This window comes from Miscanthus floridulus, chromosome 9, assembly GCF_019320115.1.
Source record: "Miscanthus floridulus cultivar M001 chromosome 9, ASM1932011v1, whole genome shotgun sequence".
Lineage (NCBI taxonomy): Eukaryota > Viridiplantae > Streptophyta > Magnoliopsida > Poales > Poaceae > Miscanthus > Miscanthus floridulus.
In genome coordinates, this window is record NC_089588.1 from 30,210,487 (window position 1) to 30,282,575 (window position 72,089).

The window sequence follows — 72,089 nt, forward strand, 5'->3', positions numbered from 1 at the left end:
TTTCTTCAAGAAGTCTTTCTCAACAATCTTTTGAGGGCTTGGTATGCAACTACTAGCTGCATAGCCCTACATATGAATATAGCAGGAAAATAAGATAGGTGATACAATGATAAATAAGATCATTACAAATTTGTCGGGTTAGTTGGATTGATATCGTTATAAATATCACTTCTCGAACAAGTACAACACTAGTCGTTCATTTGGAACCATACCATTAGGGCATGTACAACCCACATACGGGGTCCTGTCTCTAAGCGCCTCGAATCTATCATACACACAGGTATAAAGACAGGCCATACAACCCATAGACTAGAGTCCGTCTCTAATCTGTTTAATGCTTTGCATATAGCTAGGATCAACTATAAATATATTTTTTTTGTACACCATTGTGTGGCTATTTGATAGAAAATGTATCAAGGATAAATAAGAGCAACATGATTACAATATTTTTTACAAACCATCAATATAATAATTATGTTATATATAGTTGCGATGCCTTTTGTCTAATTTTCTTTAACTGGGAAGAAATTTAACTAGGAAGCATTCAGGTAACTAGTAGATAACATTCAGATAACTAGTAGATAACAGGAAGATATATATCTGAAAACAGGAAGACACCTTCCAATTCCAAACCAAAGAACAGGGCTGCTTTCGAGAGTCTAAAATTCAGAACTGAAAACAGGATAACTGAAAAAAGGAAAACATTGCTGACGGTTCAGAAGACTTGATCTGAGCCCTTGAGAGTCTATTCACTAGCAGCATTCGTGCTTCATGTCTACATTGCAACATTCAGTCATCAAAACAATTCTCTCACAATAAATCTGAATGGTACAGAAAGCCAAGGCAAATAGCACATCAACAGGTACCCTATGCAGCCACTTTAAATCTGATTGTAGTCTGAACATCCAGCTTCTTATACAACTCTCTACTTTGTATTTTGAGCAGGTAGCTCTTCCGATTTCAGAACTGATAGCACCCTGCTGAACAAGGTATCCAAGTAGCACTGCACATAATCTCGCTGAACAACCAAATAGTAATAATTAACAATAATGCAGATATGATGCAATTTGCATCTTCGCCGTACTGCATCTAAGCATTCTAATACAATAATTAAACAACAAGGTGCATAAGCCATACGCCCCATACCTGCTCCTCCCCAGTGAAGTCGATCGCGTACAGGTCATGTTGCTCCCACCGCACCCAACGCAGTCACTCCCGCCGCCGGCGTGCCCGGGCTCTTCCGCTCCAAGACCAATGCTGCTCCAATGCCATACCTGGGCTCTTCCACCCCAAAAGCTGGTGAAGAGAAGGGTAGATTTGGCGCGTAGAATCCTTCTTGCGCGCGCCCTCAACTTCCTCTGCGGACGCGCCCGCACTGGATCCGTGGGATCGTCGACTCAAGGAGCCCCTCCCGTACAACGCGTCTCCAGCGGTTGAGAGCGTCTTGGAGCACGCGCCCTCGCCGTCGACTCGTGAGGCGACGAGAAGAGCGTCGACTCGTGAGACCGGGGTTGTTTTCGCAAAATTCACGCGCTGGAGACGGCACCAGGAGACGCGTTGTACGTGCCCTTATAATCCTCCCTCTACTACTTAACCACCAAACCATTTTCTACATCACCAACGGTATTGGGCCCACACACAAGTCGTTATATTCCTGTATGGACCAAAAATGCCCTCGTTGCTTCCCTCTCCCTTCACTTACTAATGCGTTGTCCCCACTAATCGGCTAATTCTTGAATCCCCAGCCATCTTCCTTTGGTGTCCATTCGCTGTGCCCTTGTCTCCTTGGTAAAACATGTTTGTGCGTGAGCGCCGTCCACAAGCCCCCCGCATTACCGTACTGGGCAAGCACCCCCATTTGGTCAAGTTTTTAGGAAGAGAAGATCAGAGCAAGAGAGATGGAGAGGTGGGCTTGTGCATGGAGAAGAGATGAATCTTACTTGATCTATACAGAATTGCTGTAGTCATGCAGGGGATGAATATGAGTCAACACCATCAGCAAATCTTAAATAGAGACCAAATTATATGACACGGTCTAAAATAACCAAATAGCAATGGTTTTACATGTCTTATTAGCCTTTGTCTAAGTCAAATATACACCGTCTAAAACTACCATATACACCATCTGTTTTTATTTACATGACTTATTAGCCTTTGTCTAAGTCAAATATTTATATACTTGACCTTCGATTCCAAAAAAAATTATATAGATTCATGACATAAGATTTATGTTTTAGATTCACTATAAGAAATACTTTCATAATCTATAATACATTTATTGTGAAACTATAAAAATTGTTTTAAATGAATGGTCAAAGATAGTAATGTTTGACTAAGGATAAATTGAAGCTAATATCGAGTCTGTCTATTACACAACCATGTGTTTTATGCAGTTTCAACACATGAGTTTTTTTGCACCATAGGATTAAGGTCCAACAGCCTCCACCCTTCTTCTACCTCCGGCCTCCACAGATCACAGATAACATATCACAATTTTTTTTCTATGGAAGGACAAATCACAGAGCCGCCGCCACCGCAACTGCCATGGCTGGCGTGGGCGCGGGGAGGCGCCGCCGCTGCCACCGCCACTGCCATGGCTGGCGCGGGCGTGGGGAGGCGTGCCGGGCGCCATCGCCGGCGCCGGTGGTCACCCGTGAGAAAGAGAGAGATACATAAAAATCCATGTGTTTTTTTTTGCTAAAACACATGAGTGTTGTATAGCATTTATGCTTTCTTTTCCGTCCGCATCCCAGGCCGAGCACAAGTAGAACCTCTCTCTCGCCGAAGCTCCCGTCCGGCCGGCCTCGCCGAGGTGGTCGCCTCTCCCGAGGATCCGTCCCGGGCTGCAGGCGTCCCCGTCCCCTCGCCAAACCCTAGAGCCCCCATCTCGCACCTGACCACGGCCATGCCTCCACATGGCTCAGGGCGCCCGCGCCGCCGCGATCACGAGTCTGGTGAAGAAAGCTCCCGCTCGTCGTATGTTCGTTTCCCCTCATCATGAGTCTTCTATTTTTTTTGGTAAGATAGATGTATCGAAATCGAATAGTTCCTCTTGTCTATCGGTTGCTTGGATTGGATGGATCATTCAGGAGGGAGTGTTCCTTCCTCGTCTAGATAGATTCCTATGTTTCAGTCGGACTTCTGGCCTCAATTAGGGCAGCCTTTTCTTTTGTGCTATTAACTTGCCATGAACACGATGATAAATTGATAATATGTTCAGGTGCCGGGAGGACAAGGAGCATGAGGCTAAGCCTGCATCTTCACAGACGCTGCTAGAGGCGTCGTCGTCCTTGTGTGTCTCGCAGGCAGAGGCATTAGCTCAGGTGTCAGTGTCACAACTATCTGGAGGACGCTGCCTTTCGTCGTCTCCTGTGTCGTCGCGCATATGGGAGAGACTGCGGCGTGATTGGGGACGCCGGTTTTATATCAGGCTCGATCTTCAGGTATGTTTCCATACATATCCTGATGTAGGTGGGACATTTCAAAGCTTACTACAAACCGACGAGGCTATTGATCGCTATCTCGAGGACCGCAGGGATCCAAAAATGTAAGTTGTCTCACCTGCATTATAGATTTGGATTTTTTTTCCTATTTTGCATATGTATGCTTGCAGTTGATTATATATATTCAAAAAAAGCTTTGTAGCCACATTCTTCAGCGGCGGTTGTCACAGAAGACATACCACTTTGTTCAAATGTAGATTTTTTTTTTTTTGCGCGCAATGTAAATTTTAATTTTATTATCTTAATTGTAACCTGTACAATTAGTTCACCTTCAGCCAGCTAAAGAACGGTGGTACCATACCGTACAACAATGTTTTCTCACGTACTAAACAAAGCGTGGTTATAGGCAAACAATATGTTCTGTTAACTGATCAAAATAGTGTGATGAGAGCACAATTAGTTGGGCCATCTGAAAATTGTAGTGGGATACATTTTTCCTTAAAAGAAGGTATAATGCACTTGAGAATTTGTAGGCATGTCCGCATATGAACAATCTTGTAACATTTTGCTGTTGCTATTGTTATTTACTACCATGTGCTATGTGAGGTAGATCCTACTCAACAACTTTCTCTGCAAACTAGTGAACCTAGTACTCCCTTTGTCCCCAAAAGAATGCAATTCTAGATTTGTCCTAAGTCAAACCATTTTAATTTGGACCATTTTATACAGAAAAGTACCGATATTTATGATACCAAGTAAGCACTATTGGACTAATCATGAAATATATTTTCATGGTATACCTATTTGGTTTCATAAATGGTTGATGTCTCTATAGACTAGGTCAAAATTAAGGGTTTGACTTAGGACAAAGCTAGAAGCCTAGAATTGCTTATTTTTTGGTATTGCTTTGTGTTCCCCACTTTTCAGAAAGTGCAATCTACTGATGATGAGATAGAATGTTCTCATCTAAATTAGGTGTGTGGAGCAAGATAAGGCTAAGACGTCTTTACTGGCCTGATGGCACCATCAAGAGGCGTACAAGATCATCTATAACTGAGAAATCCTAAATGTGTCAAATTGTTCAAGCTTTAGTGGACAAGTATAATGAGGATCATAATCTTTTGGAGGTTTGCTCTCCCTTCTACCCTCATTGTGTGTCCTGTTACCATTGTTGCGCTGTCTTATTGCCTTGTTAATGTAACAATTGCTGATCTGACCCATGCTTCTTATTTCAGGATCTTGCACACGAAATCAAAGACGTTTTACACTACAAGTCAAGTTTTGAGAACCTGAAATGTTACTATATAGTAGAGAACAGGCCTTTGATCCTCGGCCAAAATGGGCTCTAGTCCCGGAATTTTTTGCGCCCGGGATTAGAAATACCTTTAGTCCCGGTTGGTGTCTCCAACCGGGACTAAAGGTCCCTGCCCCAACGGCTACTGCGCCAGACAGAGATGGCAGGGACCTTTAGTCCCGGTTGGAGCCACCAACCGGGACTAAAGGTATACTTTTACTCCCGGTTGGGGGCTCCAACCAGAAGTAAAGGTCTACTCCCGGGCCGTGGCTGCGCCCGGGGTTGGAAAGTTACCTTTAGTCCCGGTTGGAGCCACCAGCCGGGACTAAAGGTCCCCCCTTTATATCCCGGCCGGCTCCTCCTTCCTCCCCGAGCCCGAGCTCAGCACATTTTGAAGCTCACTGCAGTAGTGTTCTTGCTTCCTCCCTCCCTCCATTGTTCCTCCATCCATTATTCGATTCCTCCATCGATTTCTTCGATTCCTCCGTCGATTCTTCAGTTGTAAAGGTTACCAATCTCATACTCTCATTTTTCACCATTGTCTTATCTCATTTTGTTCACTCTATATATATATATATATGGTTCTTTATTTTGGTTTTTTTTCATTTGTAAGCAATTTGAGCTCAAAATCACTTCAAGCTTGCATATTTACATGAAATAAGGTTAAAGTAGCTAGTTGAACTTGCGGACCGTGTTCATCTCGGCGAGCACGTTCTCTGCCGAGCGGTAACGGACGTCAAGGAGGAGCTTTGATTCTACGAGGGAGAGCGGCAACGGTCGTGGAAGACCGTGTTCCCTTCCTCGTAGAATTGGAGCTCTTCTGTGGTCAAGTACGGTGCCGTCCTGTGGAGACATGCTCACCGAGATGATCACGTAAGCAAGGTCAACTAGTACGGATGGTTATTTATTCACATGTCCTGATATCGTCGCAGTAGTCTGTCAATCACCATACCCAAACGTAGTATATATATAAATATAAACTTAGAAAATAGTTAGAAAATTATAGAAAATCCATACTAGTTGAACTTGCGGACCGTGTTCATCTCGGCGAGCACGTTCTCTGCCAAGCGGTAACGGACGTCAAGGAGGAGCTTTGATTCTACGAGGGAGAGCGGCAACGGTCGTGGAAGACCGTGTTCCCTTCCTCGTAGAATTGGAGCTCTTCCGTGGCCAAGTACGGTGCCGTCCAGTGGAGAAATGCTCGCCGAGATGATCACGTAAGCAAGGTCAACTAGTATGGATGGTTATTTATTCACACGTCCCGATATCATCGCAGTAGTCTGTTATGTGTGTACACTCCCATTCTTCTGTTAATTTGCAGAAATATCATGTGAATTACTTACCTGCCACAGTAAAAGACGAGAACACAATGACCATTAAAAATATCATTGTTTAGAGATCTAGATAATTTTATAGTTTCTTAATTTTATTTGTTTATAAAAGGAGAAATTTATAGTGTATTAAAAAATGAGTATAGAGAGTAGATGGCAACTGCTTCCGGGTCCTCGGCCTCTCATGGGTTTCCAAAGCGACTTAGGCCGGGCCTCCCTCTCATTTCATGCGGCAAGTGTCGTGATGAGACGAAGATTGTGATGGAGTACCGAGTGAAGAAGGAGGGTCCCAACAAGGATCGCAATGTGAGTTATTTTATCGTATTTAATGATTATGGTTAGTTTATACCTATTTTCATGATGGTTGTGATTAAAGTTCTAATTTTTTGTTTTAATTTCAGTGGGATGGTAGTGGACGATGTTCAGGCTTCTACTGGGAGGAAGAGTATGTTGGACTCGTGCAAAAATATCTTGCACAACAGGCAGATACGACGGCTAATGAGGCAGTGATCCAGCCGAAGAAGCCCAAAGATGTTGCACAATCGGGGGATCTGTCTGTTTTAGTTGAGATTGGTCGTGAAATCCTACTGCTACTGAAATGTATTTTAGCTTTAGTTCTTTTAGTGGTAGTTGGGATTGTCTACATTGTAGCGATGCTTTCATAAATTTGTATCTTTTGTGGTGGCACGCATGTTGTATAAATAATTAATTATGATCTAGGTTTTAATATGGTATTTATGTCATGTAATGCAGATGAGCCGTCATTGGATGTATAATGTTGATCGCCGCTCCCAAGAGTTCATTGACGGCGTGCATTCTTTGTTACGTGCGGCCGAGGCAAACAAACGCGATGGTTTCATGTGCTGCCCATGTGCCATATGTAAGAATACGGTGGAATATCCTTGCTCAAGGACTCTTCACTCACACTTGTTCAAGTCGGGTTTCATGCCAAACTATATTTGTTGGACAAAGCACGGAGAAACCGGTGTTGTAATGGAAGAAGGTGAAGAAGAACAATGGGACGACAATGATATTATTCCCGATGGTGCGTGCTTCAATGATACTGCAATGGGAGAAGCTGAAGAAGAGGTAGCCGCAGAAGATGAGCCGGCTGATGATCTTTCTCAGGTCATTCGTGACGCACAAAGAGAATGTGAAAGTGAAAAGGAGAAGATCAAGTTCGAGCGGATGCTAGAAAATCACAAGAAATTGTTGTACCCAACTTGTGATGCAGGGCAGAAAAAGTTGGGAACCACACTAGAATTACTGCAATAGAAGGCAAAGAATGGTGTATCTGACAAGAGATTTGGAGAGTTACTAAAAATTCAAAAGAAGATGCTTCCGAAGGATAATGAATTGCCCGCCACTACCTACGAAGCAAAACAAGTTGTCTGTCCTATGGGGCTAGAAATAGAGAAGATACATGCATGTCCTAATGACTGCATCCTGTACCGTGGCAAAGATCAGGCGAGATGACCCTGGTGATGTTGAGGGCGAACGTCCGCGGAAGAAAATCCCTGCCAAGGTTATGTGGTATGCTCCTATAATACCACGCTTGAAACGTCTGTTCAGAAACAAAGAACATGCAAAATTGTTGCGATGGCACAAAGAAGACCGTAAGGTAGACAATATATTGAGACACCCTACTGATGGGTCCCAGTGGAGAGCAATCGACAGAGAATTCCCGGAGTTTGTAAATGACGCAAGAAACTTAAGGTTTGCTTTAAGTACAGATGGTATCAATCCTTTTGGAGAGCAGAACAGTAGTCATAGCACTTGGCCTGTTACTCTAAGTATCTACAACATTCCTCCTTGGTTATGCATGAAGTGGAAGTTCATTATGATGCCTGTGCTCATCCAAGGCCCAAAGCAACCAGGCAATGACATCGATGTGTACCTGAGACCACTTATTGACGAACTTCTCATTTTGTGGAATAAAGAAGGTGTACGTGTGTGGGATGAGTACAAACAGGAACACTTTGATCTGCGAGCATTGTTGTTCGTAACAATCAATGATTGGCCTGCTCTAAGTAATCTTTCAGGACAGTCAAACAAGGGATATAATGCATGCACACACTGCTTCGGTGATATTAGAGGTGTATTCTTGAAAAAATGTCGAAAGGTCGTGTACCTTGGCCATCGTCGATTTCTTCCTGCAAATCACCCCGTAAGAAAGAAAGGCAAGCATTTTAAAGGGAAGGCAGACCACCTGACCAAGCCTCGCAACCGAACCGGTGAGGATGTACTTGATATGGTCAATGATGTCAAAGTCGTCTTTGGAAAAGGACATGGAAGCCAACCTATTCCAAAAGACGCTAACGGTCACGCACCCATGTGGAAGAAGAAGTCTATATTTTGGGACCTACCCTATTGGCAAGTCCTGGAGGTCCGTAGCTCGATCGACGTGATGCACCTGACGAAGAATCTTTGTGTGAACCTGCTAGGCTTTATGGGTGTGTATGGAAAGCCTAAGGACACATTTGAAGCATGACAGGACCTGCGTTGTTTGAGAGAAAGAGACAACCTGCATCCAGAGAAGACAGATGATGGACGCCATTACTTACGTCCTGCTAGCTACACTCTAAGCAAAGAGGAGAAGGAAATCATGTTTGAATGCTTAAACAACATCAAGGTACCATCTGGATTCTCCTCGAATATAAAGGGTATTATAAATGTGCCAGAGAAGAAATTCTGTAACTTAAAGTCCCATGACTATCACGTTCTCATGACGCAATTACTTCCAGTTGCATTAAGAGGAATTCTACCTCCAAATATACGTCTAGCCACCGTGAAGCTATGTGCATTCCTCAATGCAATTTCTCAAAAGGCAATTGATCCAACTGATCTAGCTAAACTACAGAATGATGTGGTTTAATGTCTCGTCAGCTTTGAGTTGGTGTTCCCTCCTTCCTTCTTTGATATTATGACACACCTCCTAGTTCACCTAGTCAAGGAGATTTTCACTCTCGGTCCTGTGTTCCTACACAACATGTTCCCTTTAGAGAGATTCATGGGAGTCCTAAAGAAATATGTTCACAACCGTGCTCGCCCAGAAGGAAGCATCGCCAAGGGCTATGGAACAGAAGAGGTCATTGAGTTCTGTGTTGACTTTATTCCCGACCTTGACTCGATTGGTGTTCCTGAATCGAGACATGAGGGGAGACTAAGCGAAAAGGGGACACTAGGGAGGAAAACATATATTGGTACGGATGATGATTATTTCAATAAAGCGCACTACACAGTTCTACAGAACTCCTCTTTGGTAGATCCGTATATTGAGACACACAAGGATCTCTTACGATCCGAGTTTCTAGGGAAGACTGAAGCTTGGATTACGCATAAGCACATGGAAACTTTCGGCGGTTGGTTGCGAAAAAAATGTCAAGGTGATGAGAGCATCCATGAGCAACTGTATTTATTGGCTATGCAACCATCATGGCATATCGTCACATACAAAGGGTACGAGATAAATTGGAACATATTCTACACAGTAGCCCAAGATAAAAGGAGTACCAACCAAAACAGTGGTGTCCGCATAGATGCCACAGACCCGAATGGGAATAAGCAGACATATTATGGACGCATAGATGAAATATGGGAACTAGAATATGCACCTACTTTGAAGGTCCCATTGTTCAAGTGCCAATGGGTCAAGGTGACCGGAGGCGGGGTAACAGTAGACAATGAGTATGGAATGACAACTGTAGACCTTAGTAATATTGGGTACAAAGACGAACCATTTGTCCTTGCCAAGGATGTGAATCAGGTGTTCTATGTCAATGATATGTCTACCAAACCAAAAAGAGGGAAAAACGATAATGACTCAACCAAAGAGCCAAAGCGCCACATAGTTCTTTCAGGGAAAAGAGTCATCGTGGGAATTGAGGACAAGTCGGACATGTCAGAAGAATATGAAAAGGATGACCGAATTCCGCCCTTCAAAGTGAACAAAGACCCTAGCATCTTGGTAAATAATGAGGACACTCTATGGTTACGAAGCGATCATAACCAAGGGACATACGTAAAGAAGAAGTTCACTGTTGTGCCCACTTGATGATATAGTGATTTAATATAGTGTGTGTTTGAGATATTATGTAATAATTGTGAATTCAGATGTTTATTATGTCATGTTTCAAATTAAATCAATGTTTGATTTGGTGGGATTTCTCTCTCAAAAAGGTAAATTAGGATACCGAGTGATGAAAAATTAAAATATTAACGTTAAAATGACGTGAAAACAAATTTTCTGTCCAAAATCAATAGTTTTAATAATTTTAATTAAACACTACATTTTTGCATTAACGACATAATAAATATTAGTTACATTATGTTTTATAATTCTAACAAAAAATAAAAAAAGTTAGGTTATAGATTTTTCCTATGTGCAATAAACAAAAAGAAAATTCATATTTTTAACAAAATAATTTTATGCCTTTTATTTAATTTACTATGTATTTAACAAAAACTATTGCATTTCTATTGTATTTAACAAGACTATTGCTTAAAACAGGCGGGAAACGAAACTGCAGCCCACCTTTACTCCCGGGTGGGAATCCCACCCGGGAGTAAAGGTGGGCTACAGTTTCGTGGCCCGCCAAAAAAACCCTTTACTCCCGGTGCGTGTTACCAACCGGGAGTAAAGGTATACCTTTACTCCCGGTTGGTAACACGCACCGGGAGTAAAGAGACCTTTACTCCCGGTTGGTAATACGCACCGGGAGTAAAGGGTTTTTACTCCCGGTTGGTGGCTGGCACCGGGAGTAATTCTCTCTGATATATAACCTCCAGCGCCTGGCGCAGATCGATCCGCTCGTCTTCTTCCTCGTCGAACACCGCCGCCCTCTTCTTCCTCGCGCCGCCTCCACCGCGTCCGTTCGCCTTCCGTGACACCGGCGCCGCCCTCTTCTTCCTCGTGCGGCCTCCACTGCACGCGCCCGTGCCCCTCCTCCGCGCGACCCGTGGCCCTCCACCGCGCCCTCCTCCGCGCCCGAGGCCCCTCCACCGCGCCCGTGGCCCCACCGCGCCTTCCGTGACACCGGCGCCGCCCTCTTCTTCCTCGTGCGGGCTCCACTGCGCGTGCCCGTGCCCCTCCTCCACGCGACCCGTGGCCCTCCACCGCGCCCTCCTCCGCGCCCGAGGCCCCTCCACCGCGCCCTCCTCCGCGCGACCCGTGGCCCTCCACCGCGCCCTCCTCCGCGACCCGTGGCCCTCCACCACGCCCTCCTCCGCGCCCGAGGCCCCTCCACCGCGCCCGAGGCCCCTCCACCATGCCCGAGGCCCTCCACTACCGACCTTGAGGTGATATGTTCGTCGATGTCTTTGTACATTCGCCCGAGCCCTCCACTGCCGAATCATAGATCACGTCGAAAACTACGTAAAACTTTGGTGGAAGTCATGTCAACGCTCGAGGTCGATTGAAAATTCCAAATTTTGAATCACAAAATCCAGGAACTGAAAATGAATATTTGGAACTGTATATATATGCAGCGAGCGAGGAACTCTATATATTTGGAACTCTATATATGCAGCGAGCGAGGAACTGAAAATGAATATTTGAATCACAAAATCATGACAAGTTTAATTAAGGACCACCAATATGAAATTACTTTAGAAATTAATTAGATCGATGTAAATCCATGGCTTGTATAATAAACACGCTATATATTATTTGGTTTATAAAAATTAAGCGTTTTTTAGTTTATAAAAAATATCACATGTGATGATGTAAGCAGTTTTGGTTGGACTTGCATGCATGGCTACAGACAAATGAAGGAAAACTTCAACGTTTCTTTATTTGTGAACTTTGAATATACAGATATAATATATTAATGTTGCTAAAGTAATATGATGAATGACACATATACTTACATTTCATAATGACTTATACGTTTCTCATATGATGAATGACTACATGGTTCACATGGTACATAGGATCACAACATCACGCACCGACACCGCCCCGGCTCGCCTCACGTCGTCGTCGTCGTCAGCACACCGGCCACCGCGCCGACACGTATATATACGTCATTTGTATTCATATGCATGTATATATACGTCATGGAGCACCGCCGCCCTCGTTCGTCCATGCGTTTCTATGTATACGGCGGAGCACCACCGCCCTCGTTCACCCATGTGTACAGACATATATACGGCGGAGTGGAGCACCACCACTCTTGTCACACCGCCCTTTCTCGTGGCCTAGTTGATCAACATTCGTATTATCGTTATCGTTAATGCTAAACAATCACACCAGGGCGAACCGCGCTGTTGATGTACTATATATTGGTTTTGTTTTTTGAAGCTAGATGGCCGACCCGAGAAACATGGATGAGGAGGAGTTGATGATGAATTTGATCAACACTGGCACTCAAGTTGACGGCGATGATGGTGCTAAAAATAACGTGCAAGAGGATGTAGATGACCGGAGTCAGTACTTAGCTCTTGAACAAAATGAGCAACAACAGATTGGCCAAGTATATATTTTTTATTATTAGCTATATATATTATCATATGTCTTTATGTGTGCTCATGACATTAAAAATAATGTTTATGTTTTGTAGCCCTCTGGATCGACATCAACAACTACAACGAAGAGTAAAAATGTTCGAGGTCCCAAAAAGCCATTGGAGGGCCGCTTCATCATCTCGGAGTTCAATGTGGATACAGGAGAACCGGGGGGGCCGAATAAAATGAAATTTGTGCACCACTGTGGTTACCTTGTACGGGACCGGCTCCCGATTAGTACCCGTGAATGGAAGAAGAAGACCAATGCTCCTCATATCAGTTTTGTCTCCGATCGTGACAAGGCGTTAATTTGGAATGATGTCTTGGTACATTTCACGCTCCAAACAGATGGTTATGATGATATAATAGATGGTGATGAATTGAAGGAGCGAGTTAGGGATTGGGCAATGAAGAAGATGGCCACCCAGTTTCAGACTTGGAAGAAACACCTATACACGACGTATGTCAAGAAGAACATAGCACCAGATTTTACTGTCCCAGGCCCGATCTCAAAGTAGAGGCCCTATTGGGATGAGTTTGTACAGTACAAGACTTCGGAAGAGGGTGTGAGTCGGGTGATAAAGAACCAACGTAATGCCCAACAGAAGACATACCACCATACCTTGGGATCAGGTGGCTACCCAACTGCCATTAAGAAGTGGAACAAAATGGAAGCAGACCTTCTTGCCAAGGGTATCAGACCAGAATCACTCGAGTGGGGAGAACGTGCAAAGAATTGGTTTTTCGGTCATGGGGGAACACTAGACCAGGAGACAGGGAAGTGCGTTTATGGCGCAAGACTGCAAGAAGCAGCAGAAAGATTGTTTTATGCTCAGAGAGCTACTGCTAGTGGTGCGTTCAGGCCCAACAGAGAGAAGGATGAGCTGACATACGCCATCGGGACTGTTGAACATGGTGGCCGAACTAGAGGCAAAGGAAGTGTCTCGTGGGAGCATGGATTCCCTCAGGACAGACCTTCTTACAGAAGTCGCCAGAGAAAGAAGGAAGAAGAGGCAGAGCGGCTCCAGAGATTGGAGGAAGCGGTGCGTGAAGCACAGGAGCGGGAAAAAAACCTTGAAGCGAGAATGCAGGAGGAAATCAGAAGGCAAGTGCAAATAGCAGTGAGTGCAAGTAAGCAGGCATCAGAGCCAGAAATCAACATTAGCCAATCTGTTCAGTTGAAAAACAGCTGCGCTTCCACGGAGATACCAAATCAAGGGGACACAGGACTACGCTTCCCTGTGGATGACGTCACTGAACCTTGTACAACGTGTGAGCTACACATTCCGAAGGAGAATTCTACAATCAAGGTGGCTATCGGTCTTGTTAATCCTATCGACCGAACCAAGACACCAAGGATTCATGGGAATATAATCCAAGAAGGATATGCTACCATCTTGGTAGATAAAGCTGAAAAAGGTTTTAGTGATTTGCCTCTTGACATTCCTGGAGGTGATGGCGAGAAGACTCTAGGAGAAGCGGAGAAGACATTTATTCTATGGCGCAAGCGCTACATCATCATTCCAGGGATGTCGGCTCCACCTCCTCCTGAACTACCTCACCATAGGTACGTGCGGATGAAAACACTACATCATTAATTTGTATCGGCTTAAATAATTAACAATCTGCTCATAATAATATGTCATTCCTTTTTTTTTGTAGCAGATCCTCCCCCAACCTAAATCCAATTGTTCAATCGCCAGATCATCATAGTGCTCAGTACGATGACATTATGTTGGAAGACGAGGCTGCATCTACACCATCTCCAAGGAGGTCTCCAACGCCGCAGCCGCCACCTCCAAGGAGGTCTCCAACGCCGCTGCCAACACCTCCAAGGAGGTCTCCAACGCCTCCCCCGCCCCCGCCTACCAAGAAGCCTAGCAAGAGGCCAACCCCTCAAACGAAGAACCAGTCCCCGCCTGCAAAGAAAGCCACCGTGAAACCAAGGGCTATTCCCAAAATAATATCTGAAGAGAAGGAAGAAGGAACTGATGCATATAAAAAAGACATGTCTAGATTCTATGACAAACTTAAAATGAATCAAGAAGCAAGGAGAAACCCGGAGAAACCGTACTTCTTCGTAGCTCCAGATATTCTAAGAAAAAAGGTGACTTCTTACCAGCAACAACAGCGGGAATCTCGTAAGCCGTCCAAATCAACGTTATCAGACTATGACCGCACTCTCACCAAGTCAATTGAGGCGGCACAGAAAAAGAAGCGGGCAGGAAAAGGCATTGCCCAACTCGGACAATAAGCGCACCAATCAATCCCCCCGCTAGTTGTTGGTAATGAATGTGGTTCGAATTTAGGATTAATGCATCAGGCAAACATACCTCCGGATGTCGATTTGGATCACCTTGGTGAATTTCTTGATGAGACTGGTCTCGACCTTTACCAGATGTTTGGTGATGAAAACATTGAGAGTGCGGCGGAGGTTGATATTTGGAAGAAAAAATTTGTACTAGGCCAGAGTCTATACAACCCTCAAGCCTTATCTGATCTGGGGACGCAAATGTACCTGCTAAACAAGTGGTACATGCAGGCGTCTACCAGTGGAGACTTCTGCGTTGGTGTCAGAATTAGAGATGAACATTGGTTCCGTGGCGATGATGTTATGTATGTTGACTTTGCAGAATTTCATCAACTATGCCACCTGACCTCTCTGGACAAAGTTATCATTAGCTGCTATTGCCTGTGAGTAATAATTCTTTCGATCTATTATTAAACTCATCATATGTGTGTATATGCATATAAATTATCCTAACAAGTACTATATATATGCAGATTTACAATGACAGAACTCAGAAAGGAAGGCTGCAATGAAATTGGTTTTGTTGATCCCCATATAGTATTCGAAGACCTAATTACTCCAAAGACTAATTGGAAGTCTGAGTCAGAGAGTAACCTCATGAACTTCTTAGTGAACCAACGCCACAAGAAGGATATACTCTTTCCCTATAACTTCAAGTGAGTGTTAATCATGTCGATCATATCCTTAATGGCTCATATGTTGATTCTAGTTAATTAATGAGTGTTATGCGTTATATCCTATAAACACATGCAGCAATCAATGGATATTGATGGACATCGATCTGGTGAAAAGTCACTTGATAATCTATGACTCGATGAGAAAACCACAACAAGACTACCAAGATATGATAGATATTATCCAGAGGTAATTTCGGGATCTCTAGCAACTATATATACACACAAACATGATGATTAACTATATCTGATGATGTGGCAAATTTTTTATTAGGCAGTGTTTGGAAAACCTTTATTGAGAAGCAACACATGGAAAAATGCAAAGCGCCACTGAATGTAATCCCTTTGAAAATAAGTCCCCTGAATCGCATCATCTTTATTAATTAAACATATAGCTTTCACCGGATCACCAGATTGGATGACAAATTTTTTTCTCTTAAAGTGGTGTCTAAGGCAGGAACAGGGGAACAACTACTGTGGTTACTATGTTTGCAAGTTTATCAAGGTGCTCTCCCAAAGAACTCCTACAGAGAGACTCAAAGTACGTTAAAAATACACTATATATTCATTTAATTATTATTATTGATTGTGTTACTATGTCTTTATATATATATATATGTACATATATTAATTTATTTTCCTTTAATTCAAACCTGTAGACTCGATGGTTGGAGGAAAAGGTCAGACGGCAAGACCAAATCAAAGCAATTCAAGAGTCTATAGCTGGATTTTTTAATGAGCAAGTCATCGATTCCAAGGGCGAGTTCTACTTCGACCCAACACTGCCATTGAAGCCAAGCTAGAGGATGAGAGGAAACTTGTTATGTCACAACAACTGTAATGCAATCTTTTGTAATATATGCACATGAAATAATATAATGTAAAATACACATATGCATGCATGCATGTAAATATATATATGATGCATGCATTCATATATATATATATATATATATATATATATATATATATATTTCTATGCTTGAATTGTGTGATTTAATACGTTCATTGTGCTTGAACCGAAACATACTATATGCGCGTATAAATGTATAATTAGCAGCGTACAATACGATTTCGAAAACCTATTTTGAAAAGAAAACAAAAAAATGAAAAGAAAAGAAAAAAGAAAAAAACCTTTAGTCCCGGTTCGTATTACCAACCGGGACTAAAGGTGCCGGCCATCGTGGCATGTCAGGAGGCACCTTTAGTCCCGGTTGGTGTTACCCACCGGGACTAAAGGTCCTCCTTTAGTCCCGGTTCCTGACCCGGGACTAAAGGACCCCCCTTTAGTCCCGGATGCTTGCTCCCGGGTGGGGAACCGGGACTAGAGGGGGTTCCCCACCGGGAGTAAAGCTCGGTTCTCTACTAGTGTATCATCTAAATTTCACTACAAAGATTAAAAGGGCTGGTCCAAATGAATGTAGCATGGACAATCTTTTCTTTGTGGAAGTGAAATGTATGCCACAAGGAAAGCTTAAAGAACTGCTTGTTAACCATTTCTGCACAGTTAATCTGAATGACAATGGTATTATATACTCTTTATCTTAAATTAAGTACTGTTCAAATTAAGTTATTTGGTCGTGCTAACTTCAACTTATCTGCCTGTAATTGTAATGTATCTCTGGCTGTAGCATATGATCTTTACGGTGTTGACCTGTTTGTTTGCCCCTGTTCCATGTGTGCCACCTTCGTTGTCCTTGAGCTTTTTATTATTTATAATATCAAACTGGTTAATGCACACCAATGATTGCATAATGACTTTTTATTACCTTTAACATTATTGTGTGTTTGTGCTTGGTTGGTTCCTTTGCAGTTAACTCTTTTTTTTTTTTGTTAATAAAGGTCACTGCTATGGTTGCACCAGATATGGAGATGTTGGTATGAAGCACCCTAGCAGTTCTGTTGGATACACTGCTGGTCACATGAATGTGGGTTTGCCATTTGGATACTTTGCAAAGAGCCAGTTTAGTTCACTTCATTTTGCCAAAATTTTCAAAGATTCCCCGTCACATCGAATCTTTGGACGCATGCATGAAGCATTAAATATAAATAAAAAATAAAACTAATTACACAGTTTAGACGAAATCCACGAGACAAATCTTTTAAGCCTAATTAGACTATGATTGGACACTAATTACAAAATAACAACGAAAATACTACAGTAACATTTCGCCAAAAAATTTGCCAACCAAACATGCCCAAAGTGGAAGAGGGACTATGAGGATGAGGATGATAAATATGTATGATGATTTATTTCCTGGGAAGCCTTTCAGTCTTTCAACATTCTTGTTGCTTCAGTTTCAATTACACGTGGTCTCCCCCACTTTTACAGGTGAAAGCTAGGGAAGCTGAGCTAAGATGTTCAAGGTAATGCGTCATATCTTGTGCTGTATGGTACCATTTGTACTAAGATATTTTCGTTTCTGGATTGATTCTAGTTCCCCTACTTTTGTATTTATTGTCCTTAGGGCCTTGATAAGCCAGGTGTCATGAAGAAACTATGCACTCCTCCTCCGTGGGCAACTAAAAGAAAAGCGCTGGAGAGAAACATCACAGTCCATTGCACTTTCTTGTGTCTGAATATATATTTCACAAGCAATAGCCCTTTTAATAATTATGTTATCTACCTAGGAACTCAGCTTGTTAGTTCATGTTGTTAAGACAATGAAGAAGAAAGCATATTTGAGTGGCACTCAGAAACCATTTGAGTCGAGGTTGAGCTATGTGTAGCATGCTACTCTTAATAAATAATTATCTTAGGAATGCCCTCAGGAGACCTTTTAATGTTATGCTATTTTTCGTTGACCAACTGTTTTAGGATTAGGAGATGAAGTAGCCTATTGTTTGGAATACATTCAAGGTCAAGAGGATCGTATGCCTTGAGCGGCTTTGTTCTGTGGAACTATTGTTGGATCCAAGGTTTCACGCAAGTGGGATCTTGCAGCAATAAGCAAGTGTCGAGCAAACTAGACCAATCCGTGGAAAACAGGTCCACACCGGAGAACTGGATCTGCTTGGTAGCACATTGGTGCACCACTGTGGCTCTGTAGTGGTGTAGTGGTGCACCTCTGTGGCTCCGTAGGGTCTGTTTGGTTGTCCCTAGGATAGCCAGAGCCAGGTTTTATTTGTGCAAAGAGGCCTGTTTGTTTCATTGGCCAGTTGGCCCTAGCTGTGCAGATTCATGTTTGTTTGGCTGCAGCACGTGTCCCAACCATGAACTACCATAACTATCAATATGAGATCATGTTTGTTTCTCTGGATGGGCCTGGTGACTCATTCATTGGTCTGGCGGGTGTGTTCCCACCAAAACCGTATTCATTCAAGCATAAGTGCAAACAAATACAGAAGAGGAACAAAGGGTGTTTAATACCTAACAGAGTTTACAAATTGTACTAAAAAATACAGAAGAGGAACAAAGGGTGTTCAATACCTAACACGTTAGAGGCCAAACGCAGCTATTGGAGACATTTAGGTTTGTTTCACCTTGCTTTAGTTGAAGGGGAGAGGGGATGGTAGTGAAGAGGCGAAAGCTGGTGATGAGGAAGCAGATCTAGAGTCGAAGAGCACCAAGCGCTCCAGCCACCAGCAGCTCGAAGAAGGGGAAGAAGAAGCCCGCTTGAATGAGTGCAGGAGAGGGAGAAGGTGAAGAAGGCCCCACACCGCAAGCAAGGCGGAGCAGCAGAGAGGCCCCAACCATGGAGGTGACAACCTGCTTCAACCACACCGCCACCGGCTACCAGTCCCTGCTTGAGAGAAGGGAGAGAGGAGGCGGAGTGAGTGAGGAAGCAAGACGGAGGCAGAACGAGCACGGCGGTAGCTGAGCCCGGGAGAAATGAAAATGGATTTCATTTCCCTAGGGGCTGAGGGGAGATTTAAAGAACACACCAGCCGGGCCTGAGTAGGCGAGTGGTGACCAGGCAAACAAACAGGCCCCAGCTGCACCCCGCCAGCATGGTCCGAGGGCAGAGCTAGGGAGCAAGCAGCAGGCCCGTACTGGCACTCGCGGACAGCAGATAGAAGTTCGTGGAGGGAGGTCGTCAGAACTGGTTTTGTTTTAATCTTGGCAGCACAGCAAAATTCATTGAGGTCATAAGAATGGACACGGTTCTTTGCGCCTTCTGTAGCTCAGGCTAGTCCTAATAGATGATGTCGTACTCCAAAATCCAAGACTGTCTCGTAGGATACATGGTATGATACAGGTAAAGTTGGGATCAAATAAACTCTCTAGTTTATAGTATCACACTTCACACCCCATTACCATATCGAACGAAAACCAATACATAGGACATTGTGTTTCTCTTTTTTATTCCAATGCCACATCAACAATTTGTTCTACGTAGCATATATCAAATGAGTATAACACCATGTACTAATTCACTGCACTTGCTGCATGGAAAAGACTAATTCGCCGGGCTTGCTAGATGGAAAAGACTAATTTCATAAAAATAATATATTTTTACACAATTTTATTATTTCATCCTCGAATCAACTCGATAAAGTTTATACAGCAATATGCAGAGTATCATCTTCAATAGAAGATAGACTGAATTTTGTCCATATAACTAGATGCTCATGCGACACGACTAGAGGTGGGACTTGGGCCAGGCCATGTCAGCATGACACAGCACTCATGCGCTTCATGTCACTCTGGATTGTGGTCTCTAGGCATGCGAGGTATGTCGGGCAGGCCCGGCCCTCGGGGCGGGCAAGTGGGGCGGTCACCCCGGGCCCCCGATCGGTCAGGCCCCCGAGCACGCCTGTCTTCTCCCCTTCTCGCGCGCGCTCCCATCTAGTTTCTTCTCGCCAACTCTAGCCTCGTCATCGCGTCGGCAAGCTTGTCCCTAGTGGCCGCTGCGGACTCCGACTCCCGGCCCTCAGCTCGTTCTTGGAGTCAACGGCCTTGCAGAGGTGGTTGTTCTCGGCAGCAAAATTCGCAACCTTCTTGTTCGCATCCTTCTTACAGAGAGTCAACAGCCTTGCTAAAGCTCGCCCCCTTTCTTCTTCTCGGAGGATATCCCGTTGGCTGCCTCGAGGCCCTCGACGAAGATCTACTCCCGCTCTTATCTGACAATGAACGGCCGCTCCATCATGCAGCCATTCGGCTAGCTTGATGGTTACTTCTCCATATTATCTCTTGAAAATAATCACCGAGTAATAAGCATTGTTAGCTCAGCCTGATGCGTTGCTCGTATGTATGAACCCCCAACAACTGTACGTCTGTACTAGTTTGGTTCTCACGTTTTGCCAAGCTTTTTGTGAAGGAGAAATAGAAACGTGTGTGTTCTGAAGCAACCGTACTAGTTGATGTGTCTCATTTCGAAGAAAATTAAAAAAAATCTGTTAACCAGTATGTGACAAGATAATCCTAATAGCAAGGCCTTACGGTAGATAATAATTAGATATCGGTGAGGTATGTGACAACATACTTTTTTTTTGGGAAAGCGTATGGTGCAAGGAGAATAGGTAATGCATGTTAGGTAACTACTCTTAGCTTAGTATCCAAACTAACACGAGTGATAACAGATGTAAGGGGCCTCATTTTTTAGTCTTGCCCTGGGCCCCCAAAATCTCAGGGCCGGCCCTGATGTCGGGTCGTGCCGATATAGCATGATAAGTCTTCGCACATGCCTTTGTGTTGTCTCAGACCAAACACAACCCTCAAAATATCTTTGTTCTTTTCTTTGTCTACTCGTGAGTCGTTTCATATAAAAACTATATTTGGTATGTACCATTTTCATAAAAATGATTCTTATAATCCAATCAAGAATTAGACAAGAAGTAGTAAAAAAATTGTATCATAGTGTTGTAGATGTGCCTATGTAGTTACTAGCAAATATGCCCGTGCGATGTAACGGAAAAAAAGTTACCAAATGTTTATTGAAAATAAGGCTAAGAATGTTATATTATTTATTTTTTATATTTTCTATAAATTTTAAAGTCTATAATTTTTTTTACAATACAATGACGTCCATAACATAATTTCACATTGACAATAATACAACAATATACTATTAAATCTGCATCGAATTAAAATACAACTTCCCTAGTGAAATCGTTTCTTTTTTTTTTTGAGAATTGAAATCGTTTCTTTTGCTTAGACTCCATTTCACAACAACAATTCCTAAACTTTAAAATGACTATTATGCCCGTCTCTTTCCCTTCTATTTTTCCATCTCCTTCTCTTCCCCGTGGCCCCTCTCTCATCCGGTGGCCGCCCGCCGTTCCCTAGCCTGTGGCACCTTGCCATCTCCATCACGCTCACCGATGTTGGCGGCCCTCGCGTCCTCCCCGATGGCCATACTCACGCACCGGCAGCCCGACGCGCTCCCTCCCATGTTGTCCGGCTGGGCTGGCGGGTGAACAGCTTCTGAAGCCGGTGCAGAAGCCGTGCAAAATGGCGTCGTACTTGTAAATTTATTATTATTTATGTTTATAAGAAAAACAAGAGATATTAAAAAAAGAAGAAAAAAGAAAAAAAAGTCACGGATACTCGAAAATAGCTAATACTCTGGAACTTACAATGGCCCACACTCAGATGGCGTAGCCCAAGTTCAATGGATCGCTTGCGGCCCAACCTCTGCGAGTGCGCGCGCGGGCAAGGCCGCAAGGGGCTTGACCCCGACCCTGACGCAGTACAAGCTCGATGACGAAGGCGGCGACGTCGTTCACGATTCTGCACCGTTTTGCTCTCCCTCCCGCCCGCCGTGAGTCCACAGAGGTAATTTTTGTTACTCGAGCGTGCCCATATTAAACTACTCGAGCGTGCTAGCGTCTACTAGTGCTCGGCCGTGTCAACCTGATCTTCAACGCTAGCTTGGCAGAGCACTTTCTGCTTGAGATTCCTGGTGAAAGCTGATTCTACGAGAGAAATGATTCTTTAACCGAAATTAATTCTCTAGGATAAACTATATGTATACAGTGGTTCTGTGCGCGAAGTGAATTAGAAGAAATTACTTTTTTTTAGCTCTCAGCTCATGGCTTATTACAGAGAATCACTCGACAGAATCAGTAGAGAATTACCGCTTAGTAAAAAAAAATGTTTGACAAAGCTTGTCTTGAATTGAGCCTGTAAGCTTCCTCCGTAGTCGCCCCGCTCGGGGATTGCAAGAAGCAGTGGCCGAAGAAAGGACAGCAACTAGAACAATTTGAGGTCTTGAAGCCAATACCTCTGCCTTGGGATAACCAAACATGTGGCTGCAACGTAGTCAGCTGATGCATGAGCTCTAAAAAACTTTATAAAAGCAAAAATAAGGTCATATATTAATAATCAAATACTCCTATATCCTATTAGGTAACTTTTAGTTGGGAGACATCGTGGAGTGAGACGGTCCTGTCTTTGATTTCTAGGATGGGACGGCTCTATTTTCTGTTTGGTTAATAGGTACGGGGTCGACCCATTTTGTGTTTGGTCTAGAGACATCAAAAGTAAGATCATCTACTTGATAGATGGGTCCCATGTGCCAGTATCTTCTCATGCCTTTTCTTCCAATACCATTGACACATGGGACCCATTGATCAGTTTTTTTTTTATTTTTTTCATTTTGTTTCTCTTCTCCTTATCCCTCCGTTCCCAACCACATGCGCCACCGAAGTCCAGTTAAAAAAAAACACATTGCCTACACTGTCGTGCCTCCGTCGGAGCTGGGGCTGAGCTCACGCACCCAGCGCCGCATGACGGAGCCGGGGTGGAGCTCACCCGCCTGGCCGCGCCCGAAGCCGAGGACGGAGCTTGCTCGCTCGGCCACGTGCCAGAGCCGGGGGCGGAGCTCACCCTCACGACCACGCCTCGAGGCTAGAGCTCGTTGGACATCACTCACTCGGTCGTGCCCAGATCTCGACCTGCCGCGCGCGGCATGGCCGGTGGCGGAGCTCACCCGCCTGCGTCACCGCTCTCATCTTCTCCGTGTTGCAGTGTGCCCGCGAAGGCTCATTCCAGGTGAGACAACTCTGTCCGTCAAAAAACAAGGGACGGGAGTCACCGCATTTAGAGAGCATATTCTTGGTTGGATGGTCGGATCTCCACCCTGCCTCTGAACCGGATCTCAACCCTGCCTCTGAACCAAACACTAGTGCAAGGTGGAATATCCCACCTGAGACGTCCTATCGCTCCAACCAAACTCTATCTTAACAAACTACTATACGGACGAGTTGATAATAGATATCACGGCCATGATGAAAAAGCCCACATTTTTTTTGGCCAAAATCTTGTGCCCAGTGCCGTCCCACTAGGCGTGTCAAGTCTGTTTTCTTAGCTAGGCTCGCCGACTTGTTTTTAGCACAAAAGCAATTGAAATTAATGTGTTGGGCCCAGACTATTGTCCAAACCTTGTCTAGTAACGTGTGGGGACGTCTGGCCTGGTGGGCTCGAGCCAAGCCTATGGGCCTGGTATGGCTGTTTTGTTCGGATCTTGCTAATAAATGTTTCTAAAAAAAAAGATCTTGCTAATAAATGGATTGTAAATATACATAGCTTTATTTTTTTTGAAACTTACATAGCTTTATTATTAGCCATCCTCATATCTTTGTCAAGGCCACATCTGAAAAAGTTTTAACCGGCGGTATTTTTTTTTATTTCTACTGATGTTTTTATCAACCGCCAGTGTGAAAGGTCAATAAAAGTTGGTTAGCGATCTTTATCAGCGTCACCTAACAACCGCCTATGCAAATATTTGCATAGCGTTTTTTTAAGAAAAAGTTGTCACAACAAATAGATTTATACAAGCGGTTTTATTAAGGATAACGCCAGTGCAAATATTCTTTCCAAAAATTACAAATTAGGTTAAAAAATTATCAAAAAAAAATCCATACATGCTCCAACAAGACAGGCACATGTAGTTTTTTTTTTAATATTTTTCCATTTTGCACCACATACGCGCAAGTGTTGTTCCTAGGAATTGAACCCACAACCTCAGGCCTCATGCACTACTCTCATTACCACTAGATCCCCAAAGGCAGATGTGACTTAGCGCCAGAAACATTCCCCTTATATTCACTCTATCAGATTTTCAAATGGAGACTTGAGAACCTAAATGAATTCAAATGAAAAAAGTTTCAACTAAAAAATTTTAGATCACGTTGAGATCTATAACTTTCCTATTGATCGTTTTTCATCCGAGGTCATTTGAGAAATTTAAAAAATATGAGTTTAAAAATCATTAATGTTAAAACATAATTTTTGGGCCCTAAATGATTTCAAATAAAAAGTAGTCGACTATAATGTTGTAGATCTTTTCAAGTATTATAACTTTCATTTAGATTATGTCTCCATATGAGATATTTGAAAAAAAATCAAATTATTTGTAGTTGTGCTGGTTAAGAAAACCGCCAGTGTAAATATATCTTTACTGGTGGCTTTCTTAAGTCTACCGCCAGTAGATATCATGTATTTAAACTAGCGGTTCTCTTAAGCTTACCGCATGTACAAATTGGATTTACAATGGTGGTAGGTTGCATGGATTGAAGCTAGGGCAAGCAAGGAAATGACATCACCATCTGTGCGTCACGCGCAGGGCGTAGGTGGCACAACAAGAACATCGTGGAGGGGTGGGCGGTGCATGAGGAAGGAGAAGGGACTTATGCATTATGTCGCGACATCACCATCAGTGTGTCAGGCGCACAAGTGGCACAACAAGAACATCGTGGAGAAGTGGGTGGTGCTGCAATGGTGTAGGTTGCAGTGGATTGGGTCTGGGGTGAGCTGCAAAGTGACATCACCATCGGTGCGTCGTGTGCCGGGGCAGAGGCAACACAACGAGAACATGCTGGAGTGTGTAGCGCGCGAGGAAGGAGAAGGGACATGCGCGCCCATCATGTCATGACATCATCAGTGTGCCACGTGTGCAAGGGCGCATGCGGCATAGCATGAACATTGTTGAGGAGTGGACGATGCACGATGGAGGAGGAGCCTACACATGATGTCACGAAGGAACGGTGGATCCGCAAGCCAAGACACACTTCACTACCACCGTAACACAAGAACGGAGTGGGTAAAACAAGAGCTTTCTCCTTCGCTACCTTCTGGAGAGGCTTGACATGCTTGGAAGTTGGGATCTTGGGCAACTTTGTTGTGGTAGAACATTTCCAACTGATGTAACTTGATGTACACATGGAGAAGGATCATATTTTTAGATAAAAGAAGTTCTTTTCATCCAAAATTATCATGTAAAATTCTATTCTAGGACTCCTCTTCTAAGTTTTAACTCAAAACTCAACTTTTGATATTGTAATTTCTAAATTTTAGGGGCTCAAATTGATGATGAAAACACTAAAATAGAATGATGAAGCTTACTGTAGTACACAATGATCTTTATTTTTCAAGTTTTACAAGCAGCTAAATTTTCTTTCAGAGGTCAAAAAATTAATAATTATCTATGCAATTCATTTGTACAGGAAAATCACATTCATAGCCAATTTGTAAAGAGATTGTCAAACAAAGCCTAATCACAATGTCAAGTTGTTTTAGATTGATGGGGAATACAATGGAAAGAAAATCATACCAAAGATCTATCATTAGAAGGACAATTCATGGGTCTTCTAAGCTACCTATGCTGGAACAGAAAATGGCTATTTAGAGAGATGTGGCCTCGAAAAAGCCCCCGAGCACCTTCAGTTCAATGCAGTTCCTTAGTCGAGGACTATGAGAATAATATCAACGCAAATTTGTGACAAGTCTCCTTTGAATCTCCCTTGGGATGCTTGCAAGGAAACAACTATCCATCTTTTCCATAATAATGGTGTCTTGGCGACCTCTGGTGGTTGGGAAGGCAAGCGAAGAGTCAAGTTATCACGTAGTGACAAACTAAGGCAATAACAGTTTGATAGAGTTGCAAAATCTAGAAGGCAAGATCGATAGACCTGTAGTGGAATCTCTACAAGTTGATGGGGATTTCATCACATTGGTACCTCATGAGATATATGAGTTATTTGATTAAAGTGATAAGGCCATAGAGTATTCTCATTTGATTTTGTTTGTTTGAGGGATATGGTTTTGAAGGCGGCTCAGATGGAAGAAGATATTTGGTGTGTATGAACAACTGACTTAAAGTTTGATGATAGAGGGTTTAGGCATGTCTACTTCAATCAGATATTTGCAAGTTGTTTACATGTGTTGTATGTGGATGCTTCAATGACTTTATAGACAAAGTTTTTTAATAACTTCATTGTGATGACATAAGACTCTTGTACAATACCCTGGAAGGCTACCATGCTAAACATTTTGTCACTACTTCTATACCTTACAATAACTAACTCATGATGTCTTGTTAAGTATAGGATGACCACTTGAATCTATAGGTGTTTATTTATAGGCTTCATAGTTTTTCTGTGCCAAGCTTCTACACTTTTATGTATTTTTAGAATCTTCCTCGTGCTTATTCATTTCCTAGATAATTACCATCACACAAAATATCTAAATCTAGAATATTCCATACTTTAGCCTAAATCATGGCAACCATGCCTCATGCTTTTCTTGCCATTTATCTAGAAAGTTCCTCATGTGAATGTTTCCTATTGTATATGCAAAAGCAAAAACCATCACACCCTTTGAGGGCACGTTTTTGTTTGATCTTGATCTTGATATCAAAAGATATGTCTGAATATTTGGAAAAAAATTATTGAATCTTTCTAAAATACTCAATCCAAAAGGATTATTTCATTATTTGTTCCAAAAAAACTCTTTAAAGCTAGTGAAATCGGCACATAAGTGCGTGGGATATCTCATAACCCAGCTACCTTGGCAACTAGGTCTGTTCACTTTCCTCGGGTGCTCGAGTTCTGTTCAATAGTTCGAATTCTAAAGAAGTTGTCAAGTTATGGCTAAATCCTCATCTCCATAGTTGAATAATAAACCTAGCCCAGCCCTTATTTTGGGCTTGACGAGTAGACTATAAAGAGATTCATTACAGCAAACCTAACACTCATATTTATTAATATAATGGGGACCCATTAATAAGGGAAAGATAATAGAGAGCCATCGACCAATAGGCAGAATAGATTCTACACTCACTTCATATCTCTACTCTAAGAGGGAGCACGGTTGAGCATAGACTCGGCAACAACCAATACATAGTAGGCCCACGTACTACAACTTAAATACACTACTACAGATTGACTTATCACTATCGCCACTTTCACTTCCGTAGAGATAGAAGCGACGGTGTGATACTCGCACCGTCGATTGGAACTATAGCGAGGCCTCCTAGGACTAAACCGGTAGTTCAGACTTCTACCACCAACTGGTTTACGATAGATGCGTTAGTGGTATTGGGGTTGCATTTCCTCCATCGCATGAAAACCCAGGCTGACTGGGATACGCATTTTGCCCGCCAGCACTAAAGTTGCGTTTGGTCAACAGACGGTAAATTCAGTGTGAATGTTGAATTGCCTCAACTTTCAAGGGCGTCAAATCACCATTACTTTCGACGCATGAAGCCTAAGAGCTGCGTACCCACTGTTCTATATATACATCAGGCCCGATGCCCTCTGAAACGACCCCTCTTGTTCATCCATCATCCCCTTCTCTTCCAATCTACATAGAAAATGTTAGACAGCCCCAACAAGTATCCAAGCAGCCCGTCATCCAGCGATGACGAATTGCCTTCCCACCACTCCTCTGAGGAGAATGTCTCCTCCAACGATGGGATGTCTGATTATAGTCCTCCGTGAAGCTCTGAGAAGGAGGACCCGAAGGAGGAGGACGAGGACGAGGACGACGCCGACGCCGATGCCGAAGACAACGATGACTCCGATGCTGACTCTGACGACTCCGACTCCAACTCCGACTCCGACTCTGACTTTGCCTCACCTTCTCCCAAGCGAGCGAGGATTAAGTAGTTTATAGTTAGTATAAATAGTTTTAATAGTTTAGGTTAGTTATTATGCTTTGGGATGAGTACAATCATATACTCGTCCAAATTGTATCTATATGTTAGATATATATAATCAATCAATGAAAAAAATTCTATTCGCTAGTGCATGGATTTGATCTCTTCAATGCCACCTTTTTTATATGCAATGCAAAACAAGTTCTTTCCAATACTACTTCCAAATGCTAGTGCATGGATTTGATCTCTCGATGAATGTTTTATAATTTTCTATATATTTATGAATGAAAAGGGAAAAAATTGTCATGTACGGTTGCGGTTGTTTCCAGGAGCATCTGAAAGTAGTTTAACTCCTGACAATCGCCGTATTATAGCGTTGGATTAGAATGACAATGGTCGGCTTAATACATACACTGTTTAACTTATCCCGTGTCGTCCGTTCTCCCTACCGATCAATTTGGACCGTCCGTTTGGCAACAAACCTCGAAGCGCCCGACCTATTCCCAACTCCCCTCGGGTCCTATCGGTGCCTTGGCAGTGGTTCGACCAACTAAAAAACCTAATACGAATTAGTTCTACCCACCAGTTGTTGCTTCATCTTCATTCTCCCCACCTATTGCTTCATCTTCATTTTGACCCGTCGCCTATACTTGCCATGCCTCGAGCACCTTGCATTGCCATTGTGGACAATGCCCCATGAAGGTTAGATGGATTTGGCCACCCCCCTGTTTGCATTTGGTTCCAATTGGTTTTGGATTCGGTATCAGTTTTGTTGATATTAGGAATTTCTTCATTGCAACAGATGTCTTACTTCGGAAGAAGCCATTTCAATGCGAGCAACCTTGTATTTTGGTGGCTAGGGGTGGCACCAGGAACCCAGATGATGTTTGCTACTTGGGGACAAAGCATTCACCCAGACCAACTGTTGATTGTTGAAGCCACTGTTCGTCACCTTCTCGGACCACAAAATTTGACAAGAATCGTTCAAGACCCTATTTGTGGAGAGATTTTTTGTGCCCTACAGGACTGGACAAGAAGTAGACATACTTTATAGATACAATGTGTCCGTGGATAGAGATGCTATCATCTTTGCTACGGTTCACTACCTCTGGCTTACAGGATCGCATCAACCAAATGAGTACCTTAGCAACTGTCTACCCATCCGACATTAAGTCTTAGAATTTGTGAAACTTTTATGTTAATGAAGTTTATATGTACTCATGAAACCTCTGGATTAGTATGTATGAGTACTACATAATCATTGAACTATTACTTTGGTTGAAATATTAATTGAATTAGTTGGTCTTGATCGTGGTCCACGTGTACACCTCTATGTAAGCATAGAAGATCCAAAATAGGTCTTCTTCTACAGGCGGATAGTACCCTAAACCAACAATGACATAACATTTCATCTTGGTGGGAGCGTGAGGGTTTTGAAGGATGTTTTGGCGCTTTGGTGGGAGGCAAAAGCGTAGACAAAAGACCTAGGCTAACCTCTTCACGAGTGTGCAACACTTTGAACCCTAACTGCTCCATGGCTGCATCTAGCTCCAACTCCTCCTAGTTGTCGGCACCATCACAGGACGCCATCGCGAGAAGAACACCGGCTTCCAGCAGAGGAGGCTACAATGGGAGGGGGCCGCCCATCCCGTGGCATGTTGAGAACCACCCCTACGCATATCAGCCACCACTTTTGTGTCACTGCGGCTTGAAGGCGTCTTGGTGGATTTCGTGGATTGATGGAAACCCAGGACATCGGTACCACAGATGCTGCAGGGCAAATAATGTAACTCAATTTCTTTCTTGTTCATTCTGTTTTCGCAATGCAAATATTGAAATCCCGTTATACTTATGGTAATTTGGTTTTTTCGTAGCCCGACTTAGATTGCGGGTTCTTTAAGTGGTACGATCCCCAATGTGGAAAATTTCTAAGGACTTTGATTTTGGATTTATGTAACAAGATTTGGGAGCTGAAGGCGGAGGCCAATGTTACAATAAATGAAGAACATCTGCAGGAGGATGAAGAGATTATGCTACAAATTGAAGAAATGACCAGGGTTCCAATGAAGATGATGGAAGATTTCGTACCTTTGAGAAAGAAATGTGCTTCCTGTTCTTTTTTCACCTATTTTGTACTTACCTTAGTTCTTGGCATGTTCATTGGCAAGTTGCTTAGTTCACCCCAGTAGATTCAAGTATCAATTTATGTTGTATCGGACTGAAATCTGTCACTTTTGTATAACTATTGTTAAACTAAATGCAAGGTGATTATCTAGGTGTTCAATTTATTGAAATGTAAATGGTAGTACATCCAAGTATCAATTGATGTGTCGGACTAAAATCTATCACTATTGTACAACTATTGTTGAACTACATGCAAGGTGATTAACTAGGTGTTCAATTTATTGAACTATAAATGATAGTAGATCCAAGTATCACTTGATGTGTTGGAGGCATCCTACTTCCCTGGACACTGGGCCCTGGTACAGGGGCATCCAATTTATTGAACTGTATATACACTTCTATAGGCCTACCACACCTTCCTCCCATCCATTCCCCACTTTGCTCCCATGCTCTGTTTCACCCTGCTAGCGTCGGACGAAAGGCAGCCTCTCACGTGCTCACTGCTCCTTCACCTCCAACCTTGTCGGTGCACAAATCTTCAGCGCGGCATCCCTGCTTCTCTGGTCCATCCGGATCTAAGGTAACTACACTGGATCTGCACCTTCACTAGATTCTATATTCCTTTGTATTGCTCTCTCGTGCTCTCTGCTCCTTCACCTCCAACCTAGCTACAGTAATTTTGTAGGATCTATAGATGAAAATGCTTCTTCTCATTTTGGAGTTTGCGGCCTTTGTATATCCGTGGAGTATAGCTTATGAGCCTTATTGTCCTTAGTATTGGTTCACCGAATCAGTGCTTTGTGAACAAAGTCGATGAGCTAAATGAAAGTGTACCAATGGATGTGGACATGGTTATACTGGTCAAGGCTCGGGATGACATGGAGATTGACAACAATCCCGTGGAGGTCGACAACGATCTGTAGGATATTATGGAGATTCACAATGATCAAATGGAGGTCGACTAGGATCTGCATGGAGAATGATTAATTATGCAACCAATGATGTACATATGAAGGACTTTTAACTTTTGCATAGTGTCGGCCTAATTAGTATCTGTATTTTAGCTTTCGGCATGCTTGTCAGCTTGGTAGTGTCCACCAACTTATTCGGTATGAATGTATGGAACTCAAGTTGGATTCCTTTCAATCTGAGAGTACTAGCATTGTGCTTTCCTTATGTTTTCTAAGTGCGTGTTTTGGTCTTTGCCTCAATGTAAATCTGTGTGCCTTATTATTCATCATCGAACTCAAGTTGGCTTCCTTTTATTCTGAGTACTGGAATTGTGCTTTTCTTAGTTTTCTAAGTGCAGGATTGTGTGCCTTAGTGTTCATCACCATATCATACAAAGGTCTCTGGGTGGTAATAGGACCTAGCTGCCGGTGATGGTACTATGCATTCACCGCCGCTTAGTTGCAAAATTTCCAATCCCACGTTTGAATCCTCCCGCACGGAACTGATGAAAGTTTGATTCCCACGTGCCGTAAAAGTAACCTACTCCAACATCCCCCCTACCCCCCTACCCTGCCACCGCCCTCCCTCTCCCTCACACACATAGCTTTTCTTTTCCTCATTGCTATTTTTTGTCATCGCCGCTCCTGCTCATCAGCACTGCTCAGCCCTTGCTCCGCGCTGGTGCACATCGCCGGATTGCCCACACAGATCAACCGACAAATGAGCTGCTGCTGTCACCGACATTGCCACTTGTGCTCACCGCCGCTAGATCCAAAGGCAAGTGTACTATGGCCTTACTTGCATCACCGTCCCTTCTCGAAACTCATCTCCTTACTAATGTTTATGGATGCAATTCCACGGCAAGGCGGCCTCATTTCTTTGGCTAGTGGTGTCCTTCTAGATGAAGGAAGGCCCCCAACATGAGGAACACAGTGGATGGCCTCTCACACGATGTGCTTTCTAACATCTTCCGCTACCTCCCCGCCTGATCCTTATGCTGCTGCAAGTGTGTCTGTCGCTCCTAGAGGCGCGTCATCTCTGACTCCTATCAATGTAAGAAGCTTTCATAGACCGTCGTCGGCTTCTTCTATGACAGCTGGTGGGAGGGCAATCGCCACTTCACCAGCATCACTGGTGAATGGCCCTCTTTGTCCTTCTTGCCCTTCCCCCTTAAAAAGTTCTTGTCTCAGATTATTGTAGCGGCCTCGTCCTTTGCTGGTGTGTTGGGCCTAATGTATTACGTCTCTATGGTGTCTGCAATCTAGCGACCCACAAATGGCATGTACTATCGTGTAGCATCCGTTCTATTGGTCAAGCTCGCTTAGGTTTTGACCCAACATCCTCGCACTTCCATGTGATTGAATTTGTTGAGGTGGAGGGTGCATGCGTAGGTGTGGAGATCTACTCATCTAAAACTGTAGCATGGATCTTTAAGGAATCTGAATGGGGCGAGGGTAGTATTGTTCTATGTTCAAAATCGAGAAGTATTTTTCTTAATGGTTTTATACACATGCTTGAGTACTCTGGGATAGTTCATGTGGATATGGAGGGAAAGACATGGAGGACAATTCATAAACTAGGTGGTGCTAAAATGTCCATTCATCAAGCTCAGGGTCACCTGTGTGTGAGTGTTGTGCTGATTTTCGCAATAGGTCTTGGCTTTTAGTGTGGATACTTGAAGACTATGGTACTGATAACTGGAGTGTAAAGCATGTTGTGGACACAGAGGAACTGTTTGGACGCATGAATATTAAAGTTGGTTCTGAGCTTTGTGATGAGGAGTACAGAGTGATTACAGTTCACCCAGAATGGAATTTCATTTTCCTTGTTGGGAAGCATAGAACATTGATTGCATATGACATGGACCACAGAAAGGTTCATGTCATCCGCTTTTGTAGATCAAGAGGGCGTCTACATATGAACATGCCTTATTATCTTCCGTATGTTCCCTTGTTCATGGAGTCATTAGTAGAGCAGTAAAGGTGCATTTCCTGTATTTCATCATCACGACAGTCTTTGTTCAGGTAGGTAGTTTTGGCTTGTTAACTAAAGGGTATGTTCAATATTATTAATTCTGCTGCATTATTCAGGTTGTGGATCAGAGATGAATCTGAGGGGTTTTATGGTGCATTGGCTACCAATCCAAAGGATGCACTAATTATATTCATTTTGTCTTGCAAGCAGGAGTACCACATAGAAGGAGCATAGCTATGTCGTTTCATTATATAAGTTTGTATACATCAGTACCTTTAGTATGCTCTATGTATAGCTTGTGTTAGGATATCAGTTGATAAAGATGTTATGGTAGCGTCCATTGTTATTATAAAAAGTACTCTTGTTTGTGAATATGATTTATGGATGTAATGATTATATATATGTATGCTTTGTGTTCATGAAGCTATTAAGGGTCTAGCTGAATTAGTAACTATTGTGAAACCGAATGAAATTTTGTCACCGTCGCTATACGTATGATGTGGCAAGGATCAAAAGTATATCACCGCCGAATCCTTTAGTAACCCGACACCGACTAAATGATCATCAAAGGTGGATCGTGGTGCAAGGCGACGGTGACCTTGACCTTTGTACTGGCGGATCATAAGCTAAAGCGATGGTGGTGTTAACCTCTACACAGGCGTCTCAGCCATCGAACAGACAGTGAACCCGCACCGCTGACAGTCGAGTCAAAGTACAAGGCGACGGTGCTGGTGACCACTACACAGGCGGTTGATGTGCCCACACGACGATTTTGATAGCCTCGACACAGTCGGATCATTTGCCAATGCGGCGGTGTTAGTGTACATCGACAACCAGGTCGTGCTCCAATGTAAGGACCTAATCACGGACAGATCATAAGCCAATCGGCGGTGTTAGTGTACACCGTTGTCGGTCCCAAATGCCGACGATGAAGGCTACGACCATCACTGTCGACAGCTTACTGCCGAGGCCGAAATTGGACTACGATGTGGGTTACGACGCGGCTACGAAAGATGTGAGTGTAGTAGTGATATACGGTATGTGCCATCATAAACCATTTTAGTCATAGTACCTAACCTAATTAACATGAAACCAACTGTATTTTCACTGTAGTACCTACCAGGCTTCCAAGCTAAATGAAATTGAAAAACATTTTTGTTATACTACCACTCGTCTAACTGATGTAACCTATCTTAAACACCTATAAGGAACTCATATACAACCATACCATTTATATATTTCACACGCGTACCACCGTAACCAATTTCACTCATGTCCTACTGTAAAGCAATGCACTATTGTACTAGTACCATTCTATTTTGAATCCCTACTATTTTGTAATAAAATATTGTATCTGGTAAAGAAGAGCCCCGGCATTGAAGGACAATGTGAAAATCAGTATGTAAAAAAGCTATAAGGTTGTTGTAATCTGGTGGTCTCTCGAGAGGATGATTGTACAAAATGATGAGAACCTTTCTCACTTTATTTTTCCTTTGGTCATTGAGGCTGTAAACTAGTAAACAGATTCATTATTAACTAATGTTGAATCATATGGTAAAAGTAGTGTTTGCATCAACAAGGCTGATTGGTGGTACCAGCTTATAACAACATGTAGCCACTGAAGTAATCCATTTGTGAAACTTGGAAAACATTTCAGATTTTGCCAAAAACAATTTTTTCAGAATAGCAGGAACCACAATAGAACAAAAAATTTTCAGAATCTATTTAGGAATGAAAACTATCAGGTACAAAATTCAACAATCCTTTTTGTCACCTAACATGCTCTCTATCTATGTATGTTCCACTTTGGCCATACAGATCCTTTGCGTTGCATTTACGTATGAACAAACATGACAATGTCGTACTTGCTGGTAACCTAACCTATCTAAATCCCACAAGTCTACTGGCATGAGAACTTTGTAATTCTCCACATATACATTTTGTTGTGCCACTTCATATGGGTTCTTTGTAAAAAAACACAGAAGTTGACCATATAACTACAATGGAGATTCAGGTTGGCTCTACTACTTCAGTTTTTCCATCTCCTACAGGGAAACATGCCTCAAGAACTTGGTCCACCCAACTCTCACATGTAGGGAAACACACCCCAAGAACTCTTAGTCGTGGATTGCACAAAAAGGCACACTTTGGGTGATAAAAAGGCTCATATGAAGAGTACACGGATCCAAGGACACACTTGGCATAGTAGAATGTGTAACAACGAAGCAACTCTTGCACCCAGGACTTACCCACAGAGGACAACACACATAAAATATGAGGACCGCACTTGTTAGTGATAGGTCGAGCAACCGGGTATATATGGTTAGCCAAACGTCACTTGGAATCAAATCGCCTCATCCTCCTTGGTAGCCTACCGATTCCAGGAGTGCATCTCTGCCGAGAATGGGCTAAGTCGTTGGGATCTTATTGTCACCATGTCCTCCAACTTGTACCTTGGCGGATGAAAGCTCCTCATCTCGATGAACATCCAGGAATCTTATTGGTATATAGTATATGGTAAAGTAGAGTAGTATTCGATTGAATGCTCTAGTCTACCACAAGCCTGAATTAGAGTAGTATTCGATAGTGTAAGCTTGGTCCTTACACTAGCATTTATCTATGTTTGCGGCTTGCTGCATGAATGTGTATAGTAGAAAGTGGGTGGTGATAGCCCCATCTAGTCTCTATAGTCCACCACATGTTTTGGAAAGTCCTTAAACCGTAGGGCTTGAAGTTGTAACGGCACAAAGTTATCTTAGTAGCCTCTTCTTCTACTACCATTACCATAAAGTTCCTCGGGCCTAAAACACATTGTACTAACAACTATCTATGCAATTCATATTGTTAGAAAATTGCAATGATAGAGCCAACAAGCAAAGCAATTACCAAACAAAGTCGAATGACAAAATTGAGTTGTCTTGCATCGATGGGGAATGCAATAGAAACAACATCATCCCAAAGTAATATCGTCAGAAGTACAATTCATTCGTCTTCCAAGCTATATGTGTTGGAACAGAAATGGCTATTTGGAGAGACACGGCCATGAGCTCCTGAGCACCTCCGATGTTCAGCTCAATGCAAGATCTTGAGTCGTGAACTATGAGAACCATATGAGGCAAACAATTTGTGATGATTCTTCTCTAAATCTCCCTTTGGATCCAATGAGTAAACAACTATCCATTTTTTCTATAACAATGATGTTTTGGTGACCTCTCCTAGTTGAGAAGGCAAACAAAGAGTCAAGTTATCATTCAATCACAAACAACAATCGTAGTTTGATAGGGTCATAAGGTAGGGCAGACCTATATTCACATCCCTGTCAGTTCATGAGATATATGAGGTCTTTAATCCAGCTGGTAAGGCCACTGAATATTCTCTCATGGACATGGTTATGTTTGTGGGATACCCATTGAGTATTCTCTCATGGACATGGTTATGTTTGTGGGATATGGTTTGGAGGGTGACCTAGATGGGAGAAGATACTAGTTTTTATGAACAGTTATGGCATGGAGTTTGGTGACAGAGGGATTGGGTGTGTATTTTGATCATATATTTGCAAATTGTTTATATGTACAGCATGCGGATGCTCCAAAATTATCAATTCAAGATCCATGACGTTTTCCCCTCCTCTACTCATAAAAGAGGACCACCAGTGCCGACTCAAGGCCCTATATGATTGTCTAGTGCAGCGTCTCCAACTCGACAGTGGTAGTGACGTCTCCAACTCCTCGCAGCGAGCTCGCAATAATGATGATTGTAGGGATTTGTTCACTTTTGGTTATGTTGCTAATTTTTTATTTCCTTTTCCTAGTTATCACAATACTTTTTACATGCACACCGATATATAGTGATTCTACAATTATTCAAAAAAACTATCCAAAAGACTAAGATGGTCTTTATCTCCTAGTTAGTGCTTCATAATCTACCTCAGTTTACAACTTCACCTATACAACTTAGCCTATTTTTTTACTAAAGCCCCTTTACTCAATTCATATGAATTTTGACTAGCAATCAATATCAAAATTTTGGCAAGCTCAGATATATGTCCTCTCATGGCCATGTTTTGTGATCCAAGACTGCAGGCTACTAATCACCTTTATAATGTCTTTTTCTTTAGTATGTTTGTATTGAGGTTTAAATCATTAACTGGATGGCCTTACAATGTGTTCGGAGCTAGATTGTTGGTTTTGCAACAGAACAAGGGAGAAGGAGGGAGAGAGGGAAAAGGAGAGTAAATGAGGGAATAGGACAAAGTCCCTCTTCACCTTCCACATTCCCCCTTTTATACGGAGGTGGGAGTGGAGGCTTTCATTCCTTCCTCTGGTGGGGTTTATATTTACAAAAAAGTCTCTAAAAGTTACAAATGAATCCCAGTCATTTTTAAATAAGAACCCCGACTTTGTAATTGGGCCCTAAACACTCTAATGGGTGTCCCTAATATATGCTTTATTTGCCCCCAATAATAGCCCCTCTTATATCCTAAAAAGCCATTCTGGCTCGTTGTTAGCTATGCATATTTGGTCATGGTACAAAATAGTGATTGAATAAAGTGTGCTAATTGCTAAATAAATAGTGTTCTTTGTATATTGTTCACTTCACAAGAATGGAAACCAGGAGAACACTACTACACAAATAAGATTTTTGGAGACAGGTAGGCCGTTCGTCTCTAACCAATGGTCACTATTAATCACCATTTCCAAAGGCGATCAGAAACTCGCCTCTGAAAATCAATTAACAAATGCCCTCCTCTAAAAATTGATTCATGAAGGTAGGTGTCATGGTCCTAATAAGGGACCCCTCTCGAAGTAGGCCGGCTGGACCGACCAGGGCCTAGGAGGGGGCGGCAACTTGAGCCGCCAGCGCCCCTGGCACAACAAGGGGGGTGGCAACCCCTCCACCTACACATCGTCCCAAATTTTAGTAGTTTAGGAAAATAAAGATAATTAGGAAAAATAGAATAGATATTTGTTTAGAAAAATAGAGTCAAGGTTTGTTAGGAAAGCAAAAAGTTTGTTTTATGTTCAAAAAAAGGAGAAAGTTTGTTTTAGGTATGGTGAATCCAGATCTATAAGGATTCTCCCTTAGATTGCTTGGTGTGCAAGTCCTCTATAGACTATAAATATAGGGGCAATGTAACTATTTCAATCAAGATGGAAAAGGTTTTGCTCTTTAAACAAATCTTCTCTCGCTTCATTGCTCTCACGTGCCCACGCCCCTACCCCACTGCCGCCGCACACCGCGCCCCAGGCCCCTTCCACCATCGTTGGCACTCCCCAACCGCCGGCTCTACCCAGTACTGCCGCCCCAGGCTGCGCCACCGCCTCCCTAGCCGGCCCTAACCGGCCAACCCCTAGCAAGGACCATCACAATAGGCATCATAAGTTGCCCACCTCCGTTAATGGTTTCCAAAATACCAAAAAAAAAAAATTATGTCCTTCCCAAGATTCGAACCCATGACCTATATAACCTAGATTTAACATATCCTTACCACTACACCATACAATCACTTGTGAGCATATATAAGATTCTATCTTTTTTGTACACATATTTCAAAGTCCGGTATTGCACATTTTGAATGCTAAATGAACTTAAATGAAAAAAGTTTCAACTATCAAGTTTTAAATCAGTGAGATGCAAGCGAAAAATGTTTTTGAGAAGCTAACTCAGTGCCTAATGTGAAGATGTTCATGTTGGAACATATTAGAGTTAGCGGATTTGAAATGCTTGCGATGAATGTGACTTGGCGTTGGCTGAAAGCACCGGATTGATCCGGTGCCCTATAGGGGAGGTCACTGAAAGCTTAACAGTGGCTAGGGTAGCCCACTGACAGCACTGGACCAAACGCTTGCACTGTTCACTGAGGGTGTTTTCTCAATACTGGACCAATCTGTTGGCCAAAATACCATTCTAGAACCTCTCTGTTTCCACTGGATTAGTCTAGTGGTGCACCAGGGCGTCATCACCGGACCATTGTGCTAGGGTTAGCTAGTCTGGTGTGTACACTAACAGATGGAGATGATTGACACTCAAAGGGAAGGAACAACTCACTGTTGTCACCCTTCTTCGGCCATGGTGGGGGAACAAAAAAGGAAGGGAGGAGGGAAGGTACCGGGGTGTAACAGAAATTGCATACCTGGCTGCAGCACAGACAGAGTTTGCTCTGAAGAAACTGGAGAAAGGACTATTGTCGGATAATCGTCAGCGAAGTCACTGGTAGAAACCGAATGCAGGGGAACTGAAAATCAACTCAGACGGAGCTTTCAGTAGTGCCACAAAAGAAGGGGGATGGGGCTTTGTAATCCGAGATGATCTGGGCCGAGTGGTGAGGGCGGGAGCAGGTCACGACGAATTCCTTCTTAATGATTTCCATGCTAAACTCATGGCATGTCAAGCAGGAATGCAGGAAGCAGCCCGGCTGGGGATGACGCGGGTATGCATGGAGAGGGATGCAACTCTTGTCAAAACTTCACTGATGGTGATCTCCTACAGACTTTCTGCAGTCATTGGAATCATCATGGAGATGAAGCACTTGATGAACAGCGAGTTCGTTCCTTGTAGAATTAGTGTGTGCAAACGTGATTGTACTCATAACTTAGCTGCTTCTGGTTGTACTTTTCCTAGTGGATAGATTAGCACTTGGGATGATGTACCTCAAGCGATTGAGGTTTTGGTGACCAGCGATTCTGCTGGATCAGATGAGTAATGAAGAGCTGAGTTTAAAAAAAATGATAGTTCAAAGGTCACGGTCAAAATGGCCATCGCTTTTTCTACTCTCAAAGATGACGTGTGCGAAAGGAGGACAATCACACTTTTGTGTCGTATGAAAAGTGATGAGTATAGTATCCATATGGTTCGTCACTTTTTACTGATGGTCACAGCCTATAGTGCAAGTGTAATACTCCCTCCATATTTTTTATAATAAGGAACAAACGCATATCAAGATTCAAATAACTTTAAAATCTTTAACCAGTAATTTCGCTAACAATTTTTTAAGTACAAACTTGATACGTTAGATATTTGTAATTAGATATACTATTCAATGATCATAAGTTTATAATAACCCTAAACAATTATATAATATAAAATAAACAAGGGATCAAAGTATAAATTAGGGAACCATGTCATATCAAACTGTGCCTTATAAAAAGATTATGGAGATAGTATTTGTGAAACATATATGTCAATGCCAATCACTAACATCCTATGCCTCCCTAGACAAATCCAGCCTCAGTTCTTCACCACACCCTACAAAACCAGATAAAAAAGCCATATTTAGTATCTTAAGGCAATCCAGGACATGTTTGACAACCCAAATTGAACCTTTATCATAAAAATATATAATGTGCAGAATATTCCAGAATACATGACTGTGCATATCGTTGTCACAGGATGAAAGAGCTGAATCTAAAAAAAGTTAGGAATGTGTTGTCTAGGAACTCCACGGCTTCTTCCATTATATTTGCTCATCACGGATGGAGAAGTTCCAAAGCAACATGTCCGAGGGCCAAGGCTAAGGCCACTTCTAACAGCCTGCTGCTCAAAGATGTTCCACGGCATCGAGAACATCTTTGGGCCTGATTGGTACAGCTTATAAGCTGCTTATGGCCAAAATAAGTTGAAATCAACAGCCAAACGCCACGCTTTTCAGCAGCTTATTCTGGCCACGTTTATTCCTACAGCTCCCATTTGTAATAAAAAGCAGAAGCTGGATCAGATCAGCTTATTTTGACCGCCGCTTTTACTCTATTTGTGCAAGTACCAAACAGGGCCTTTGTCGACTGCTACGCGGCGGCGGTGTTCGTCCAAGATGTGGGCCATTGGGGCGATACACGCCTCCAACTTGGATGTGGACACCACCAAGACCGGCCATGCAGACATGAAGTCGAGGACCTCGAGCTACCTAGACCGAAATGTGACAGAAGGGCGGGAGGGGAAGAATGGCGATGACACGGTGGTAGGGTAGGACAAAGGAGAAGAAGGGAGATGGCATTATGGAACGTGGCGAGCGTTCGATGAAATGTCAATATATATAGACGGGCCATGAGAGGTGACAGGTACTAAAAATCAACGCAACAAAGATGACGTGATTGTATCAAAAGTATCCATCCAACCAAACATATGACCTATATAACACAGGCTTAGATAGTACATGCTGTTCATGGTGTAATTTGGCTGGAGAATATGATGGGCCAAATTATATAGGTTATTGATAATTAATCAAAATTATTAGTTGACATGCTACATGCCAATAATATGTGCAGGTCGGACGCCAGATTGATGCATCCTGGAGGAGAAAATTGCAATTATAGGACGCGAAACAATGCGCTTCGCTATTATAGGACTCCAAACATCGACTTCGCTAAAACGACTCTTGAAACGTTGGCACTTTGTTATACATAACATTTGATCTTTTTAATCATTTTTCTCAACTAAAATATATATATTTTGTCATGATGTGACTGTATTGCCCTCGGGGCTTCAATTGACATACCCCCCCCCCCCCCCCCCCCCCCCCCGGTATTTTCAACTCTTGAGAACAAAAGGATGGTACGTACTCCAAAAACCAAAACCATGTGCGTGTCAGGCCACTTCGATCCAGGCTCGGTGCGCTCCACAAAGCCACAAAGCGCTGGCTGCTGAGCACAGGAACACTCGTACCTTTTCTCCTGGTGAGTGGTGATCTGGTCCATCCGTTGTATTCTTGGCAGCCTTTTGGTGAGAAAATGGTCACAGCTCACGGCGGAGCAGGTTTCTCGGTGCTCTGTCCCCCAACACGCAAAAGGTACGTCAATTGAAGCCCTGAGGGTAATACGGTCACATCATAGCAAAATACATGTATTTTAGTTGAGAAAAGTGATTAAAAAGACCAAATGTCATATATAACAAAGTGTCAACGTTTCATGGGTCAATTTAGCGAAGTCGACGTTTGGAGTCCTATAATAGCGAAGCGCATTGTTTCGTGTCCTATAATTGCAATTTTTCTCATCTTGGAGTGCACGTGTGAAGAAAAAGAAAACAATGAAGAAACTAGAACGAGATCAAGAAAATATTTTGCACAGATTAATTGTCTGGCCAGAGAAGTTTTATTCGGATTAGATAATAGCGTGTCATATGTCCTAGGTTCAACCGTGCAGAGCCAAACGAAGCAAGGAGGTTTAGGAAAGATATTTTATTTGATGTGTATTGCACTAGTAGTATACGTATCTGTTGAGTCCTAAAACTCCACGGCAAAGTCCAGCCTCCTATTTAAAGGTCATGGCCGAGTGCAAAAGCTTCTCTAGCCAATCGACATTCAGGCCGTCTCTAAAATTTTAAGGGCCTTAGGGCAAGCATAATTGCAAGGGCCCATTAAATTAATTTTTAATATGACGATAAAGTATATAGTACAAAAAGTTAACTTGCAACATATGTTTAGTTAATAAAAGATGATGATAGTACAACTAAAGAACTAAAAGGTTTGTAAAATGACTATTATGATTGCCTAAAATAAAAGATAATGATAGGTTCATTGGTTGAGGTTTGATGCGTCAGGTCGGGTGTCGGACGAGATCGCGACAAAGACAAACAACGTCGATCGGTAATAAGAAAAGACACGGGCCCTTAAAACTCTCATGGGCTACTATACTAAAATATATTGGCCTTCAACACTTTATTACATTATATAATAGCTGCATATCTTTTTTTTAGAGAAATAGCTATATATCTACTACATACATATATACTTATGGGCCCCCTAGCGTCTTGGGCCCCCGGCGGTCACACCTGCTGCCCTCCCCCTAGAGACGGCCCTGTCGACATTATCAATCTATTATTTTTCTAGTATTATGTTTTCTTCTACCTTAGGATAGTAGTATATGCCGAACTCTAATCTCTATTAGGGGTTGGTAACCTTTGCCTTTTTGCGCTGAAAAGCAGTCGACTCTTCTTCACGAAAGCGAGGAACCCCTTTGCTTGTTTGTCTTGAAAACTAGTCGCTCATCGTCATGAAAGATGATAGTTATCGTGTTGTCGCATGATCAAATTTTTGTGGCAACACAATTGGCGACTCCACTGGGGACAAAATTCTTCTCAACATTGGTTGGGCCATCTATCAATATGCCACCAGCAATTTCGTAAAAGGCTGACATCCAAGTTTGGTTCGGCTAATATTCAACAGATCGATTTTCAAGAAGCAAGCCAAAGCGACAGAGTAGCTGCTGTTGTTCTATTTTTCGTTGTAGAAAGTGGATAACGGAGAAACCAGCAGCACGTTCTTCCATAACAGAAAACTACAGGCGCTGGTTCCAGCTGAGCACGATATCATCATCAATTTCGTTCACCCACGCCAGCGTAATCTGAAAGTACGGTATTTTATCTTGTTTGCAGCTACGATGGATTCATATAATAATGTTGCTAGGCATGTTGATAGACCTGTTGCATCGGCTAATGGTTATTTTAGCTACCCAGTTTATCAAGTCCAGAATTATACAGAGCCTATGCATAATACGAGTTTTAATCATGCAGGCAATATACAACATGAATTTTTCAATTCTAGTACATTTTTTTTCGCAAAACTTCAATTCTAGTACCACGGCAATGTTTATTATGCCTATATCGTCACAAATGCACATGTTGTTGTATAATCATGGTGGCCAGTATAATAATGCTTATTCAGCCAATTGTTGTGTACCTAACACTAATAATTCTACCATCTTAACTTCGGTTTCACAAAATCATGGCATGTATAACCGAAGTGTTGGCTTTAGTTCTAATATGCAACAACCTTTTTATCAAGAAGTAGCATGTAGCACACAACCTTCGCCACCTATAGGTACCGGGGTTCCATGTGAGCCGGTTCCAAATGTGTAATCTAATGTATCTCTGCAGCATATGTCGCATGCTCAACCCTCTTTGCCGGAGTTACAATCACATACCTATGTGGCATCTATGCCACAATCTAATTCTGAAGAGCCATCGCAATATTTTAAAGACCTATTGACACTATTCTTATATAGAGTGTGGTTTCAAACCTCATGCAAGTTTAAAAGAAAATAAAATTGATTCGGATATGAATGATAATTCGGTTATTGAAAGAGCCGAAGAAAACAATACTTGTTCCGATTCAATTATATTACACACATCTGGCTATGCAAGAACATGAAGAAGAGAGCAAGGTCGCTGTATTTGATTGTAATGGAGCTTTAGTTCTACCTTCGGAAAGCAAATTGATGATGAACAAGAAAATATGAACGAAGGTGATCAAAACAGTATGCATGCAATGGAAATTCTTATAACAGGGGAAAAGCTAGATGAGAAGGAGAAAATATTGACACATCACGAGAAGGAAAACCAGAGTGCCATTCAAACAAAAGAATTGGCATCTTCCTCCACTACGCCAGATTTGCATATTACTGCCGGCCTCGTCACTGCCGGATTTGTGAGAACCGGCAGTGATGTACCTTCACTGCCGGTTATGAGCTTGAAAATGAAAAAAATGATTGGTGCTGGGCTAAAACCGGCAGTGAAGGACCACATCACTGCCGGTTTTTTTGCTTGAACCGGCAGTGTTTTGGCAGGCACTCATCACTGCCAGTTTAAGCCAAGAGCCGACAGTGATTGGGCACTATCACTGTCGGTTCTAGCCAAGAACCGACGGTGATAAGCCTACAACACAAAAAGGCTACGGCCGTCCTCTCCTTCCTCCTCTCTTCCATCCCGAGAACAGAGGCACGCGTTTGGACCCTTCCCTCCATTGTTGCGGCTGCTCTTCACCATGAAGCTAGTGCTTGGATTTTGAAGAATGGCTTGATCTTTTTGCTTTAAGGTTAGTAACAAACATCCACTCCTTTGATTTTGTTACTTAATTAGCTTCGTTTTGATGGCTAAATTGCTTGATTCTCATTCTAATTCTTTCTCCATTCTAGAGAGCACTTTTCCAATTGGACATTTGTGCAAGGCTCAAATTGTGGTGAATCCATCATCCAAAAGGTTGGTGTCTATGAACACATTTAAATTCCTAGCTAATTATTCCATGGTGGTCAAGATCATCATTGTTAGTATGTGATGCTATAATTAGTTCTTAGAAGTAGAGTAGAATAGTTGTTCTTCAATATTGTGCAATAATTGTTTTTTACTACGATTTTCAATTTACAGGGCCGGGGCTACCAATTTCTATTTTTCAATAATTAGTGTACAATAATGTTTTCCAAAAATGGTACTTTCGAGCTACAATTGTTGTTCAAGAAGCTCGATTTCTTATTAATTCTTTGTAATTACTATCTCGGTATTTTTTTGTGCAGAGATGGATCGAGAGTGGATGCATCTGTCCCGAACGGACAAGCGGTACATGCATGACGTCAGCTAGTTTATCACCGATGCCAAAGCCCATGCTGGGAATAGGAACCCTATCTTCTGCCCATGCAAAGATTGCAAAAATTATAGAAACTTTCGTCAAATTGAGTCTATACGATCGCACTTGATTACCAGGGGGTTTATGCCAAACTATACGATATGGACTATGCATGGCGAGGTTGGTGTGAATGTTCTGCAGGAAAACGATGATGATGTGGACATGCCTGACATAGCCATCCACGATGCTGACGAGGAACCCGGTGTCAACACGCAACCTATGGCCATAGTTAATAATGTGTTTAGGAACACGCTAGCTGACGACACCGAGGATAACGATGGCATTTCTCAGCTGCTACGTAATGTAGAGACCGGATGTCTTAGTGAAAGACAGCTGAGAAAGCTAGAGAAAATGAGACAAGATGGCAAAACACCATTGTATAGGAATTGTCCAATAAGCAAACTGGAAGCCGACATCATGCTGTTAGAGTTCAAATCGACAAACGGATTGAGCGATAAAGGCTTCGATCAGTTGTTAGGTATAATAACGAAAATGCTCCCAGAAAAAACGAGTTGCCAGAAAAGACATACCTGGCCAAGCAAATGATCTGCCCCATCGGCCTCAAGGTTAAAAAAATCCACGCGTGTTCCAATGATTGCATATTGTACCATGGAGAAAAATACAAAGACTTGGACAAGTGCCCCAAGTGTGAAGCTCCACGTTACAAGGAAGGGTTGTCAGATGAGGGTACCAAGACCAGAGGAGGTCTCGTAAAGGTCGTTTGGTATTTTCCTATAGCTCCCCGGGTGCATAGGCTGTTTGCATGTGCAAAGTCAGCCAAGCTGTTGCGCTGGTATGGTGAAGAGCGTAAGAAAGATACAATGATGAGGCACCCCGCCGATGGGCATGACTAGAGGACTGTCAATACTATGTTCTATAAGGACATCGGTGGAGAGGTAAGGCACCTTTGGTTTGCTTTGAGCACAGATGGGATGAATCCTTTTGACCAGGTTAGAAGCAATCATAGCACCTAGCCAGTGATGCTCTGTATATACAACCTTCCACCTTGGGTCTATATGAAGCGGTCGTACATCCAGATGCCACTACTGATCCAAGGGCCAAGACAACCTGGGAATGACATCGATGTGTTTCTGGAACCAGTGATTGATGAACTAGTGGAGATATTTGAAAAGGGTGTGCCGGATGTTTGGGACGAGTACAAAAAGGAACATGTCAAAATCAAGGGAGTACTTATCGCTACAATCACCGACCTGCCAGGTCAAGGTTCGTTGTCCGGAGAGAAGACAAAAGGCTATACTGGATGTGTCGAGTGCTTGGACGACACAGATGCGGTAAATCTGCCAAATAACTCAAAGATAGTTTATATAGGACACCGTAGGTTCCTACCTAAGGATCACCCTTACCGTAGGAATAGAAAAGATTTCAACGATACTATTGAGAAACTCTTAGCTCCAAAATATCGAGACAAGCCTACGATACTTCGAGAACTCAACAAACTGGAGGTTGTCCTTGAGAAGGGGGACAATGTAGTAGCATCGCCTGATGGGAGCATTTGGAAGAAAAAATTGGTTTTCTAGAAACTACCTTACTGGCCATTTCTGAGTGTACGCCACTGTCTTGATCCCATGCACATCACTAAAAACGTGTGCGCTAACACTCTTAACACCTTGATGGACACTGGGGGGGACATCGAAGGATTCACTAGCCACACGCCTGGACATGCAACACTTGAGAATCAGGAAGGAGCTACATCCTGTGGAGCTAGAGAATGGCTAGTTCAAACTTCTAGTTGCGTCATGGACATTGAAGAAGGAAGAAAAGCGTGCGCTTATTTCTTTCTTCAATGAACTCAAAGTCCCAATGGGCTACTGTGTGAACCTGAAGAGGCTAGTGAACATGAGAGAACTCAAGTTCAACTATGGCCCTATGAAGGCCCATGACTGTCATGTCATTATAACTCAGCTGCTCCATGTTGCCCTACGTGGTATCCTCCCCCCAAAGGTCCGCGCCCCAATCATAAAGCTTTGCTCATTCTTTAACGCGATCTTAAAAAAGGTCATTGATGTGTCCACGCTAGAGCAGCTGCAGCGGGACATTGCCGAAACTCTCGTTAGGCTTGAGATGCATTTCTCGCCGACTTACTTTGATATCTCATTGCATCTGTTCATTCATCTTGTTGACCAAATGAGAGCCCTTGGCCCAATGTACCTGCATCAGATGTTCCCTTTCGAAAGATTGATGAAAGTTTTTAGGAGGTATGTTAGGAACAAATTCAGGCCAGAAGGGGGCATGGTTGAAGGATGGTAAACGAAGGAGGCCATTGAGTTTTGCACATATTATCTAGACATCAAAAGGGTCGGAGTTCTAGAATCTCGTCATGAGGGAAGACTACGTGGCAAATGAACGATCGGGGAGAAATCTGTTATAGTAGACAACCATGTTTCTTTTAGACAGGCACAGTTCGTTGTTCTCCAGCAAGCCGAGGGTGTGATGCCATACATTGATGAGCACAGGCAATCGCTGCAAACTCTGTATCCGAGTAGGTCACAGCCTTGGCTGAATAAAAAACATAAGGAGGAATTTGTCAGCTGGTTGCGACGTCGCTTGCTTGGAATAAAGTTGGGTAATCAACTGGATGCCTTAGCCAAGGGACCTTCGAGTACATATCTTAAGTACCAAGGGTATGAGATCAATGGATTCACATTTTACATAAAAAGCAAGATGGAAAGAGCACATACCAAAATTGTGGTGTTCATTTTGATGCTCACGACGAAAACGACAACGTGCAGGCGACATACTATGGTTTTATAGAGGAGATATGGGAGCTAGACTATGGTCCATTGAAGGCAGCTCTTTTTCGCTGCCAGTGGGTCCGGCTCGATGAAATAAACACTAACAGCAAAGGGTTCACTACCGTTGATCTCACTAAGACCGCATACAGAGATGACCCCTTTGTCCTTGCAAGAGATGTTATGCAAGTCTTCTATGCAAGGGACAACAAGGCAAAAGAAAGGCTAAAAGTAGTCCTAGAAAGGAAAAGGAAGATTATCGGTGTTGATGGAGTGACTAATGAAGAAGACTACAGGGGCTATCAGGAAATGCCTCCATTCAGGGCGAACGTACCCCTACCTATCCTTCAAGAGGGTGACGAGCCTGCTTATGTACGAATTGATCACAATGAGACCCTCATTGTTGATGCACCTAAAGATAGTTAGATTATTGTTAACTATGTAATCGTTATGCAGATGTTGTATCAGTAATTCGCACTGAATATTTAATTTATATTTTGTGTGCATCTCTACAATTTAATTATTGACTATGTAATCAAATATTAAGATGATGTTCACAAACACTATTATTTGATAATTATAGACCATTAATTAATTATCAAAGAATTAAATAATCAAGACATAAATTTTTGTGTGATTTTAGAATATAAACTAACTGCATTATTTCTATTAATAAATAAATAAATAAAAGCAAACTAAGCGAACTCCCTATCCTAGCTCGGTGGTTAAGGCTGCGCACTCTGTAGTCTAAGACCCACGCTCGAATCCCAGGCGGACCAAACTTTTTGATTTTGTATTTATTATTTAGTAGTGCATTACGACAGGATAAAAGAAAAAGAACAACTAATTCTAACGCAATCCCTATTCTAGCGTAGTGGTTAAGGCTCAAAACTAAGAACCCCGAGACCTGGGATCGAATCCTAGGCTCGGATTTTTTTTATATTTTTTATAAAAAGGCTACGAGACTGTGTTTTTTTATATTTTTTAACTAAATGGCTGTAATGGCGGCAGGGCCCTTCACTGTCGGTTTTGGTTTTAAAACTGGCAGTGATAACGCTACGATGGCAGGCTCCAAACCGATAGTCATTTTTTTATATTTTTTTACTAAAAGGCTGCGATGGCGGTAGACACTTCACTGCCGGTTTTGGTTTTAAAACCGGCAGTGATAGCTTCTATCACAGTCGGTTGCTCAAACCGACACAGAAGGCCCAATTCATTGTCGGTTTTTTAACTAAAACCGACAGTGATGTGTAGATGCTCCTCACATGCCAACAGTACTCCCATGACCACAACAGTTGGAACACTGCTTCCACCTACCCCGACAACTTTAGTTCAGAAATAAAAATGTACCACGACTGCTAGCCCCTATAAAATGGCCCTCGGCTAGGAGCTAGCCTCTCCATGCATGTTGATTTTAGTCAGGCCTTATCAGCTATGATATAATATTTTCCTCTCACAACAAACCACAGATATCGTTATGCATTGTAGTCCACCAAAATGGTGCACACATGAGGTCACCTTCACTGTCGGTTCTATTTAAAAACCGGCAGTGATGTGCATGCCCCCCTATATAAAACAAACTGCCGGCCACATACATCGATCCCACCCACCAACGAACTCTCTCAGTCTCATTTCTCATGTTTCACTCTCACTTCTCAAGACATCCACTCTCTCTCTACGTGATTTTGTCATGGCTCCTGCATTTTTCAATGGTATTGATATGTTGTCTTCTCCAATATTCTATCTATATTCATTTGATCTATATTTATATTCATGTTTCTTTGCATTCTACATTTATATATATTCTTATTTCTTACATTTGATCTATATTTAATTATGTTGCCACATTTTACTTGGAAGAATTTTTTTGTGCATATATTTTATGTTCATATTTTTTTTGCATTTTATCGATCAGGTGGTATGAACAACGGACCTCCCCCACCACAAGAACCAGGTTTTCACCCGGGCGATGAGACATTCGCTCATAATGTGGTCATTCCACGGTTCCCTGTTCTAGCTATTGTATGAAATATTTTCCAACATCTATTGTTTTTTGATGCTAACAAATAAGTGTAATTAGTTTAATATCATTGTTGCATGCATATATGTCACAAACTATATCCCCAATGGATTGGCTGCGAACAACACTTAGCTGGTTCTTTATCTCGGACATCATCGAGAACACGGCATCTAATGCAAGTGGTCGGCTATGGACGTGTGAACTCAATTTTTTCATCCCTGTGAGGGGTTCAAATCATCAGAACCATATCCACGGGACAGGAATACAGAGCCTGGACGTGATAAGCGCCCAATTAAGTGCCGTGCGCATCTGTTTAGAGGCACTTCGACGTATTTGCTATGATGTGCCTGGTTTCTCACACTTCAAGGCATTTTTTTTGAATGCTGGTGATATCCCTGTCCCGCAAGCAAGCGAATGGTTTGCGAGCTACAACCATGCGAATGTGGTAAAATGGTCACTTATACCTAAGTCGTGGTTATTTGTTGTTTATTATTGTAATAACATTCTCTAATTTTTTTCTTTTTCTCCGCTTGCAGATTGCGCTACAGGACCTTACCTATGCTGCATGTGGCTTGTGGGTCGTTCTAGACCAAGCTACGGAGCAACTCGGGTACGATTGGGACCTCTGCAATGGAAACCTCGGCCAGCTCACTATAGAAGGACGCCAGTACTGCATAAGGATTACTAACAGGGGCAGTGGTCGTTCAGTAGGTTACATCTATGGCCGACCATTCTTTTGGTATTGTGAGGCACGAGAGAGTGCACTCATACGGGCATTGGACTTCATCGATACAAGCGGATACATAATCAGTGACATCAATTACCATATATGGCTATAGAGGCATGTTAGAGTGCGTGGCCCGATCGATCCCGGCAGTGATTCTAATAGTAATTAATGTTTATTTAGCTAGGTTTTCAAGGTCGTAGTTTAATTGGGTTCTAATTTTAATATGTACGGCTTTGTGTGTTTAATTATTGTCATGCATGTAATTCGTGTAACATTTGTTGGGCAACTAAAAATATACATTCCGGTGTCATATTAATCTCAAAATTATTCTTAGGCTTGCACGTGCCACGTGCGAAGGAAAAACCTAGTTTGGGATTTTTCGGAGATGGTTTGCTACTTTCTGAGGTTTAATTGAATTTCCGCGCGATGACACTGTTTAATTATAGGTTGAACTGAGTCTACACACGAAAAGATCTGGAATGGTGCCAAACTTTTACACAGGCTCTAATGTGCCCTAGGGATAAGAATTTTGTGGAGGTGGATGAAAAAAATCTATAGGGTCTAAGATGAAATTCACCCTCTTTTGTCTCATTCGGCACACAAAAAATATAATAAATAAAAAAATGATTAGAAAAACCTAAGATCCTTTGTGAGATCTTAATTTGGGTGTACAAGCTTGCCAAAAAAAATTCGAAGCCATTTCGACATAGGAATACATATGCTTCTATTTATTCAGTATATAAAAGAATTTTTTAATATATATAAACATCACTGTCGGTTTCAAAAAACCGGCAGTGATGAGAAGAAATCGACAGTGATGCTGGTTATCACTGTCGGTTTATTTTGAAAACCGACAGTGATATATAAAAAATGAAAAAAAAATTGTGCCAGCCCTCGAGTTTGAGCTCGGGTCTTGGGCTATAGAGTTCAAAGACTTAACCGCTGCGCTAGTATAGGATGTGTGCCAAGGTTTATTTATTTTTTCTTTTTGACCTTTAGACCGCTTAATAAATTATAAAATTAAACCAAAAAATTAGGCCGCCCGAGATTCGAACACGGATATCGGGGGCTAAGTTGCGGGGTCTTAACCGTTGAGCCAGTAGGAGGTATTCGAAAGAAGTAGAAAAGATAACTTACTTATGCTGGAACCGCTACACGACAATCACTGCCGGTTTAAAGAATGGCCCGGCAGTGATATTTCTACATCAATGTCGGTTTAGACTTATAACCGGCAGTGATGTACCCCATCACTGTCGGTTTATAATTAGAACCGACAGTGATGAGGTCTGGTATAAAAGCTCGGCGCGGGTTGAAATTATCCAAATTTCAACCCTGCGCCAACCGTTCCCAGCCCCGCGCTCCTCGTCTTCGACGCCGATGCCCGTGCACCGCCCCACGCCGGAGCACCCGTCCACCGCCCCCTGCGCCGCCATTCCCAGCCCCGCGCTCCTCTTCTTCGATGCCGATGCCCGTGCACCGCCCCACGCCAGAGCACCCGTCCACCGCCCCCCGCGCCATCGTTCCTAGCCCCATGCTCCTCTTCTTCGACGTGACGCCCGTGCACCGCCCCACGTCGGAGCACTCCCCACGCCGTCCACCACCCCACGCCGGAGCACCACCAAGGCCTTTAGGAGCGCGTGGACAGCTACTCTCCCACCCCCACGGTGAGTGCGTGGCTCACTGCCAGCTAAGTGTTTGATAAAATGCCCCACGGTTGTTGTCTTCCCAATAGCAGCCGATTCCTATTCGATTGAGTTACATGTTGTTACTCCTTGGTTTAGCTATCCTTATATGTACATGCTGTTACATAAACCAAATAGTTTTTTCCCTGAAGAGATTATGCTACCTACTGATTTGTTGAGGACCTAGTAATCATGGCCCTAAACTGTTTAAGAACCATTGGTGTTATTTGCATGTTGTCGCAACAAGTTATTCCCTCAAGTCACAGCTAAGTGACCATTTGCGCTGTGTGCAGTCTAAGTATTTAAACATTGATCATCAACACCTCTTGACATAGTTAGATTGAATATGTGACAATGATATGAGCATATCTGTCTCGAATAGTAGTTGCATAATGTTATGATATCTCTGTACTTTGTAATTATTGCAAGCAATGGAAACTAGCAGTCAAAGGTACACGTTAATGACTGTGGACGTCTTATTTGTGACAGTAGGTAGTGTTTTGTTTGTGTAAGAGTTAGATAAGAATTTCTACTCTTGCTTAAGCAATGATGGATTCTTGTCAAATGTGTACAGGTATAATCGCTATAGGTAGAGTGTCAATTGATTTTGATGGAATGTATAGCATGCTTAAAAAAAGGCATCTATAGATGTTTGTTCCAGAAAAAAAAGTTAAAAAGAACTTTTAAAATTGGCTCGGCAGCTGCAGCAAGTATGATTACTAAACCACATTGATCTCCGAATAATAAACAGTCCAATTATTGAGGTATTTTTTATCATGTCAAGGATAAAGAACATTAAATAGATTTAGTTTGCCCATATAACTTGAATAATAACTCATGTTCAGTGAGTTACCATTACCACTTACCACATGCCTGATTTACTTAAATGTATAGGCAACCATGGCATGGTATGTACTGCATGTTGGTCACATGCCTAGGATTTATCGAACCTGGGAAGATTGCTATGCTCAAGTCAATCGCTACCCTGGTAATTTGCACAAAAAATACAACACAGAAGCTGAAGCTTTGAGGGCCTACTATAGTCATCCGGCCTACCTTGCAAACCATGGGCAACCGGCCTACTATGGTCCAATGAATGCAAACCATGGCCATCCGCTGGCACTGGAGATCGAAGAGAAGCCACCCGCCGGAGATGTGAAGATTAGGAGAATTGCTCATTGGTCTTGGAAAGATGTCATGCTTTTATTTATGGCTATGGTCATCGCTTTTCTTATTTGGAAGTTGATGTAGGCTTAGTTTCATAGAAGAGTAGGTGGACTTTGTTGTATGTGGTCAATCAAACAATGAATTTGTTCTAGGTGAGCATATGCTATTATTTGACTTTGTTGTATGTGGACTTATTATTAGACTTTGCATTTAACATATTATATATATATGAACATATGCTATTAGTAGTTGTCCGCGGCCAAAACTAACCATGATCGTGTCACAGCCATGACTCATCGTCGCCTGTTACCCCATCGTCGAAGAACAGATCGGCAACAAGAAGCGGCTAATATCGCTGGGATGGGAGAGCCGCATGATACGACAAACGGTGACGGTGTCAATTAGGTTGGTGAGAACGAGCAGCCATGGACCCCGTTCGGCCTGCTCGATCTAGGTCAAAATGACCAAGATGGCCAGGTAACTTTGGTATCATGTGACTATGTAGGCACACACGCTAATCAATTGAGAGGGTCATAGCTTACTTGGTGTCTCTAGCAGGAGCCTCCGCTGTCCGAGGAGCCAGAGGGTTCGGGTAGCAGCAAGGCCAGATCCAAGCAAGGCATGTCAAAGATTCCTGTTGGCAGGAATGCACACTGGCACATTACTGAGTTCAATAAATTTAGGGATCCACTCTCACCGCCTATTGCTTTGACCAAATACAAGACTATCCTCGGGTTACTTGTTAGGGACTTCATCCCGATTAAGTACATGAAGTGGATTGGGAAAGATGATGACCGGTGGAGGGTTCCTAAAAGCGAGAAGGATTACATATTGGATGTCAAGATCCTAGAGTATTTCACTTTCCCAACCGAGTATGACAGGGAGTTAGTCAAGAAAAAAGCAAAAGAAATCATGGGGACATGCTTCAAGAATTTCAAGGGGACATTGTACAAGAATTTTGTCCTCCAAAATAAAGAACCAGATTTCGATGGTGGACAGTTTAGCAAGCAGAAGGACTTCTGGCAGGATTTCAAGGAATACAGGTTATCCGAGGAGTACTTAGAACTGAGCAGGAGGAATAAGGAGAATTCACAGAAAGCGATGAATCCTCATCATCTTGGTTCTCATGGCTACGCCAAAAAGATGCCAGAATTTGAAGTAGAACTTCAAAAGATGGATTGCCTTGCTGAGGAAGGCGTTGAGGTTGAGACCGCCGATTGGGAGCCTAGATCGGTATTATACTGTATGGGGAGAAATGTACGGCACGCCAAGGACGGGAGCTTTAGCTCCTCAAATCAACCCATGAGCGAACTCATCCAGAGGATCTCCTAGGTAACTGAGGAGGTGAGGCAAGGGACTCACACTTCTAATAGGGAGAAAGACGTGCTCACCCAAGCACTCGGAACCAAGGAGCACCCTGGTCGCACTAGAGCAACCGGTGTTGTTCCTTGGAAACTAGCATTCCCCCAAGAATCTAACACTTACCGGAGCCACTCGACGGGTAGAGCGGAACATGAGGCAGAGTATTTGAGGAGACTAAAAGAGATGGAAGACAGAATGGAAGCACGGATTAAGGTGACCGTTGAAGTGTGAGTCGAGCAAATTTTGCTATCCAAGGGGTCAGTAGTACCACAAAACCCTACTCCTACTGCCTTTAGCCCACAGTTTAGGGGTCGCAGCAGCTGCGGATCGACCCCGCTCAATGAAGAAGAGGCGAATCTGCCTCATCCGGTGGATGACATCACTGAACCCGTCAATGTCAGGTTGTACATCTATCAGGAATGGACAAAGGACAAGGTGGCGCTCGGCCAGGCCTAGCCTACGGGAGACAGGACAATTAATGGCCGCCCAATTCCACTAGGGTATGCTCGCATCACCATTGATAGAATACTTGATAAGAAGTTTAACAAGATACCCATTGAGTACCCCATAGCGGAAGACAGGCCAAAACTTGGTCAAAACAAGGGCTCTCAAGTGGCCTAGCGCAAGCGCTTCTTTAAGCTTGACCATCAATTGTCCTCTGATGATGAGGACGACTGCGAGTCTTCGCCCACCCGCGATGATTACTCACCATCTCCCAACAGAGATCACTCCCCTCCTCATACGGAGCCATCACCCCCGAGAAGACAGAGGTCTCCTTCTATTTCTCCTTGTCCGACTCCATCTTCATCAGCCCCGAGAAAAGAGACTCCTCCTCCTCCTCCCCCTCCTCCTCCATCTTCATCAGCGCTAGGAAAACAGAATTCTCGTCGTCATCCTCCTCTTCCACCTCAGCCCAAAACAAGATCAAGGACATCCTCGCAGTCGTAGAAAAGGTCCTTGGATTCGGTCGCTAATGCTCCCAAAGTGGACCAATAGAAAAGAAAAAGGTCGTTCAGTGGCAGCGTTACCACCTTGATGAAAGAAAAATTTACAGCACACATCTCGAAGGAAGATTGTGTTAGTTTCTTCAATCTCTGTGCCTCACTGCCTTCGTATTTATTGAAGTCCGAATTCGAAAGGCAAACACAGAATAAATACGCTACAACAAGAGACAAAGAAACACACAATAAAGATTTAAGGAACATACAGAAGTACGTCGAAGACAACTCATTATGATGTACAAGGGATGGCAACACCGGCAATGAAGTATGAAAGGGGCAATCTTTTGGTTCCCGATGAGGAGTATAAAAATCTGACAACATATATGCGCCAGTTGCATCAATATTATATGGCTGAAGCAACAGAGACAGACGACTTTGGTTTTGAGGTTATTATCCGTTCACCACATGTTTTCCATTATCCTGAATAAGAGAAGTTCGATGTCGAGTGGGAGTGCTTGTTTCAGCTATACCAGAAACGCTCTCTCGATGTTCAAATGTTGACGTTGTGGACTATGTAAGTACCCTACACGCACGATATTATAATTAACTACTCTCTCGAGACAAATTGTTAACTTTTGAGCACTTCCCATGATTTTATGTAGGTGTATAGCAAAATTTTGCATTCTAAAAAGCAAATAGGATTACATACGCTTCTTGGACCCCTTGCGAGTCAATGAGAGGATATGTCTAGGCCTCTATGGATGTGACGTGGAAGACCTAAAACAGAGATTGATTGTTGTTTTCGATGAATTCACGATGAAGAAGAAAACCCACATACTTCTAGCCTACAACTGCGAGTATGTGTTTTCGGCTTTTAATTTTATGCTTCTTTTTTCGTTAAGATTGTTCGATAATTAGGATTCTATGATTGTAGCAACCATTTCATCTTCATTTGTGTCAATCTTGCCAAAAATCTGATCGAGGTGTGGGACTCGAAGAAAAAACCATTTCATCATCTGGATGCACTGGTGGCAGTGCTGAATTAGTAAAGCGATCCTAATAACATATTATTTTCTAATCACACATACCACTTTCTAATGTTTCTCCCTTTAATGTTGCTCAGTGTTCGAAGAAGACATATCGGTGGGACGCCGGTCCCATTCAAGGTTGTCGAAATGGAGGGGAAGTACCTGTCACAGCCGGCGGGAAACAATGAATGCGGGTTTTATGTAATGTGGGCAATGCTTCGCTACATCGGCGGGAAATCGGAAGAAGCCAATAAGTTGGTGTGTATAATCCCTATTTCATTTATGTTTGTTAATAATTCAACAAAATGATTTAATGTTCCTCTTTGGATATCATCTTTTTTGAACGACAGCGCAAGAAATATAGCCACCAAAGGCTGTTAGACATGGAGATCGTCGCACTGCAATCGGAGCTCGCAAAATTCATCTTAGCCGAGGTATTGGAAAAAGATGGAGTATTTTTCATTGCACAATCCGTGAGGTACAAGGACCAGTATGGCCCAGAGCGGCTCACCAGATTATTGTAAGAAGTCCGAGAAGCATGTGCGAAGTCCAAGAACATTTCTTTTTTATTTTGAGGGATCAAGATGTGGATAAGAACATTTGAATTGTAACCGTAATATTTGTAATGTTTAATATTGATGTACCTGTCGTCTACGTAGTGTATATAAAGCGAAACCCGATTCCACGAAAAAATATAAATTAAAATCAATTATAAAACAATAAATTGCGAACGTGACATCACTGTCGGTTATCAGAAAATCGGTAGTGTTGTCGTAAACATCACTGTAGGTTAGCAATAAAACCGGCAGTGCTGGCACTGCCGGCTCGAGCCACAAACCGGCAGCGTTGGCTTAGCCATCACTGCCAGTTCTTGTCACAAACCGGCAGTGATTCTTACTACAACACTGCCGGTTGAAACACAAACCGACAGTGTTGTTGGAACTGAGCTCTACCGGGTGGTCATATGAACCGACAGTGTTGGTGGAAATGAACACTGCCGGTTGTGTAAAGAACCGGCAGTGAAGTTGAAGAACACTGCCGGTTTGTAGGAACTGACAGTAATAGCTTACCCTCATCACTGCCGGTATGGTTGTGCTGGTTCAAAATCCGGCAGTGATGGGGTATTTTGAACCGGCAGTGATGGAGTATTCTGACGTAGTGCTCCACCAAATTCAAAGAGGTACGGATCATAAATACATTGCCTATTTCTCAATTTAATCAAGTTATATCAGATAAATCTGGTAATTATCCTAGGAGTCCTCTGTTATATGTCTCGAGCAATAATACTTTAGTGAAGTACACCTTATCTATTCCAAATTCAATTTATTTTTGCTCGAAATTAAGGGTCATGTTTTATGATAATTTTGCTACTCGAAATATGAAATTGATAACTGATAAAATAAAAGATGCTGATTTTAATGGGATAGAATATGGTTCTGAGAAATTAGACAATGTGTGTTCAAACAAAGTTGAGATAGCTGAATTGGAGAGTAACTCGAGTGGTGTTAAAAGTATTGATAAATATCTGATAACTAGTGACAATAAAATAACCGATGTTAGCAATGTGAAAGAATGTAATTCTGAAGCATCAGACAAGTTTCAATCGGCTATTGTCAAAGGTCGGTTGGATTATGTAGAACCTCAAGGTATTGGGGAGCATAGGTCAATTGAAAAACCTAATCCCAAACATGTAATTTATTTTGAGGATAAAAAAGTGTTGATTCGGCTAGAGCAGACAGTTTCAACAAAAGGCAAGAAAGTAGTGTTGTCTAGTGAAATCAGCAGCGATCTTTTTGGTGATAAGATTAAAAAGCCTACCAAAGTGGTGAGCCAAAAGAAGAAAATGGTTTGGGTCCCTAAAAGTGGCAAAGATATTAAGAGTGAGTCCCAAACATCTGTTTCTAGCACTATGAAATAAAAAAAATGAAGACGGCATTCAAACAGCTTCTAGCTAAATATGAAAAAGAAAAGGCCGACAAAGGTTCTAATCAATCTAATTATTTCAAGCATACTAAATCTTTTTGGCGAGATTTTGATGATTACAAGCATCGGCAAGAAAATGAGTACACGCAAACGCCGTATTTTCCAATGGAGCATATGTACTGGGAATGTCCACCTAATATGCCAATGTCATGTCCATCATATGAGTTTAACTACTAGAGACCAGACTTTACAGAAAATGCACATCTCCTCCAGCATGGTTGGCAACGTACAGAGCAGCTATTTGGGCAGCCAGTGCACAGCAAAAGGCGATGGTTGTTACAACAGCAAGGTGCTGGAAGGTTTTCAGATCAAGGTTACAGGCTAAGGGACACAATATTTGTTCATGGTGGACAAGAGATTCTGGTCAGTGAACCTTTAAGTTCAGGCAGTGATGATAGTGTATTGGAAATCCAGAAATTAGCAATCATATTCTGGGGCCTAGGAGGATGTGGCCTAGGCGTGATGCTGATCACGGAGCATATGGTGCTGATGGGCTGCTCAATCGAAATGTTGATGGGCTGATTCGAATAGGCAAGCAGCAATTTAAGTGGGTGCCGGTCAAACCTATGTGTCACACAAATGATTCAAAATCGCGTGACATGGGTGGAGATAATCAACCTATGACATGTTCAGATGGGCAAGGTGCTGCTCATATACTCTGGTGAGGGAGTCCGTCCGAGCGTGTCAGTCCAGACGCCATGTTCCTGGGCCTGCGCAGCACGGGTCCAACAAGGAACGGGCCTCCTCCCCCAGAAATCCCCACCTTCTCTGAAAAAACAAAAATCCCAATCCCCTCTCGTTTCGCTTCGCATCGCGGCTTCACTGCGCCTCCTCACCGCCTCGCCGCCATGCACGGCGCAGCGCCCCCATCCCGCGTCGTGTCTACCGCCGCGCCGCACTCCATCCCACGCCGCGCATGCTCCACCTCGCAGCACCCCATCCCACGCCGCGTCGTGCCCCATCCCCGCCCCTATGCGTTGTGCCCCGTTCCCCACAGCTGAGCGCCGTGCCCCATCGCCCGCCGCTGCCGAGGTGCTACCGACACCGCCATTCCCCACCAGAAGGTTGTGGCCGCTTCGACATCGACGCTGCTGCGACGCTTGTCCTCAGCTCGTGACATCAGAGGTCCGGAGTGGTGAGACCATGCCAGGCGTAGGCATAGCTAGCCGCTGCCATGCCATGCCACCATCCTTGGCCGCCGACTAACCGGCCGTTCCTCGCTCTGCTCTGCGTCGTCCGAAAGAAGAACGGTGAAAAACACATGTTGTAAGTGTATGTTTCAAGTATTTTAGATGTTTTGTAGCTATGTTACAAGTGTTTCATATGGATGTTACAAAACTAGATTGGGATGTTGCATATGTTGCAATGGTTGTACACATATGTTGCAAGTGTCTGTTCTAAATGTGTCATCTGTTTTTTCAGATGTATGTTTGCTTTATCTGGATGTTGCATATATTTCACATATATGTTGCATGTGTTTTATCGGGATGATGCATATATTTTGCAATGGTTTTTTTAAGCGTTTTTCAGGTGTTTTTACAAGTGTTTTAGACGTATGTTGCAAGTGTTTTAATTGTTTCGAACGTATGTTACAAATATTTCATTTGGATGTCTCGTCTTTTCGATGCTGGTGATGTTCGGACGGCATGGGCCCACGTGGGCGTGGGCGGCATGGGTGGGTGAGTCGTTCAAGTGGCGCGGAACCGAGCGGGCAGGGCGTGCGGCACGGAACAGGCGCGGGACGCGGGCCTAGGGCCAGACGTCCACTAGCCTGTCCCTACAATTAACCCTTGCAGTTAAGTGGCCTTTGGTGCTACCTTCCAGAATAACATAAATATTTTTCAAATCAAATAGATAAATCAAATCGACACATTTGTTCAAACTCTGCCCACAAATTATTTATGTAACTACTTTGTAATAAACTAACAAAGTGTTGCCTTTCCAATTCCTTTCTTTTCCATCCCCAGCACTCAACTTGGAAATAAGTAAATTACTTCGATCAATCAAAACTAAAATTTCCGGATATACATAGGAGAACGCCGATCCATTATTATTTATATGCAATGGAAATACCCTTGCTACTGTTGCAACAGGGACGACGACCACGAGCATGTGAAGTGCACCCTTGCTCCCATAGTGTTAGCACGGGCACTATAATAATCTATACAAGAGATTGAATTGATCACGTCGGCGCGGTTGCTGCGGCGTAGCAGGGTGGGTGAGTCGGGATCTTTTTCTTGGATGGACGGGCATTCTTATACATAGGGATAGGGCTGGAGACACAGATCTTGGCCGTTGCAGTTCCATCTAGTGGACCAAAATTTGACATTATGCTTTGAGAACTACTAACAGATTTCTTTATCTGCTATATATATAGTCGGGTACTTCACGGCTGCCAAAATGGCACAAACCCTAGTCAACAGCCCATATTTATTTATTTTTTTATCAGTCATGTCCCTTTCCGCTGGGCCTAGTCACTCAGAGAAGAGGTTTTCCCTGTTGGTTTCGGTTTTTCCTGTCGGTTGTGTCCAAACCGTCAGGAACTGGAAGAAAGGAAAAAGAAAATGATTTGGGCTTTAACTATTTCAGCATCTTTAACACAGAACAGGGCTGGCCACCTGGCCCAGCATAGGTCAGAGCCAAAGATTATCCGCCACCGCGACTACGTCGTCGTCGTCAATAGTCAAGAACGGAGCGAGGGGATCAGGGCAGCAAGAGGGGATGGAGAAAACGGGAGGTGATCTGACTCAGGGCGGCAAGATGTGCGACTGGAGCGCAGTGGAGGCGGCTGCCGGTGTGGGGAACAATGTCGAGGCCCGGGGCTTCGATTGGCCCGGCTTCTTCAGGGTAAGCAAGCCCTCCTAGTATGGGAATTGATCTTCCATTCGCCCGCAGTTAGAGAATGAGGAATCGGGGAATTGATCGGGAAAAAGGGCCTACAGTTATGGAAGATTCATGCTTTTTATTCAATTTTTTCTCAGTATTATCTATCTATCCCTAAAAATAAAGAGGTAAAATTTATATCGTACTTTTTTTCTGCCTCCTCCGAATTCCTTTTCCAGTCCAGGTTCGAATTCCTTTTCCAGTCCGGGTTTGATCCATATTTTTACAACTGCTCGTCTGTGTTCCGTCTTCCAGCACGTCCGCTCCTTGGAACTTGGTAGTCCCAGCGACAAAAACAACTAGCCTGTGAAAAAAAGCCTAAACTAACAAACATGGCATTGCATATATCACGTTCCAAAAATTCGCCTTTGAGCTGCTACAGTACCAATGAAGCAGCTGTACAGATATTTTAGTTTGCACATTAGTAGGTTATTAGGTTTGACAGTTTATCTGCAATCTTAAAAAAATGGTTGATGCATAAATACTTGATTTCCTTTTGTTTTTACCTCAGCAATGGAACAGTACCAAATGAATTGTTATAAATGATTAGGTCTAAGTAATTTTCAAGTGCTTGATGACCATTTGGATTCGGCACTACAATTACTAAATTGCATTATAGTTCAGTAAAGGATCTTGACACGAAGATACTTTTAGGGTTTGGTTGGTGCCGTAGTTTGGTTGTCATGGAAATATCTGGTTTGAAACCGCTTAAAAGTATCTTCTTAGTTGTAGAACACGATAATTATGCAAACACGTCATGGTTGCAATGATTTTCTCCTCGCATCAGGCCACGGACCGTGGGATTTGAACTACAGTCCTGATTTTTGGTACCGCGACTCTCACACCACAGAGGCACTGCATGGTGGGCATGCACAAGCCGAGCTAAACATGATCAAAGTGCGGCGAGCAAAATAAAAGCCACACTTACGGTAAAAGTTTGGCAACAAAATAAGACTATGACATGTGAAAATGGTGCTAAGAAAGTGTGGCACATTGTAGTTGTGACAGTGAACCACACAACTACCTAAAAACTATGGCGTGACTAAATTATGACGTGGCAAGTTGTGGTTTTAAACCAAACAAAGCCTAAGCCCCACGACCGTTCTTGGACTCTAAGAAAAAATGACTCCTGTTGCAACGCACGGGCATATTTGCTAGTATAAGTAAAAACATATTCTTATCGAAGAGTTGGGTGTTAGAGGTTTGCCCCCTGCTTTTAAAAGAAAAGGAATACAAAATTAACCACCATTTAGAATTTTAGATGTGTACGTTTGCATCTTAGACTAATGCTCACGCTCGTCCTTTCGGACCCAAAAAAATCAACTCTCCCCTACATTGTGCTCGTCTACCCACTCCACGCTCGTCCGTCGTGCAGCCGTCCGCCCGTCCTGGTCCACCGTCCTGCCGCCACCATCCCCCACGGCGCTTCCATCTCGCACCGTAGCCCACTCCGGCACGCCGCCGCTGCCATCCCTCGTGGCACCTCCGTCCCCCACCACGCCATGCCCGTCCTCCGTCACGCCAGGCCAGGCGGCTAGGAGAGGGGGGCCATCGCTAGCCCGGGCGCAGGCCAGGAGCAGGCGCAACTGGCCACTGCTAGGCTACGCCGCCATCCTCGGCCTCAGGCTGGATGGAACCAACCGTTCCCCTGCTTTTGCACTGCGTCGTATGGAAAAAGGGTGAAAAACGTGATGTTGCATATATTGTAATGGTTGTACACGTATGTTGCAAGCTTATATTCCCAATGTTTCATCTGTTTTCCAGACGTATGTTGCAAGTGTGTTTATTTGGATGTTGCATGTATTTCACACGTATGTTGTAAGTGTTTTATCTGAATGTTACGTATGTTCTACTATGGCTTTTCATGTGTTTTCGGGTGTTTCTGCAAGTGTTTTATATGCACATTTCAAATGTTTTATCTTCTTCAGATGTATGTTGTAAGTGTTGTACCTGGATATTTTAAAAGTAGATCGGGTGTTGCACATGTTGCAATGACACCGGTAATAGCTGGCGGACAACGACCTGCCACAAGGCTTTGGCTCCTACCACGTGTGGCTTCGGCTGCTACCTCACGCGACGCGCCTCGCCCTCGCCTCTCCTTCCCCTTTCTTCCCTTCCCTCCATCTCGCCTCTGCGTTGGGAGTTGGAGTGAGGGTCGTCGAGTTTGCTGCACTCAGACGCACGTGCTAGTGTGGGATGGTATGCGGGGCGTGGGGGGCGTGAGATGGAATGTGATGCGGGCGCAAGGGGCCGTGGGATGCGATGTGGGCGCAGGTGCGGGAGCAGCGTCCGAACTAGTCCTGTGGCCGGACGTCCGGGCACTAGCCCCAAAATAGGCACGTAATCTCGCACCAGCAACAACATTCTCTTACTCGGCGGATAGATGAATTGGTAGATGGCTCTTAGTGGCAAGAACATTAGTGAAGGAAAAGCTAGGTAACTCTCCATAAGCAGTGTTGCCCTTTCAGTAGGCAATAGCAGTATGTTCCAACTCAATAGCTAACAAAGCTTGCCACTAACCTAGCCATGAGCCAAACAAGCATGACAATGGCTCGAATGGGCCAGTTTAGCCAGCTGTGCTGTATCTCAGCTCAGCAAAATAAATAAATAAATGAATAAAGGAGTACCTTTTGATGCTTAAGAACAGGCACCTAATCACAGCAATAGTACAGGGTGCTCCCTCCAGGAGAATAAATAAAAACGATGTTTTTATCTCTTGGATCTTCTTCAGGCAAAGATACATGTGCTACAGAAGAATTAGTCTCTAAGAGACAGCAACCTAAAACTCTAGTCTGATATGTTACTTATTCTACCTGTGTAGTGTAGACTGTAGAGTGTAGACAACTATAGCCATATGACATTAACTCGAAAACTGTCTACATCAGTCAGGTTACAACCGCACAATCAACATAACTGCATAATTGCTTACTAACTCGATCACACCTCTTTTCCTTCGCATCCAATGCATTCCTTAATCAACAGAATCACTTTGCTCTGAACCTGGCACTTTTTTGGTCAAACCAGGTGGTGCGCCCCAAGGCACTCCTCAATTCTCTGAAGAAGCAAATCAACAAGCGTGACATTCTCTCGCGTAGCAAGCTGCCGGTGGGAGTGTCTGATCTCCGCAAGATTGTATCGGCAGCAGGGATGAGCTGTCGTTCTCCAGGCTCCATTGGTGTGGTGACTGATGTGTGGCTGAATGATGGGAGGCCGTTGTTTCACTCCGGCAGGACGAGGATGGTGTTTGTTCTGTCTGAAAAATGTGTCTGTATCAAGGGTTTTGTTTCGTTATGTACCACCTGTAGTTTGTCATTCTTCCCTGGACCTTTGGCTGGGAAGTGTTGAGTGTTGGTCCTTGGTGGTTCTAGTCGTTGTCAGTCAGTTCGTGGTCCTAGTTGTGTTCAAGTTTTCAGTTAGTAGTTGTTCGGGGCTTGCTTGGTGTATGGTGTTGCAGCCCCTGGGTGTCCTTTATTTCTAAATGTTTAGCAACTCAAGAACTTTTTCTATGTTATCTTGGAATGTTCGAGGCTTAGGCGACCCAGATAAGTGCTCTTTTTTTTAAAAGCCAACGACAAGAGCATGTCGGGCATATATTGATAGAAAGAGCCAAATACAATAAAAAAAGAAAAAAAAAGAAAATCTCAACACTCACGAAGGTGACAACAAACCACCACCAAAATAAAACAACACCGACGAAACCACCAAACCAACGATCGCCAAACGCCACCAAGAATCACCACAAGAAACAAGCTTTGTAGCAGGAAAAGGAGGAAGGAGGTTTCCACAATGAGTCCTCCAAGGAGGGGAACAACACCCACAGCTGTCGCAAACGCCGTTAGGGGCTGATGCCTCACTGCAATGTCTACAACAAGGGGAGTGGCGCTAGAGGCGTCACCATTGACAGCCACAGCCAAAACCTAGGCAGGGCTTTTGACTGAAAGCCCCAGACACCCTAGACCCAAATCCTGCCACGATGTGTCACTTCACAGCTGCGCCGAACCGTAGTAAACTGCCACCAATAGAAGATCGCTAAGGCATTGATGAGGTCACAGGCATGCGTGACCTATCACCGCCAGCTTAATCACCGCCACCAGCAGGATGAAGGATCGCCTCCATCCTGCATGACACTGGCCACCACGCGAAGCCACCACTTTCCCCTGCACCAAAGCCGAGGGAGTCGCCAGCGCTACTGAACATCGTTGTCCAAGAAGCTTCTAGAGAAAGCAGCGAGTGTTCCTACCCAGACCGCCATCCCCAACGAACAGCCTTCTGTTGGTTGTCACAGCAGCTGTAAGCCAGCCACAGACATGTGTGGCACGTCACAGCCACGCCGGTCAACATAGACCACAGCCAACCCATTAGTCACCAGCCCCAAGAAGATTGTCCAGGACGAGACCCGCCACAATCAATGTCCACTTGCATTAGACACCACCACCTGTCAAACTCCAAGATTGGTAGTAGTCATGTTGTTACCACCAATGTAACCGCTAAGGGCCTGTACAATGCTCCACCTGGCTAGGCGCTTATGCACTTTTGCGTGTTAATCTTGCCACGGTAGAGATCAGAGCAGCCTGCCGCAGGCGCTTACGGAGAGAAGCGGCGCTCAATCAAGCAGCGGATGCTTGGATGCTAAGTAAGGCGCCCGGGTGCTCTGACAACATAAAAACTAGTTCAAATATCACTACTATAGAATGGACTTGTTGTCCCGGGTGGTAACGGCCTTTAGTCTTGGTTACCACGCCGGGACAACGATCCCGGGACTAAAGGTGGAACCTTCAGTCCCGGGTCATTGAGCCGGGACTAAAGAGGGACCTTTAGTCCCGGTTGGTGTTACCAACCGGGACTAAAGGCCCTCCAGCCGAGCAAACGTGGCCGCACCCTTTAGTCCCGGTTGGTAACCCCAACCGGGACTAAAAGTTCCTTTTCTTTTTCTTTTTTTTGTTTAATTTGTTTTCAGTTCAGTTACACATATTTCTTTAATATATAATATGTTTTTATGTACGTATTCTACGCTGCTAATATAAATACACGCACGCATATAATTACATCTAATTCTCATCTCGAGCATTATTATATTCGAATAGAGTATGAAACTATATATATTATAGATATATATGTATATATACAACACTTTCATAATCTTGTTCTCGAAAATAACGATATCAATAAACATTTAATTTACATCATTAGTTCCTTAGGATCAAAGTAGAACTCGCCGTTGGGATTTAGCACTTTTTCTAGAAGATATCCTGCCATTGACTCTTGAACTGCTTTCAGATGGTCTTTTTGCATGACCCTTCGTTTCAACCATTCAGTCTTGCATTTGAAATAAAAGGAAAAGTATTAATACATATATATATATATATATATATATATATATATATTCATTTAAAAATAAATAAAAAATTGATATATACGTACTCTGAGGACATCTTCAGGAGTTCTTCTTATGTATGCAGTGATAAATTCATAAACGTAGTATCCACACAAGTTATTACCTGGTTCCTGCCGCAAACACCACTGTACGAGAAGAAGATTATTCTCACCATCTCACACGTAAATTGAAGTACGATATAGTAATTAAACACGTGGGGAAGTATATATAGTACAACTTACTGGTATTTCAACTACATTAAGTGGTGCCTTGCAATCCTTGCGGTGTTGCCGAATAAACTCTTTCCAAACCCTGTGCGACCAATAATGTACGATCGTTAATAAATTATGGCAAAGTCTATTCAATAATAGTTGTGCGCGAGAGATCGAAATTACCCCTGGATAATGTCTATCATATCTTGGTATAGTGCTCGCTCTTTTCTCAATGAGTCCAAGATTACTAACTGACTTGAGTTTAACTCAATGACAATGAGTATCTAGTGAAACCTGCATTGGTTTATACACACACGTACATTCATATAAGTTGTATTGATATTACATAAAATGTGTAGACTACATTATTATTAACACTTACTCAAAGTTGTACGGGAAATGTATTGTTGTCTTGTCGTGCTGCTTCACGAAGAACTTCTTGATATTCGTCTGTGCTTCAGATACCCAGTGCTCCTTGACAATAATATCGGTTTTGAATACGATATAAGGATCAATGAAGCCAACACTGGTGTCTTGTATTCTTTGGAGCTCTGACATCTGGAATCTGTATATAAATATAAGTTACATGTGAGGATAATTATATACACGTACGCATGGAAGTGAGTTTATTAAATAAAAGTAAGAATCACTTACAAACAAAAGGAGCTAATGATTGATTTGTCCAGAGCGTCCAAGTGGTATAGTTGATGCAATTCTTCGAAACTAATATGTAAGATGTCATCGCCACGGAAGTAATGATAGTCTCTAAATCTGACAAAGATCCACTGCTCACCCCTGCCACACGCCTGCATGTACCACTTGTTGAGCAAGTACATTTACGTACCCAATTCATTCAGAGCCGCAGGGTTGTACAGACTTTTACCAAATTTATAAGTCTTCCAGGTATCAACTTCCAGGTTCTGGATTGGAGCTTTGCCTGTCACTTGATCCAAGGTTAAACCAGTTTGTTCAAAAAAATCATTAAGGTCTTGAACCGACACTTCTCCAGAGTTGTCTGGTCGATAGACTTCTATGTTGGAACCATATTGATTAGCAACAACAAGATTTTGCATTGGTTGCTTCTGTTGTCCAAGCTGTGGGACATCCTTCCCTGATGCTCTTTTCCTTTTCTTATGTGCATCATGTGACTTCACGAGGGAGCGGTCATAGTTTGATAGTGGCGGTGGCTTACGAACTTCAAGCATCTTTTTCTTGTGAGCTTCGACCTTTTGCCTCAGCTGAGCTCATGGTATGTAAAAGTACAACTTCTCCTTAAGCTTCGCTTGTCTCTGCTTTTGGATATCTATAAAAAAATCTTTCACTTTTTTGCCTTCTTCAGCTGCTATTTGCTCATCAGTCTTTTCAGGAAGTATTTCTTGAGAAATAACTCTTTTTTGGGGTCTTGTTTGCCGTCGGGACCTTAGACGTCTTTGTAGTGCATCGCTGTGGAGGGGGTGGGGGCGGTGTTGGAGACCGGCGTGGAGGCGATGAGGCCGGTGTTGGAGTCCGGCGTGGAGGCGTTGGAGATCGTTGTGGAGGCGGTGGGGCCGGTGTAGGAGTTGGAGATCGTTGTGGAGGCGATGGGGCCGGTGTAGGAGTTGGAGATCGCCGTGGGGATGAAGTTGTCTCGCCCCCTGCGACACTGTGATGAGATGGGGAATGAATGATTAGGCTAGGCTGGGGGGAGACCCTGCTACAAAAACAAGTTGTGGGTCAATTATTTTTGAAGCCAATATAAAATTAATGGAAAAATAATATTTCATTCACTATCATTCGTACCTAGGGTGAGGTAGGGGAAGCGGTGGCGCCCCAGGAATGATGATGAAGCATTTGCGCCATTGAATAAATGTCTTCTCTGCTTCTCCTAGTGTCTTCTCCCCATCACCGCCTTCAATGTCAAGAGGAACATTGCTGTAACCTTTGAGCACTCTATCGACCGAGACGCTAGCATATCTAGGTTGAATAACTGACCCATGGATTCTTGGTGTCTTCGTTCGGTCTATTGGAGATACAACCCCGACAGCCACCATGATTGATGCATTATTACCATCTGGAATGTGCAGCTCACATGTTGTTAGAGGCTCGGTAATGTCATCAATAGGGAAGCGCAACCCAGCATCACCTTGAATAACTGCTAGCTCCGTGGAAGCACAACTATTTTTCATCTGACCAACGGGGCTAATGGTGACTCTCGGCGTTGATTGCGATTGCATTTGACTCATTGCTAGCTGCACTTGCCTCTTGATCTCCTCCTGCATTCTTGCCTCAAGAGATTTTTCTCGTTCACATGATTCAAGCAATGCTTGTCGTGACTCATTAACAAATTGCTCCAATACACGGATTCGGTCTGCCTCCTCATCCTTCTTTCTCTGGTGGCTTCTGTAGGTATCCCTGTCTGCTGGGAATGCTTGTAGCCACGGAACCGCCCCATAGCCTCTTGTTCGACCACCGTGTTCGGGATTCTCTAGGGCATATGTCAATTCATCCTTTTCTCTGTTGGGCTTGAAAACACCACTATCAGCTTCTTCCCTAGCACGAGCTAGTCTCTGTGTTGCTCTCTCAATTTTTTGGCCGAAAATTAGCTTGCCAGTGTCTGGGTCTAGGCTTCCCCCATGAGCGTAGAACCAATTCTTCGCGCGTTGAGGCCAGTTCTTCTCTATTGTTTCAGGTATGATTCCCTTGGCAGTAATCTCTGCTTCTAGGTTCTGCCACTTGGGAATAGCACTCCTATAACCACCTGATCCCATGCGATGATGGTATTGCTTCTGTCGGGCATTCTGCTGATTCCTCATCACACGTTCCTCACTCTCTTGAGATGTCTTGTATTGTACGAAGTCATCCCAATGGGACTCCAACTTGACAAACGCCTTAGCATTGAAATTCGGCATTTCATTCTTCAAGATAAACTTTTTATACAATGTCTTCTTCCAACTCTGGAACAATGTTGCCATCTTCTTCATTGTCCAATCCCTCACTAGCTCCTTCAAAGCATCATCTGCTTGTAATGTGAAATGCTGAGTGATATCTCTCCAAGCTAGGTTCTTGTCACGATCAGATACAAAACTAACATTAGGAGCGGATATCTTCTGCTTCCATTCACGAGCACTAACTGGGATCCTATCCCTTATAATGAACCCACATTGATTGACATATGTCTGAGCATGTGGTCCCAATGGTTTGCCGGTGTCGGTGTCGAATTCTGATATTATGAAACGGCCCTCTAATGGCTTTTTTGGCCCTCGGACTTTCCTACTCTTGCCGGTGGTTGATGTAGATCCAGAGACCGGCTACATGAGTAGAAACACAATGATTAACAACAAATATACGTACGCATGCATCTATAAGAGATGATAGATAATCGAATATACCTCGCCAGTATTTTCTTGCGCGATAATTTGTTGATCTTCAACCACCGGCATATTCAGGATATCCTCATAATCAGCAAAGTACTGACTCATGTCATCTACATCCACATTGGTGCCGGTGTTGATAATATTCGCCATTATGTCATCATTCAAGTTATCATCCGGAGCAGCCATTTGTATCTTCAAGATAACACATAGATAGAATTACTATGGCACATAACATAAGTACATGTGATAACACATATAGAATTACTAAATACAATTAAATATAATAACACATAATATTTCATAAGGATAAACAATAATAAGGTATAGGCTTTGGAATCGAATAAAAAACACTTTCGATCCAAAAACATGGAAATAAGTACATGTATATATATACACATAGAATGATACAATTTTCTCTCTCTCTCTCTCTCTCAACACATAGAATAAGTGCATATGTATATATCTCTAGATATGCATGTGATAACACATAGAATGTCTCTCTAGATACAATTTTCTCTCTCTCTCAACACATGGAAATAATTAAGTACATGTATATATACACATAGAAATAATTAAGTACATATATATGTATACATATAGAATCTCTAGATAGAATTAATTACTAAATCTAATTAAACCTAACATATATACATAGATAGAAGGGCTTTTTGGATTCTTGCCATCGCAATTTTCCAAGGTTTGAAGATTGCCATTACAATTCGTCTTATTGGAAGATTGCCATTACAATTCTCGATACCCCTGTTCGTTGCCCTCATCTACGTATCCGATCAG

General features: G+C 43.0%; 1 pseudogene; it reads left to right on the forward strand.

Moving 5' to 3' along the window:
* Positions 1-2,544: 2,544 nt before the first annotated feature.
* On the forward strand, positions 2,545-28,388 carry LOC136479577 (uncharacterized; annotated as a pseudogene).
* Positions 28,389-72,089: the final 43,701 nt, after the last annotated feature.